The sequence below is a fragment of the Dermacentor silvarum genome, chromosome 3 (assembly GCF_013339745.2).
Source record: "Dermacentor silvarum isolate Dsil-2018 chromosome 3, BIME_Dsil_1.4, whole genome shotgun sequence".
In the NCBI taxonomy this organism is placed as follows: Eukaryota; Metazoa; Arthropoda; class Arachnida; order Ixodida; family Ixodidae; genus Dermacentor; species Dermacentor silvarum.
The window spans coordinates 147,937,696-148,009,784 of record NC_051156.1 but is presented as its reverse complement, the minus strand read 5'-3'; the positions used below and the strand labels follow the sequence as shown (position 1 = coordinate 148,009,784).

Below are 72,089 nucleotides of genomic sequence, written 5' to 3'. Positions count from 1 at the left end.
TGTTATGTGTTGATATTTGTTCTCGCTCTTGTTGCTCAGCCTCAAATGCAAGTGCTTTCATTTTGTCTCGAATTAGTTTAGACTGTCCGATTGAGTGTGATTGATTGTTTTTTTGCCGTCTGTATTTTTTCCCTCCATTAAACCCCCATTTATACCTTAACCTATCCTTTCACTGTTAACCACTCCTCCTTTGGCTGCCAAGGGGCAACTGGCTGTATTGCACATATATTAAGCGAACAAACAAACGAATACGTGAATAAAAAATTAAGTAAATAAATCTCTTCACTTCACTTGTCGATGGTTTCCTCAGTCTCCTCGAAGACGATGTTTTGGAAGCGCAGAGATTTTTGCCGTTTTCTTTTGCTATTGCTACTCAAGTCCAGCAAATGTTAAGACGAACTGTATTGAGTGCTAGACGAAGTGCCGTGTTTTCAGACGGAAAGCAGAAATAGCGCATCTGTCCTTCATGCAACCTGTCTATCTCTCTCTCTCTCTCTCTAAAAGCGAGTTATAGGGGCGCTCTTTCCATCACAATTGTGCCTGATCTGTAACACTCTTGACGAGACGCGTTGTAGTCGCAGATGTCTGCTTATCGAAAACCTCTCGCTTTTCATGATACCCGTGGATGTGTCCCGGCCGTCTTTGACGTACGTTGTTCATATGTACGATACCGGCATTTAAAGTTGTGATACTTACTCATTATAGACTATTGCTCGCTCTTTATACCCATCAACTAGAACATATATACAGTGTGTGTCAGGTAACGTGAGCGAAGCTATTGATCCTACATCTTCCTCTTATGTGACCGTGGATCCTACAACGGCTAACGGAACGGAGCGGTGCACTGCGCCCGGTAGTGGTCGCTGGAGCCGCACCTACAACACCCACGATAGAAACCACGGTAGTAAAATTTCACTCGGTGACCAGATATCCACAAGTATTGAGGCGCAACGTTATTGGTGCTCATCTCCATTCAAAAGAAGCGGGTGGCTGTGTAAGTGCCCCACGTCTCCCGCTGATGAGGCCAGCGTTGACAGAGTGAGCCTTGCTGCATGGTCACATGGCTTGGACGAGTACTTCAACTGAAAAAGACTGCACAAGAGGCTGGCTACGTTAGTCACCTGTAGGCCGAATGGAACGGCATGGGAATTATCACCAGATAACCAGCACGAAAGTTTAGAGTTATTGAAGCCATGCTCTTTACGGTCACTTGGAAGTTCAGGCCTCCCCTGTGCTGAACGCAGTAGACCTGACGGAGGCGAAGTATTGAGGCCGTAGTTTCAAGATGGTCTCGGCACCACTCCTCACAGAGACAGCAACATCGAAGACTTGGGCATTCGGGGAAATCGACTACACTACACTACAGGCGCCATGTATGGCATGAAGAGGTGGACGTCCCTGTCGTGTAACACGTAAAGACGTCAACCGGAGCGCACTGTGTTTTTCAGCTGCATATAAATTCTTGGTTTCGTTTATAATAAGTTTATTCCGACAAACGACGATACGAACATTGCGAGCCACGATGACGGAACACCACCACCAAAACGATAACATGCAAGGAACAGGGCACCATGTTCAGGACACATGTTCGCACAAATGGCTCAGTCCACGAACGTTTTCTATACATTCATACTTAGAGCAATGAATAACACGAACACAGTTGTAAATGAACAAACTGTCACATGTACAAACATAACAATAAATACACACTATAACATCAAGCTTTGTACAATGAATGATGTGGTGCAGGCAGTTTACATAATTATGTTGCGTTGGCATATGTGTATGTACAAAAAAAAATCCGAGGACACCTAAGCATTTCTTATGAGTTGTGAATGCGAAAGCAATAATGTCCAATTGAACGCCGCTGAGCGGTCCTTCGAGTTTTCCACTACGAGTCATGTACCACAACGGTACGTGCTGCCCGAGTCAGCAAGCAAAAGCAGCCTGCGGTGTCAACGCCACATGCAACCGACGTCCTTTGCGACGAGAGGCCGAGGACGCAGCAGCGGCCACCAATGCCGACAGGCGCGAGCAGCAGCTAAGCCGCCCTGCGGTGCGTAAATCGGCCTTAACCAGTGGGGGGGTGAAAGATAGAGATACGGACCCCGCGCCGGCTTCCGAGAGCGATACGGCGGCACCCGCCCGCGCGCGTGACGCGACTGCCTCGCCGACGACAACCATGTCTCGCCCCGCGGCGTGTTTCGATAGAAACGACAGTAGTCCGAGAAGTGGAAACACAACGTGGCGGTGGTGTACTGCGGCATCCAGCTCGCACCGATTGCACCACAAACAGGCTCCCGCAGTCGCGTGTGAGGCCACCACGCGAACAGTGAACAGATCTAATATACCGGTTAACTCCGAGGCCACGAAAACCAGCACACACTGCTCTCTAAAAGAGTCTAACAAGGACACATTGCAGCCGCACAGGCTGGTTGGGCTCCTGCAGGGGGCATTTTCTGACAAGCCGAAGTTGGGACAACGCTCCATCGTTCTAGTCGATAACGCGTGAGAAGCACTCACTCCACCGCAGAGGCCACATGAAGTCGCGGAGATGATGCTTTGGCACGACGCTACGAAACGCTGTATTTATTACATGGGAGCAAACTCTTTAGAAAAACAAAGCAGTACAGAAATGTGAGATGACTGAAACGCACAACAGAGAGACAGCAAGTATTTATCCGCTGGCAAGTATTTATGCGCTGTCGCACAGTGCAGCTCGGCTGGGGACGAATGGAGCAAAGCACGTCCTCCTCTGTACGGCTATAGCACCTAGGGAAAGGCAGATATCGAGAAGCGAAAGTCCTCATGCGTCTCTCCCAAAACTCACGCATGCGCATGACCTTTGGCAGAATACGAGAAAGTAGGTCTCGTCGGCAGCTCAGCCGAAGACCTGCGCATCAATTCGAATGTACCAGAAGCCAACCATTCCCTGCCAAAATGTTGAGTCTGAGAGGCCACGTGTCGGACCGATACTGCAAGGGCGAAAGTACAGGAAATGGCTGGCTGGCTAATTGCCAAGGCTGGCTGCACGAAGTAATACTTTCTCTTAGTTTATTTCCTTCTACCACGGAAAGTAACAAAATTAGGAGGCCCTGTTGTCACGTTCTTGAAGCCGGAATGCATGCCATCTCGGTGTGCAGTTTTCCTCTTGTGTCTTCGATCATGACGCAATTTCATAGCGCGTAAACAAAGGACTATAGGCAAAAGAGAACGTCGTTTCCATTCTGTATCGTCCTTTCTTTACTCGCTACGAAGTTACATCACGGAATGCCAACTAGCCTTATCTCTAGCGTTGCCTCCAAGAACCTCACTGAAGCTCAGCTCATTGAAGCAGATGAGCGCGTGCTCTCAACTTGCATTGCTACGACCCGCCGGCAATGTGCGCTGATGACGCGCGTTAGAACGATACCTACGAAACTCGTGTCGCAGTTTTGAAGAAGCAGACACGCCCCTGTGCTCCCAGGTATCACACAAAGTCTTCAAAATGTCGTATTAAAGTAAACGTCTGAAACATATTTCTGACCAAACTCGACGCATTAAAAACGTATAAAAACGATGCAAGCAGGACACCTTAAAACCGAGCGGTGAATACATTTTGAAAACGTTTTCGTGAGTTCAATTAGCGCACAGGGTGTTCGACGGCGCCGTTCTTGGCGGTAGAATTCTTCATTTATCAAGCGGTAGTCGTACTGTCAACTGATGCTGTATTCGCTTTGCATTAGTTCGGCATAAGTTCGGCTAGGAAAAAGTAGCCTTTTGCGGTGTTGACCTCACGTAAGGAAAGACGAAGGATAGCAAATGAAGTTGACACCCGAACGGGAAGTGTTTTACGCCACAAAGAAATGGAGGGCCAGTGCAGTAACATTGAAGCCGCTTTTCGGGACACGGACAACGACTCCACATCGACCTCGGAGGAGCGCTGCCAGTCAGTAGACAGTGCTGGTGGTAGTGCTGATTGTTACAGCGCATAGACTACATCAATAGCTTTCCCTTTTCAAGCGAAGATTGTATAGACCTACACCATGTTTGTAAACAGCGGTAGGCGCCGTCGATATAATTTAGGCCCTATAGCGACGTCGCGTAGGCTCCGCCCAACGGTTGGCTCCGCCCACGTTTGCCGCCACCGCTTGCACGCGCGGTTGGCGCATTTTCTTTAATGGGGTGGGGGAGCTAAAACCACGATTTCATTATGAAGCACACAGTAATGGGGGGCGCCGGATTAAGTTTGACTATGTGAGATTCTTTAATGTGCACCCAGTGCACGTTCTTGCATCTCGCCCCCGTCGGGATACGGCCGAACGAGACGCTAGGCCTAGCTCGTTGACCGCCGCAGTGACGGCCGACAGCGCTTGCGACCTGGCCTGCTGCTCATCATTGTGCGCTTATTTTTGGCAACACGATTAACGTGGGCTTAAATGAATCGGTTTTGTCAGTGCCGTTGGTGCGAATAACAAACGAAACGTAGTACTTGCAAGCCAGCCGAGCCGCCTCTCTGAGACGGCCGGTGCTTCGGTTTCCGTCTGCGAGACGAAATGCCGTCGGGTCGTTGCTGCGGATGGCGCCAGTGGCTTTAGTAATGGGCGCAGCTTTACGAAACACGCGCAAATTCGAGATAACTTTTCTATTAAGAACTATTTTATGTTAAAAACAAGCTGTAGCCGATTTCTACGTCCCCGTGAGCGGCGATAGAAGCGATCGCCTCGGTGATGGGACCGGCAAGGTACCGGCCCTACAGCGACGCCGCCTGTGTAGGCCCGCGCAATCTGAGCTAGCTGTTGTACGCGGCCGTCCGATCGCTCCGACTCTGTACTAACACTGTACATTTTGTTTCGCGCTCGAAATGTAACTGACACGTTTAGGCGCGTTTATGACTTCCACACTGCAATAAACGCAGTTGTGACCCTGCTGCCTGCGTATGTGAACGTGTGACAGGATATTTAGACTGCTAGTAGCTCAATTCTTTGAGATTAAAACGAATTCGAATGTGACGTGTTTTGTGGTGCATCTGCTCGCTCGACCTACATTTAAGGCTAATTCTAATCTAGCTTTCCCACAGTGCGGCAAGCAATTATAATGGCACGCTAATAACGATCCTAAGATCGTATATATGATCCTAAGATCGTAACGATCCTAAGATCGGCTAATGCACGTCAATCAAAATAAAGGGAAGCTTAACGGCTACGAAATGTTTTGCGCATAATGGATGATCTGTAACATAATCCAACTTTCACTTTTTACTGCGGCGGCCCATTGCTTGCAACGGTTTTCATCAACAGGAAACCTATGAAAACTTCAGTCTCTTGCGTATTTCGACGCAACTCAGCTCGTCCACATACTGCGTTTCTTTCATTGTAAAACCATAGAATAAAGACCTCACAGATGGAACCGAACAACCACGCGCGAAACCCAGCGGCTGCTGTGGTAGGCGTGACACGGGCGGCGGCTCGGCGGCGGAGTGCCTACCAAGCGAAACTAAATTCCGACGACAGCGCCACCGCATTTTCGTGACGTAGCGCCGTGGTGTAGGTCTATACGCTAGCCTGCGCCGGCGATGCAGCGCTAAAAAAATTGCGTAGTTTGCACTAGAGGCACCTAGTTAGTCCTGATAGGCACCTAGTTAGTCCTGGCACCTAGCTAGTCCTGGCTATCAAGTCGTCCCCAGCATTTCCCGGAATGTATTGATTATGGATAAATTATCGATTAGCTATTGAGTGGCTATTGATTGGCTATCGCAAGGTATTGCCTACGTATTTGGGGTAGGCTAAGCACTGCCAAGTCAACCGCAACATTATCCGGAAATTATTGATTATTGATCGATTATTGATTAGCTATTGATTGGCTGTCAATTTGCTATCAATGACTGCATAAGCTTATGTAGTCCCAACCATGCTCAGCTAGACTTATCCAGGCTCAGCTTCGCTAGTTCACAGGGGTATTTGCCATTGCGCATGGACCGTTCTGCACAACCGCCAGGATCGGCCCACATTTTTTGTGGACGACTAACGGACTAACGGCCAGCTTAAACAGCTCCGCTGTTAAAACAAGCTGCTCTCAGAGCTCCACAGGTGGTCGACACGCGCTCGTGCTACAGCTCCCGCGATTGTCGTCGTCGTCTGCTTCCGCAGCTGGCTGCATTGCCGCTAACCATTCCAGCGTAGAATTTCACTTCTCCGCTGTCCTCGTAATGGAGAGGCCACGTTTACGGGGGTACGAGTCATTGCTTAAGGGGGTATGAGCCATTCATTGAATTACGTAACGAACAGATTTAATTTTGAAGATATTTCATGGAAATCCATCAAGAATGAACGCGCTCGGGAAAAAGGCTCGTCGCTGACGTGCCGATTCTAGCATGAGAGCTTCCGAAGCCCAGGCGAAACGTCAGTGAAGAACCGCGGACGAACGCGGGAGAACGATGTTGAGGCCAAACGCAGGCGTCCTCTAGGCGTCCAGGACCCGACAACGGTGGTGCACGCCTCGGCAACGCTACCGCCAACTTCCCCGATGCGACTGCCAGATTTCAACGCGAATTTTTCAACCGGAACTTCGAGCCAGCTGCAGTTCGTGGGACCGGTTGTGATTCGAGCACAACGTGGTACTCTTCAGTGCAATTTGCTCCGAGGAACACCGAAGAAACACACGATAAGCTTCGCTTACCCCCATATCCTCGAGAGGGGAGGGGCTACTATTCTTTTTTTTTTCATAAACTTTATCATCATTCAATTCTTTCTGGCGATTTCCCTCATTCTCCTGCCGTAATATTTTCCTCGCCGCGATCATCATTGCAAAGTTAAACGACCGATATTTCACTCTCATCCCACTGCAAATTCAGTCATACCACGCACTATCGTCGAATGGAACCACTTGTCATCGCACGTCGCTACTGAAGAAAACGCAGCAAAATTCAAATAGCTGCTGCACACTGACCGCACTGCCTGACCGCACTGCCTTACCTACTTGATCTATGTTCACTTTTTACGCGTATTGTTTTCAGAGTTCCTTACACACAGAGATGCATTCAACCGATGACATGTTAACTTTTTCTCCTGTTTTATTTTGTAAGTATTCTTTATGCGCCGTATTTATTAGGCTTTGATTATCAATGATCGATTAGCTATTGATTGTCTATCAATTGGCTATCGCAAGCTGGGCGCTATAACGTAAAATGATTCCAAACTGCTTTGATTCCAATTTCTGCAATCAGTCTCCACGATTGGTCAAAACATTTTCGGGTCACTCCCAACTTCGCCTGTCTGTCACGCGACGTCACGAAAACCGCGATAGCTCCCCATCTCATATAGCGCGTACGCACTGATTATGCATGATTAAACCGCACAAAATAAAAATAATCATTCATGATTCGACGCCTTTTCCCTATTAGCCCTCTGCTATTGGTCCAATGTATTCTGGCTACGCCCACTTCACCTGTCTGTCACGGGACCTCACAAAACCACGAAAAGTCCCCACGTCAAAGTGACATGTACGTGAAAAAAATGCATTAATATGCCGAACAAAACTGAAAAATTTTCTGAATAGCCACAGACTGCCCCGTTCCGAAAGGAATAGAAGATGGCTGCCCGCCGATCGCTCAGCCCCTCGCTACTCGCAGTTCCCGGTGAGCATGTGTTTATTTGCCCATGATAAACCTTTTTGCGTGACAGTAAAACGTTATCGAGCCCTTTCGGCATGCATACGCCATGGCTCTCAGTCTTCCTTGCTGAGGATCCATTTTAGCGGGGTTTTTATCTTTCCGTTGCACGCCGCCGCGATTTTCGACCAGCCACCGCAAGCTAAGTAAGGCGAAGCGGACCAACCGGAGAAGCCGGCACCACCCTCTTCGTGCGGTTATCTATTTTCACTGTGCTGGCTCGGCTCCATCGAAACACTCTCCACTAGAGCGTGCTCCTCGCCTCTTGTCAGCCAATTAGATAAGGAAAACCGCTGAGTGTAGACAATGTCATTGGTTTTGAAAGCGAACAAAGGTGACCTCCTATAAACCAGGAGAGTGTTTGACTGGGATGTTGAGACAACGCTGCGCGTCAGCGCCCGATGCTTGCGTCGGTGGTTACGTAAATTTGACGTCAGGAGTTTGGAATCAAAGCAGTTTGGAATCATTTTACGTTATAGCGCCCCTATTGACCACGTATTTGGGTTAGGCTATGCACTATATACCAAGTCCTCCGCAGCATTTCCCGGAACTTTTTTTATTGATCGATTATCGAATAGCTATTGACTGGCTTTCAATTGCCTATCGATGACTGACTAAGCTTAAGTAGTCCCAACCCTGCTTAGCTAGACTTATCCAGGCGCAGCTTGGCTAGTCCACAGGGGTATGTGCAATTGCGCTTGGACCCTTTCTGCACGGCCGCCAGGATCGGCCCAGATTTTTGGATTGAAAAGACACATTACGCCCGGCTAAAATAGCTGCGCTGATAAAATCAAACGCCATTCCACTGCTCTCAAGGTGGATTACCATCGAAGTCGTTTAGAACACGACATAGAGGTAACGCAGAATTTAGATAGAAGGTATATATGGGCAAATTTTATTTATCTAGAGCGGCGACGGTAGTCATCCCGAAGAAAGACACACGTACACACACTTTTATCTTGATCGGCGGTCTTGATCAGCGGCATACATTCGCGTGGAAGACTACCGCCCCCTCCGGGAGTCGGAGGAAACTAGATACGCGTGACGGGACCGTCACCCTGACGAGACGCACCCGGCGGAAACTATAGACAAGAGCGACGGGCCCGCCACGCCGGAGAGCGGAATGAAACTAGGCACGAAAGCGCTTGGAACGACGACAATAAGGGGCGGTGTGAGCGTACACATGCCCGACGCGGGTCGCACAGCGGAAAATGTGTGAGAAACCCTTATCATCTACCTGAGAGTCTACTGATTTTGAAAATGGTGCCTATTGAAAACTAATCTGTGGAAAATGCACATCCAAGTGACGAGACGTATAAGCTTTTGTATAGACTGAAGCGATTTTGCATCAAACTTGGGAGCTCAGTTTTTGCACACGTAGATTTGTTGATGGACACGAAAAATGAATAGAACCCGAGCCATAGGAAGATTCGCTGTAAAATATGTGCAGAAAACATCGTCGATGATTGTCAGTGCAAGCGAATAGCCCGAACGAGCGAGCGAATTATAGTTAGCCAGATAGCGAAGGAGCGAACGTTTTCCTTGCAAGTCAACAGTTAGACGACCGACCATCGACCTCTGATCCATCACAAAAACAGCCGGACACAAACAGCGGTTCGCTTTATTATTTCTGGAACTCAACGGTATGGGCTCGCCACCCTTGGGCGCATAGTGTGGTGTGATCGCGCCTGCTCGGAAGCGGCGATCGTTTCTTAACACGCTGTTACTACAGTGATGCGGCACTCACAGCGTCGGAAATGAGAGGGGGTCTGCGAAACACACAGTGGCAACTTCCAGTTCACCGCTAGTACTTGAGACGGAGTGGTATCGAGCAAGCGAGCGAGCGAGCGAAAGAACAACGGAAGACAGGACGGCCTCTGGCTCTGCGCGACATGATTCATAGTCGATAAATAGAAACGCGGAACGCGCACGACACGAACGACACGCACACCAAGCCCTCACACGTCGGCGCTTCAACAACCCATCAACACGAACCAATCTTTCGCAAGGCGGCGATGACGTCGTCACATCCGTCACACGACCAAGCATGTGATCAAGTTCAGTAATTGCGCTTGTTTCGGCTGTCGTATGTTACTGCCCGTTTTCGCTTGTGCTGTCCTTTGTCATGCAAGGATTTCAGTATTTTGTTGTCTGACTTGGCCCTGCGTTCGCAGCGATTTGTTTGTATGGTTTTAATTTGGGGAGAAGCTCAACTTTTTCATTGGAGAGCGTCGAGTGGAGGGCACTAATTTGCTGTTCAAGCTCATTCTCATGTCACTATGCGAGGCACCTTTTCAGTGACGTTGTAATTAGGGCGTTAAAACGCTTTAATAATAATGCCGGATGACAGTTAGAAAGTTGAAATGTTGCTTTTGTGCGCCTGGCATCCGGATCGGCCGTCATGAGTGAAACTAGCAAGTTTTGCAGGATGCGAAGACAGGCGGGAATTGCTGTCTCTGCGTACTTTGCCTATATCATATAGACATCCGTTATCATTGTATTTCAGTCTCCTGTTCAGCAAGAATGTTGCGGGCAAAACAATTGACAAGCTGGCTCTTTGAGAATGATTCATTACGAGCATGGTAGCGTAAGCAATGAGGTCAAGCGCCAGTCCTATTTCCTTGCCTTCTGCTACAGCGCACCCATATAGAGTATAGCGTGCACCACACCATGCTGTTATCGCTTGCGACTCACGTTCTCAATTGTGTTTTGGTCTCTTTTATCCCACGTGATTGGTATTTCATGGTGTTTAGATGAACTTTGTGTCCAATATGAGACGGCGGAATTCCATTTTCTTTGGCGCCTTGAAATGTTAACGATCTATAGCGCTACTTGTAGCTTTGTTCATGTTACAAATTTTTTTAGTTCGCGAATGGATACCGCATATATATACGCAGCGTAACTCGCTAGTGGTTACTGCCTACGTGAGTCGTGAATCCCGTTGGCGTAAAATATCCTGTTACTCCAGGTGAGAGAGAGAGAGAGAAGAAGAAACGTTCATTGGTGTAGAGTGTACCGAGCGAGGCCCGGTATATCACACTGAGGTGGGAAGGTTCCTTAATCCAGGAAGCCTCATGGCTTCGACTGCTGGTACTCACGATTATTTGCAGTTTGTGACTCGTTTCGGACTCTATACGCTGCACGGCCTTCAGCTGTATTTAGTCGGCCACCTTCCGAATTCGTGCGTGTGCCGTGTGTACGCACGGAGTCTGAGAAGTGCTTGCGCGTTTTTTTTGTTTCCCGATTTGTGCGCTGTTTGTGCACTTCGCGCCGCAGGCCATGCCACGGTTCTTAGTCTTCGTGCAACAAATTTTCCTAGCCTACATCAGGCAGAGGAACCTGTATTTAAGCATGTCAGTGCACTAAGTAAGTTGAAGGGTAAAAGTACATGGCGTTTGCTGCTTATAGACCATCTGATATGGGTTGTTTACACAGCTTTTTAGCCATGGCACTTCAGAATTGATTCTTGCATGATTAATCGCGTAGATTGGTCCCTGCGTGGAGGTCTAAGTAGAAAATTGATTACACGGCGACATTGTGCCAGTAGCTGCAGCAGTACATACATACATGGTACATAATACATGGTAACTGAGCATGGTGTCTCGAATGGCAGTCAGCAATTGACAGGTGACCCAAAACGTGATAATGCTTTAGGCACATAATGGCTTTATTTATTTTTGCTCCCTTGCAATGTGCCAACTCATCGTTCTCATTCGGTGAAACACGTGAACATACACCGGGACATCATCCCTCATGTGGTTTAAATGACGTTCTCTAAATTGTTTAACAAATGGAAGAAATCAGATTGCTTGCACAGGAAGGGCGAGTGAACGCAATTTATATTGTTCCTACATAAGATGTGGCTCATTTCAGTTGAACCGCTTGGTATAATAATGTAAAATCGACATATTTGCTCATTTCATTGAGCAGCCTGTTCAAAACAATTTATGGAATAATTTTCTTAAGTTAGACTCACTCATGCGTTTTTTGTGATCTGGATACGGTGATAAAGTTGCATAGTTCGTGTGCATACCACTTTCATATGTCATAATAAGATTTAGTGTGTCTTTCACATTGTAGATTAATTGTGCTGACCCGCCGTGGTTGCTTAGTGGCTATGGTGTGGGGCTGCTAAGCACGAGGTCATGGGATCAAATCCCGGCCACGGCGGTCGCATTTCTATGCGGGTGAAATGCGAACACACCCGTGTACTTAAATATGGGTGCACGGTAAACAACCACAGGGGGCCCAAATCATTCCAGAGTCCCCCGATACGACGTGCCTAACAATCAGATTGTGGTTTTGGCACGTAAAACGCCGTAGTTTATATGTGCTGTTATATGCTTCATTACAAGCCGTAAATTCGAAAGAATGTGGAGGCCTGCCCATTTATCTAGCAGGCCCACCTAGAGGGAACACTTAAAGTTCAGTGCTACCAAGTGAAGAACAAATGCATATTGTATATTACAGCGGTAGTATGTGGGCAAGTCTTTCTGGTGAAGCAACTGCATCTGCATTCAAAACATTTCAACCACCAACGTAGTGCAGGATACGTGTACAGTTCGACAAAATAGAGCACCAGTGCAAATATCTCGGCATACCTGTCCAGGGCAGCAAGTGTGTCTACATTGAAAGCATTTCAAGTAACAGCATGTACGGCGGCTCCATTGTCTGTGGGTCTGCAGAATGTTAAGTGGTGTGCTCCCAAGCTGTTCATCTATATAACTCTACCCGGAATGTGTGCCAGATATTTTTGGATGTGAAAGTGGTGCTCAACTGGTAAGGCACATTTGCTCGGGGCTACCTACATGTGCGAAAGCTTTTGTCATTCTGAGTGCATTTTTTTTCTTTAGGAAACTGGAGATGTGTGCAAAGTGTAGCATCGCAGTGTACTAACGTATTCACTGGCTTGCAAATGATATTCATTGCGATCTTATACCTCTTTTTGCCAGAGTTGTGCATATTTTCATCTTGTACAGTGATTTTCAGATAACCCGAGCATTGATTCCCTTCCTTGGTTACCCAAATGCAGATTCCACTGCGTTCCAGCTCAATTCCAGGTTTATATAAGTTTCTAATATGAGGCTTACACATTAATTTCTCGTCTACTAGAGCGCTAAGGCTATTTTATTTATGTAATATTACTCAGTCTCTTTGTACACTGCGTTACAGTGGTGCTAACTTTTTACACTGATTTCTCCGTTTGATTATTCTACACTATTTGCAGTTGCTTTTTGGCTTTATGATTGTTTTATATTCTCACACCATTACATTATTTAATGTTCTTGAAAGTCAATATTACCAATTTTGACATGTTTTCATTGTTTGGTTATATATATATATATATATATATTGTCACGAGCAATGGCAAAGACAAAGACATTGTGGTGGGGCTGGGTCAGAGGCTCTCTTGTCGGACTGAAAACCTTCTGGAACCCGTGCGCTCTGTGCAGTCTTGACTAGGCAAGCGCTAGCCGTTCACGGTTAATTAAATACTCCCCGTAACATCTTTTTGGTGGAGGTGGCGGGCTCTATTCCACCCGGCCCTGGATCTTCGGAGCGGACGCCACGTTTCTCCCGCCTCCATGGCCGAAGACAGTACGCAGTCATCGCAGCCCGCGCCCGCGGCGCCGGCAACCGTGGTCCTTTCGCAGCCCCTCGACCCCGGCACGTTTTGCGGCACGGACAACAAAGACGTCGACGATTGGCTTCTATTGTACGAGCGCGTCAGCAAGCACCACAGGTGGCATGAGACTCTAATGCTTGCCAACGTCATTTTCTACCTACGGGGCACGGCTCGGGTGTGGTTTAACACGCACGAAGAAGAACTTACAAGTTGGGACCTATGCAAGGAGAAGATGCGTGCATTGTTTGGCCGATCGGCCGCGCGCCAAATGACAGCCCGGCACGAGCTGGCGGCCAGAGCTCAGACGTCCACGGAGTCGTACGTCGCATACGTTCAAGACGTACTAGCCTTGTGCCGTACCATTGACAAAGACATGCCAGAGACGGACAAGGTTGGCCACGTGTTGAAAGGCATAGCTGACGATGCCTTCAACATCCTCATGTGTAAGAACTGCACCACGGTTGACTCCATTATCACAGAATGCCGGCGGTTTGAACAAGCAAAAAGCAGGCGGATTACTCAGCGCTTTAACAGACTCCCGAATAAAGCTGCGACCTCTTCGTGCGATGATCCCGTGACGCCCCCTCCGTTCTCGCCGCCTAACATCTTGGCCAGAATTGTTCGCCAGGAGCTCGAAGCCATGGCTCCAGCCGCTTATCAGGCACCTGCTCACGACCATTTGGCGACAATATCTCTCATTCAGGCCGTCGTACGTCAGGAGGTTGCAAATATGGGCGTCGTATTTCCACAAGTCCCCAGTTACGCCCCTTCGCCCATGTGCGCTTCCGGTCCTCCCACTGAACACCACACCGCCCCAATTGTTGCTGCTGCCGCTTCCGCTCCCCGGTTCACACCCCGCTACCGCAACCCTTCTGAGTGGAGGACGCCTGACGATCGACCAATCTGTTTTTCTTGCTCTCGCGTCGGCCACATTTCACGCCACTGCCGCAATCGTCGGAATTACCGACCAAGTTTCCCCGGTGACCGCCGCCAAGATCGTGGCCCGTACTACAGCACATCTTTTCTTGACGACCAACTCCCGGGCCGTGATCCTCACCGTCTTTCTTCGCGCTCAGAATCGACCTACGCCGATATTGCCGCACAAGGACACTGGTCCAGCCGATCGCCGTCACCTCAGAGTCGCCAGTCGCGCTCCCCTCAACGCCGTCGCTCTCCTTCTCCGGCTTCCTCTGGACACCACCCGGGAAACTAGCCAGTGCAGCTCCGGGAGGTGAAGCTGCATTGACGACAAGGACCGCAAAACCTCTGTCGACCCCTACTTCAAGACGCAATTTGCTCGGTGTTCTCGTCGACGGCGTGCCCGTTACTGCTCTCATCGATACTGGCGCCCACATATCTGTTATGAGTTCTACGCTCCGACGCCGCCTACGCAAAGTGTTGACACCTGCCGTCTCTCGTACTGTGCGAGTAGCTGACGGCACCCGAACACCTGTTCTTTTTATGTGCACTGCCCGCGTTACTGTTGCCGGCCACCACACTTCAGTTCTCTTCGCCGTTCTCGACGCTTGCCCACATGATGTCATTCTTGGCATTGACTTCTTGAGCGCCCACTCTGCCCTCATCGATTGTTCTTCTGGCATTTTGCGGCTCGAACTGCCATTGTGTCCTGATGACACCGCATCAAGTAACGCTCGCCTACGTTCCCTGGAGTTTCTACGACTACCCGCGCAGGCTGCTACCTACGTCCTTATGTCACCGTTTCCCCCAGTCCCTGATGGTGAATATGTGGTCGCTCCCCTCACAGATCTGATCCTCTCGCGCAACATCGCACTTCCCCATACCGTAGTGCTTATTGCCAACAACAAAACGTTGCTTCCAGTCCTAAACTTTTCTATTTCGACCCATGTTCTTCCTCAAGGAATTTCACTAGCCGAACTGTCACCTTTGGAAGAGTGTATTGTTTCTGCATTTGCTGCTGACGCTGAGACCGCGACGCAACCTGCCATACCGGCGCCAACCCAGGCACTTCTGGACAAAATGATATCCCCCGACCTCCTACACTCCCAAAGTGAAGCACTCCGTGGTGTCCTATTTTCGTAGCTTGACGTATTTGATGTTGCGAACAGTCCACTAGGACGTACACATGTAGTGGCCCACCGCATCGACACTGGAGACGCCAGCCCCCTTCACAAGCACCCTTACCGAGTATCTCACTCTGAGCGCGAAGTCATCCAAAAGGAGGTAGAGAAAATGCTTGATAAAGATGTTATAGAGCCTTCCTCTAGCCCTTGGGCATCCCTGTAGTGCTTGTGAAAAAGAAGGACAACAGCTGGCGCTTTTGCGGCGATTATCGCCATCTCAATCGGGTAACGAAGAAGGATGTGTATCCTCTGCCACGAATTGATGATGCGCTCGACTGCCTCCATGGTGCCAAATATTTCTCGTCGCTAGATCTCCGCTCGGGATACTGGCAAATTGCTGTCGATGACCCCGACCGCGAGAAGACCGCATTCATCACACCCGACGGCCTCTACCAATTTAAGGTTATGCCTTTTGGGTTGTGTAATGCTCCTGCAACTTTTGAACGCATTATGGACACTCTTCTACGCGGTCTGAAATGGTCGACCTGTCTTTGTTATCTGGACGACGTCATCGTTTTCTCGCCCAGCTTTGACAGCCACCTCCCTCGTCTGTCGGCCATTCTCGACATCTTTCGCTGGGCTGGCCTCCAGCTCAATTCGTCTAAGTGTACCTTTGGGCGCCGCCAGATCAAATTACTTGGACACTTAGTCGACGCTACTGGTGTCCAACCGGACCCTGACAAGGTCCGTGCCGTCCGCGAGTTCCCAGTTCCACGGTCCACGCAAGAAGTACGCAGCTTTCTTGGGCTCTGCTCCTACTTTCGCCGCTTTGTTCTCAACTTCGCGGACATTGCTCGACCCCTTATGGACCTACTCAAAAAGGATGCGGCCTTTTCTTGGGGCGCGAACCAAGCGTCTTCCTTTGCGTCGTTGATTTCTGCCCTCACTACACCACCTGTGCTGGCTCATTTTGACCCAGCTGCTAGAACAGAACTTCGCACTGACGCAAGCGGCCATGGCATTGGTGCTATCCTCGCCCAAACACAGAACGGAGCCAACCGTGTGATAGCGTATGCTAGTAGTCTTCTGTCACAGTCGGAGAAGAATTACACCATTACTGAGCGGGAGTGCTTAGCTCTCGTCTGGGCTGTCGCGAAATTCCGTCCGTACCTATATGGACGGCCGTTCGTGGTCATAACAGACTATCATGCGCTCTGCTGGCTTTCAACACTCAAAGACCCCACAGGGAGGCTCGGCCGTTGGGCATTACGATTACAGGAGTACACGTTCTCGGTAGTGTACAAATCTGGCAAGTTACACAATGACGCCGATTGCCTCTCCCGCCATCCCGTTGAACCATCCGACTCCACTGAAACGGACCCCGACACCTATGTCTTGGCGATAACAGACTTCACCCATGTGGCCGACGAACAACGTCGAGATTCGTCTTTGATCTCTCTTATTGACCGTCTGTAATCCGGCACCCTCGACACTTCCCTCAACATGTTCTTGCTTCAGGATAACGTTCTTTACCGCCGCAACATGCACCCCGACGGCGCAGAACTCCTGCTCGTTGTCCCGCATCATCTGCGCAGGGATGTCCTCATCCAGTTTCATGACGCCCCCACTTCCGGGCACTTAGGCGTCTCGAGAACTTATGATCGCATACGACGACGCTTTTTCTGGAAGGGCCTTTATCGGTCCGTTCGCCGCTACGTAACATCTTGTGACCTGTGTCAGCGTCGGAAGAAACCTGCGACTCTACCCGCTGGTCTCCTTCAGCCAATTGATGTTCCAGCCGAGCCATTTTATCGAGTGGGCCTGGACTTGCTGGGTCCCTTTCCAATTTCCACGAAAGGCAACAAATGGATTGCAGTCGCTACGGATTATACCACTCGATTTGCAATTACTCGAGCGTTGCCAACCAGCTGCGCCACAGACGTAGCCGACTTCCTACTGTACGACGTGATCCTCCAACATGGTGCTCCACGTCACCTACTCACAGATCGCGGTCGCTGCTTCCTGTCTCGTGTGGTTGACGATCTACTTCGATCATGTGCTACTCATCACAACTTCACGACCTCATATCACCCTCAAACTAATGGACTCACCGAACGCTTAAATCGTACACTGACCGACATGCTTTCCATGTACGTGTCGATGACCACCATGATTGGGACGTTGCGCTCCCGTTCGTCACATTTGCATACAACTCATCGCGTCATGAAACGGCCGGCTACTCACCCTTCTATCTTCTCTTTGGACGCCATCCCTTACTACCCTTTGACACCTTGCTCCCTTCTGATCCGGCCTCCACGTCCACGACTTCCTATGCGCAAGATGTCATCACGCGTGCGCTCGTCGCGCGCACAGTAGCCCGCGCTCGGCTCACGTCATCGCAGACCGCACAAAAGGTCATCTACGATCGTCGACACCGGGATACTGATTTTCCACCGGGCTCTCTCGTCCTTCTCTGGCTCCCATCTCGTCGTGTCGGCCTGTGTGAAAAGTTAATGTCGCGGTACGTCGGACCCTACCGCGTGCTGCGCCAGGTGACTCCTGTCACCTATGAGATATCTCCCATGGCATCCACCTCATCGACTGCCGCACCGCGACGTGACATCGTACATGTTTCCCGCCTCAAACTTTACAACTGTGATAATCCATTTTGATCACAACAAGCACCGGGACGGTGCTTCATCGGCCGGGGATAATGTCACGAGCAATGGCAAAGACAAAGACATTGTAGTGGGGCTGGGTCAGAGGCTCTCTTGTCGGATGGAAAACCTGCTGGAACCCGTGCGCTCTGTGCAGTCTTGACTAGGCAAGCGCTAGCCGTTCACGGTTAATTAAATACTCCCCGTAACAATATGTATATATATAACCATATATTTTTGTGTATAATAACCATAACCATATAATATAACCATAACTATATACATATATATTTCCGTGCGTACAGTAAAAATCAGTTGTGAGTTGAGCGCTGGTGTTGTGCGTCCCCTTCTTCGTCTCTCGTCTTTCCTACTCGCTATAGTTTTTTTCAAGAGATGTGCAACTGGGGCCAGTAGGTATGCGGTGATAATGGTGGTGCTGAGAATAATGGGGACGGGGGAGGGTGATGATAATGATAACTGATTCCAAATTTGCAAGGCAATTTAACACCTACTTGACGTCAACCAAACATTGTCCCTCCAGCGACGCGATCCCAATACATTGTGTGATTCATACATCGCTTTCTCACTCCCAGCTAGATGAAGAATACTGTCTTTCATCGACATCGACTAGAGGTTGAATCGCCTTTCAAATTTCCCCCCCTTTATTATGAATGCTTCTCTACCTTGCAGGCTTCCGCAATGTGAACTTCCACATTCATTACTGGCAACGGAGAGTTGCTTTCGTACAAAAAGAAAAAGAACAATTAAAGTGATTACGGTAAGTAGTATTGTGATTAATCAGGTAATTACAGCTGAACGTGGATATATTGAACCCACATATAATGAATTATTGTGTATAACGAACAGCAGTAAAATCCCCTTGAAATTTTTTGTAGGAAACTTTTATTTTTGATATTGAATTACCTATATATTGAAGTTTTTGAGATCACCTTCACATTTGATATATCCAGGTTCGACTGTAATTGGTTTGCTAAACTATCAACAACCTGGGGTGGCATACTCTATGGTGTCGAAAGCACTGCTACGGGCTTTGCGTAGTAGCGCTTACATGAGTTACAAGAGCATGAAAATAAGAGTTTTGAGGTATCAGATTCATTGTATCAAAACTGGTACTGTTGGACTTTATATGAATAAATGATAAAGATGCTCGAAAGGATGTAGAATCCGTGCCTTCTGAATGCTTGTTCACAACACTTTGTTCTTCCAGAATGCTCCATCGCAACCCGCCGGAAAGTCTCACGCCTCTTCCTCGTATTTCCTAATGACACTTGTTTGTCGCATCTCTAGCCACGTGCTTCATTTACATAATGCAAGAGACTCTCAGACAGGGATATTGACGGCCATCATCGTTAAGGTAAACCCATCCGTAGCTAGTACTACAACCATCACCAACAGCAATGCAGGAAAATCTTGCGCTAATGTCTGCGCATGTCGTCAGCATCACGCAGCAATAGAATGATAGTTAGAGCATGCATTTGTCTAGACTTCACCATTGTGGCTTCGAAGAATTTCTAATAATAGGAAGCTTTAGCTCAGGAGTTCCTATCTAAATACACGGGAAAGGAGCTTGTTTTGCTTGGAGCCTGCTGCGCAGAACTTTAGAATGTTTGTTGGACTTAAAAGAAATGGTAAACTCACCCTACTGTAGGGAAGTAGATTTTGGGTTTTGGGTAGTTACCGCAATTAGCACACGAGACGAAGAAAGAGACAACACAAAGCGGTATAGTCTTTCTTTGTCTCGTGTGTTTTTTGCGGTAACTTCCCAAATGATGAATCCCCAACTGACCTACACCCACAAGTTAGATTTTGAGTACAGGTCATCAACTTCTCAAAAAATTGTAACAAAAGCAACAGCAAGCAAACTCATGCATCAGATTTAGCACTTCCAAACTGGGCAATAGAAAATGACATTGCACCTTCGTAAACTGCATCTGCTAAGAACCTAAAGTGGTTAAAACTGATGTATTATATGCTGCCCACCTGAAAATTCAATTAGTTTATTTAGACTCTGTTTTTATGAGCCAGGACCACGGTATGATTATGGGGCATGACGTAAAGGGGGACTTCGGAATAACTTTGACCACGTGGGGTTCTTTGATGTGCACCGAATTAACGTACGCAAGCGTTTCTTGCATTTCGCGCCCATCGGAATGCGACCGCTGCGGCCATGATAGAACGCGCCACCTCACCTCGAGCTAATCAGCGCAACGCGATAACCGATGAGCTACTGTGGCGGCCAGTCTCTTAAATGTGCAACGGATTTGTGAGTATGACTTTTGAAAAGCCCTCGTAAACTGTGCAGCGCTTGCACATAAGATGTAACCTCATATACCAAATTGGTGCGCTTCACACGCTCCAACGCACGCTATTTAAACAATTCCGATATTTGTTTCTGCTGCTGAGAGTGAGAGATTGTTTGAGCTGTTTTTAAAGTTGTCAGTTTATATTTGTGAACAATTGACGCTCAAATCGAAATTCTGTTTCTCGCCACTAATAGAATCCAGCTTTTTTTCTCCTAAGCTGAAGAAATTTAATTGGTGCTTTACTTTTATTCGAATTTTATTATAATAACGCAAGAAGTACCGCGCGGCTAGCCGCACGGCACTTTCCTTGTGTTTTGCTGGCTTTGATTCAGGCTTGGAAAAAAACATTTATATAGCAACGTATTCAGACAGAAAGAACTGGATCAGGTATACTGCATCATCGCGCATCGCTGTGAAAGAATTCAAACATAGGGGAGATAGCCTAAATAATAAATTCCTTTGTATAAACAGAGACAGCAGAGTCGCAGGCTGGCTAAGGCGAGACATGCTGGTAACCATTGGGAACCAAATAATCTCCTGCAGTTGTTTGGTCATGAACTTGGTTGTATGCGCCAAAGCCTTTGGTTTTCCTGCCCCAATATAATTCACCCAAGTCACCATTCGCATCTAGCTTTCCGGGCACTGCAAGGACTCTTGTTGTCACTTACAGTATTTCAACGAAACGAATATGCCACATCTTGGAATAGTGAATTCTCGAATGAAATGCGAATAAAATAGCAAAGTTTATATTGTTTGTAATCGAAACTTCGAACATTCGCACCATACTACAATGCAATAAGGACTGAATAGGCGTTCGCAAAATATGTGCCGTCATAGGCGACACGGTGATGCTTCTTCCCGTCGAGTAAAACTGTAGGGCGAAAATTTTAATTTCATAGTATGCTTCGATGGCGCATAGGCGCCACAGGGAAAGCATCCCTTTACTATAACACATTGGACAGGGTGAATACATAAAGACTTCCCTTAGGTTCGAACCTGGCTGCTGTGCGCTGTCTTTTGATGTGAAAGGTTTTTCATTTCGGTCAGCCTAGGGGTTCGCTTCTTGAAACTATATGTAACGAAGACGCGTTATACAAGTATCACTGATACATTTGCAACCTAACTATCCGTGCGCTTGACACTGCTATTGTTTTGTAGATGAAAAAAAGTCAGTACTCGATCATGCATCGGTCGTCTGCACAGATGGCGCCGTCGTAGCGCCACGCCTGACACAAGCGGAGCTAAATTTTAGCTTCTAACTAGGCGTTCAGGTAGCCATAGCTTGAGAGTACGTTTGTCGATCCGCGCAGGAGTGGTCGATTCCGATAAAGCTCCCTCAGCCATTGTAGGCGCAATCCATCAAACTGAAACCTGCGCTCATCAGGAGTTAGAAGGCCTACAAGTGGTTCACTTCTTTGAGCACAAATTTCAAGTGTACTCAGCCATAGCCGCCCCGCGTTCAACACGCAGGGTCCAGAAATGGCGTGGAAAGACTCCGGCAGGGATGCCGACACAGGGATGCCGATTAGCGCCCACCACATTTGACCATGGTGAGTACACCTTGAATACTGAGGGAGCATGATTGCATGATTAGGCTGTAGAATCCCCCCCCCCCCCCCCCCCGATTGTATCAAAAGTTAAGCATGGAAGCTCTGCAACGCATAAAATTGTGTATTTGGTTACATGATTCCTGTACCCCAGTGCCCATACACCGTCCGAGCACTCAGAAGACGTTGCGCATAACCCACTGTGGCTCCGCTCTGAAACAGCCTACCTGATTTTCTTTCTTTTTTTTTTCTGAAGAGCGCTGGAACATCCCAGCAACACCAGACCATGGTATATAGCTTTCTCGCCTGGTATTTGAAACTGAGTTCTCCTGGTCGGGAAAAAGCGCGGAAGGTAGCCAAACAAGTGCCCAAAGTTTATTTTAAGTTAGTTAATGGTAACCCTTGCTTGTTATATAGCTGCATGAGAATGAAGGTCACCACCTGACGACGCTAGTCATACCACACCAAGCTGAGTGTAGACAAGAACAGTGGACTACCTATTCATCGTTTTTACCTAGAGTTCCTATATACAGCAAGGAGACGGTCGAAAATGTCGGCATGCAGACATTGCTAAGGCGGCAGACAATGCAAGCCCTAGCAATCCGGTTAATATAGCAAAAAGGTTTGGTACGCAAAATGGTGCTAGTCCTTTGTTCTGTGTCGCTTATTATGTTTATCGAAGCGCACACAAACCGACCAATTTAAGACCGCTTGATATTCAACTCTTGTCGCAACATGTGCGGCGCCAATCGTGTTACGAACCGGTAAAACGCATGGATGTTAGGCCAACAAGCGCTGACATGCTTAAAATGTGGCGGGCCGTTGCACGACTCCACGTTGATACTTTCTTTCCTTGCTCGATCGCTTTATGGTTAAGTACGGGCGACTTTGCTGCTTCAATGTCATCTGCGTGACTCAGTACCCACACGTACGCTCGCAAATGGCACTGTTCAAGAGTCAACACTCCGCAGCGTCGCTAGCTTTTTTTTTTTTTTTTCAGAACACTCATGTGGCGGAGTTAGGTTGCCGTCATTGACAAACCAACCTCTTCAGTGATTAGGTGCGTCACACAGTGCGTGCAAACAACAGGCGAAAGACGAAAGCCACACAGGACAGGCACTTTGTTGCTCGCACGTGCTGTATGTAAAACATACGTGATCATTACAAACCAACTAGTCAGCCTTTCCTGCACCCGCCTACTGACCTTCACGATGAACGTCTCAAAGCCGTTGGCATATGGGCGCCTACTCGAACATGGCACTTGATAATGAGGGCGTTTTCTCTCTCTTGTGGCTTCGGATGCGTCTCGTTCGGTTCGCAGTGACCTCATATGCGCGCTGTTGAGACAACAGAATTGTGCGTTGCACCATTGGCAGCTAGCCACAGATGTAGACGTATGCGGAAGCGCGATCGTACCAAGAATAGTGTCTTGACTCATTTCCCTTTCCATTTCATCTTTTCTTTCGCTAAATGGATTTCTGGGACAAGCGTTGTTATTACGTATTTCGAGAGCTTGGTGAAGCAGACGCCGTAGTCTGCGTGCAAACGATGGTTTAGCTCGACACGGTGAGGTTGCTTCAAGCGCTATCGCATCCCTCGATCCCTACATCACGCTGTGTTCTGAGGAATAATTTACAGTATGTAAGTGTCATCGGTGGCCACAGCTGTTTAGGATGATGCATTTAAGCCGACTGTGCATATCTTCCCTGGTTTCGTAGTTCGCAAAGCAGCTCACATAATTTTATTCGGAATATCCAAATAGCTAAACACACGTTCGGCGTGCTGTAACAAGCATCTGAAGCGCACAATGAAGCAACTTCAGTGAACCATACTGAAAGAGAGCGACGATTCAGGTATGTGCCAGCAGGGACTTGTATGTTTCATAACCCTTATGTTTGACAGGATGTTGGTGAGATTGTATTCCAAAAAAATGCTTCTTCGTTAGGACGTGGCTTGCGCTTGATTGCAGAAGACGGATACGTAAAATTGCCTGCACCGCTTCTACGGGGCTGCTCAGTATGTCATTGTGCTTGAAAATAGTTGTTTCCCTGGAAGCGTGTCGGGGGGGGGGGGGGGGGGGGGGGGCGAAGGGAAGAGGCGCTCCAGCGAGCCGAAGGACCGGGGTCTAGACTTACAACTTACAAAAGGTTCTGACGCTAAATATTTTTCTAAAAACAGGTGTCAACTAATCGTGATGCCGGGCATACTATCACCGACGCAAGCTGGCCCATGGCAAATAGTTCTTAGGAATGAAAGCCTTTGTGAATGCGGCTCCAGCAGCCCGCATCTACAGTCGAGGACCAGACGTGGGCATTCGTATAAGTGACGTTTGCAAAAGGTACAAATAAAGTCCGTGGAAAGAACGTATTTTTTCTCGTAGAATGTGTTTCGCATTCCGAAGGCAATGTGGCGTTCTTGCATACAGCGTAATGAAAAAATGAACTCCGCGAAAATGGGCAAAGCAAAACCGAGTGCAGATTCTGCAGCTATTTTTATTAGAGTGAACCATCACAAACAATGTAGGCTACTGGCTAACCCTATAATCATCGCGTTGAACAATGTTGGAGCAAGGAAAGCAAAAAAGGAAAACAACCCAGGGAAAATCGTGATGGTTAATCATTTTTATGGAAGCTTCTTCGAAGGCCCTTATATTCTTATCAGGCAGCAGTACGGATGACTGACTGACACACATACGTCAAAGTCCGGAAAATGCCGTCTTTTCATTGGTACGGACACAGCGACAGATAAGAGAAGTATGCAATGTACGCTTGAAGCAGCTTATGTGGCTATTAGGAGGACAGATCTAACCCTCGTTCAAATACTGAAGCGAGATGGGATTTGTTTTTCTTTCCAGGCTGGTGAGTGATTTTCATACGGAGGTAAAACACCATCGTGAAGATTTACGAGCCCGTTGGAGACGCCTATAGCGCAGGCGAAGAGTGGCGAGGAAGACCACTATAGTCTCTTATTCCACCAAACTCTTTGTATAAACACGAAGCCATTGTTTTGAACAGACTAGCAGATCTCGGTCCCATCGCAGCCAGCAAGGGCTAACAGCTATGGTACCATCACCTGCGAAGGGGCGCAGGCGAGGAAGGCAGCCATCAGTTGCGAGTTTCATGTTCGCGACTATGGTAGTGCTGCTCCCCCTTTTCACTCGAGGGACCAGAGCAGAGAATGCGCTCCCGACGGAAGTCCATAATGGCCAGGATTCGGCAGGGATGCCATCGATAGATACAACCACCGACAAGCCAAAGGGAGAAATTGAATACGCGGGACTGATGCGAGACATGTTGGACTGTGGCCTCTCCAAGTTACCGAGGTCATTGCTGAGAAAGTTCCTGCAAGCCGACGTCCAACCTGAGTGCAGCATGGCGCTGCTTCGGACCTACAGAGCCATCCTTAAGTTCGAGCCGTGGGCGCTGAGACGTAAGTACTTTGGAAAATAGCAACGCTTGTTTCTGGCTGGCTTGTTTAAGTATCATTTAAGTATTCTCTTCTTTCAATTGCTTAAAAAACAGCTTGCTTACGAATTTGTAGACTTCAACTTGCCTACTAATACCAATTCCACTAGGTTTGCGCGTACTAACAACGTTCTCCTACCTAAATGTAGCACCAACTATGGAAAAATGACGTCCTCGTTTTCAGCGATAAAAATATGGAATGACCTACCACATTCTCTTCAACAAACATCATCATTGAATACATTCCAACATGAATTGAAGTATTTTATTCTTTGTAAATAGTTTCATGCCCGATAATATGTTGTTCTGTATAATTACGCCTGTTGATATAGGCATTTCCTTGTTTTTTGTATCTTACCATTGTATTGTATTTTGCGCGTTCTTTCGTCTTCCTTCAACGTTGTTATTTTGCCGCTTTAACCCATGCCTTGTATATATTTGTTTTAATTTGAACCGAGGGTCCTGTTGCAGTTTTTGACTTTCGAACCCTCGTCTGTATAGTATCGTTAACATAATCATTGTATTGAATGGATAATAAACTGAAACTGAACGCTCCTTAGTGAGCTGTATTTCGAGCGGGGGGCGGTGAGGAGTCTCACGGGTGTGTACGCTGCTACCGATGCCAGTTAGGTTTTGTCAGCATAAATTATTACGCGAACAAGTCGAAAACGACTTGAATGAGTCCTTGCGTTACCAGAGTCACCTGAAATTGTACAAGTGGCCTAATTGAAACTTGAAGACGTACATTCGGGACTACACCTGCCGTGGTCGCTTAGTGGCCGCTAAGCGCGAGGTTGCACGATCAAATATCAATAGCGCTGGCCGCATTTCGATGGGGGCGAAATGCATGAACACCCGTGTACCATGTATTGGGTGCACGTTAGAGAACGCCAGGTGGTCGAAATTATTCTGCTTGACAGCGCTGACAGCGGGCGCCCGGAGTTCAATATACCAAATGTGAACGAAAGAGAGAAGAAAATGAACGGGTGGATGATCATTTCTCTCCTTCATGAACCTTCCTTCATCTTGCCGGTTCTCGCAGAACTAATTTTACACATTCAGTGTCTCTGAGTTTCGAATAGAGGATCAATTCGCTCTCGCGCTGCGATCTGCTAGCCTCCTGGTTAGCTCAGATGGTAGAGCGAACACCTCGGAAATGCGTTGGTCCCAGGTTGGAAGCTCGGACCAGGACGGATTTTTCTTCAACTGTGAAGCTCTGCGAGAAACCAATATGGGTTTCTTTTCTAGCTTCATGGCTGCAATAGGATGGGTGGCAATTTTTCTATTTCACACGCTTATCTCCACCTAGCGCGCACCTCCGCAGAAATTATTTGCCGTGTCCAATACGCAGCTGTATATGAGGCAATTAATTTACATGAGTACCGGTTAGTAAGCTTAGCGAGTTCGTTATAGAGAATAATTGTCTCTACACGGTATTGTCATATTCGCGTTCGACTATTGTCAAGATAACCTGGCTATAATTACTTATTGTGGTCAACAGCTGCCTGATTTACGCAGCTTGGATGCCGAGTTGGTCACGTTAAGACATTTTTGATTGGCTGCGGAGAGAAGACATTTCCCGCTCTCCAGAATGCGAGCGTCAGCGCTTTTTTTATTATTATTATGCTTCCTTCTCTGCTAACTGATGAACGTACACTGTCCGCACGGTGCAATTGGAAGCACAGCGGAAAGCTAGACAATGCCGACCCTATTAGCAGGAGGGGCGTTCATAAAGTAAGTACTAACGCAACCACGCATTTAGAACAGGCATACACGATGCGTACCAAAATGAGCGACGTCTCTGTGGTTTTAGTGGATTAAAAAAAAAGTGTTCTAGCACTACCACGAAACACCGCTAAGCCAGCAAACCAAAATGGCAGTTTCCATCGGGAAAGTTGGTTGAAGCACGAGCAGTGATTCCACTTTCTGTATTTCGAGGGACACAATGCCCCAAGAGATTTTTCGCGGGCACCATCACCGTACACCGACACCAGCTCGGCATGTACCAGAGGCAAGTTATTTGCCCTAGGCAGAATAGTCGAACAATACCGCGCAAACGCCTGCCAGCTTGATGTGACTCATGGGCACTTGCGAAACATCGAGGAAAATCCCGTTTACCTGCAGTACCCAAATGACAAGTTATCTAATTGTAGTTGCCGATGCTCAAATTTCTGAGAATAGTTTTGGTGTTTTGTTTTTCCTTATGTCGGATATTTGCTGTAAAGCGCTGTGATTGCTATATGAATCAGTGTACCACAAAGTGTTTCTAATAAGCTTTGCTCTGGGTGCAGTGTTCGACGCTTCTGGGAAGTTCCCCACGGGCCTGCTCCAGGGCTCGCACATGGACGCCGGCGCCTTCGACGAGTGTCTGGAGACCGTGATCCACCACGAGAACCGTGACGTGGTCTCGCGGGGACAGTACTGCAATCTACTAGCTTACTCCAACAACGGCACTGCCACGAAAGACGCCATCGAGTCGTTCTCGGACAACTTGCACCCGAAGGTAAAGTGCGCTCTCAGGCATTTGTCAACGCGACTGCTGCACTATGCTTCCTATCGAGTGTGCCAGTTTTCCGACTCGATTCAATGTGGCGTGAAAATGAGCACGGAATGCGGAGATCCAGTTTAGAACAAGCCTGGCGGTACATTTATCCTTAAGCATGCACCACGCTGTTTCGCTCACGGAGTGCCCAATTACATGGGCAAAGCGCCGAGCGATTTGCGCCCGTGCACCGTCTCATACATATACAGCAGGCATGGCTACGAAGGCTAGAGACACTTTTTTCACTGCTCGCATTCACGACAGAAAAAAAAAATGCTGCGACAAATATGAAAGAACAACCTAGGCATGCGTCGTGTAACTTCATTTAGCATTACGTTCCATGCCTTATATGGCAAAATATGACATGCACTGTTACGTGGAAAGCGTCGCAGATCTCAACCTATGGCGCACCGTTTGCGTTCGCAACGAGAACATTGTACGTCGAGTATACTGTCACTACAAAGGTGCACAAGTGGTACGTGATCTGACGTAACCTCACATCTAGAACTTGAGGTTGTAATATCTTAAATAGTTATTTTGTAGAAAGTATAGTTGCTAAGAACCATTTGCATTACGGAACGTCTAGAGTGATTCTCAATGACGACGCTAATTGCTTGCTTTCAGCTACGGTGCCTGCTAAGTATATGAAACGGCGTAGAGTAACTATTTTCTGTGAGTTATAGGACGATATCTTTTTCGTGACTAAGCACAGTCAGCTGCGTAAGGCTGTAGTGCAGTTGCTTCGTTGAAGCTTGCCAAAGTTTGTTGCACCGCCTACTGCATGTTGTGAATAATGCCGAGGATGATCCTTCTAGCCAGCTTGTCTCTAAATTTGCGGCTCTCTTCTATTACGAATTTCACTTTATAAGTAAGGTATACACAGTGCTATTGTGATTATGATTATCGTTCTCACTGTTATTATTAAACTTTAATCTCTTTCTCTCTCTCTTGTCACTGATACTGCTTGTTACAGATTCTCTTATTCAAGGATTACTATTCGGTTGAAGACGTGCCTATTACTCGCCTGGGAATTTGCTTCACCGACGAATGCAGCCGCGACGATTTGCAGGCGCTGGTAAACGTAGGTATGGCAAGTGTCTGCAGAAGCTGAGACACCTGATTTTAATACGTCGTACGCGTCTCCCATTGATGTGCTCCGTCCGAAGCGTGCAGGAGGTTAAAATTTATATTTTATGGGATTTTATTACCGCAAAGCACCGCATAGTAGATCACACCAATGCAAGACATGGCACTTTACATAGAAAATTCAGAAAGAAAAGTTTGTCAGCATGTTACACTCCTGTGACACGTGAAGGCGAAAGCCTGCTCCACACTTGGTAATGCGCCGTCTCGCATCGTCGCGTTGCTGCCTTTGCAGTTCGGTTTCTTCGGCTCGTTTTCGACCCTTAGCTACGGCTTAGCGCACTCGTGATGCGGGGTCCGGCTGGCGCCAACGACGCTTCTCTTCGACTTTACGTCGCATCCTCTCAGCAGGGGTACAGCAGCAGTCGCGGTTGAACGCCTTGCTCCCGCCGCTTCGCACGTCGCGCCTCGCTTCTCGCTTGGCGAGCTTCCGAGGTCGCAGCGTATTTCCGAGGCCTACCGCGCAATCCGCTAGGTCCCGGGCGAGCGTCCTCTATTGCTTCGCAGTCGACTGTCGCCACAACTTCGGCCGCCGCCGCCGCCGCGTGACGTCAGTGACGCAGCACCTGTTTCTTTTTTTTTTTCCTCTCTGTCTGCGCGAGCTGCTCGTTCTCTCCACCAGCCGCTCGCTCGGAGAAGGTCACGTGTTTTTTTTTTTTTTCAGAAGCAAAGAACACTTCGTTTAAAATGAAATTTTGAAAATTCTTATCCTGAATGCATATCCATCCCACTTAAGCAACAAGCCAACGTCAGTTGGCGTGTTGCTTTTTGACACAAAAGCAAGAATCGCACATTAGTGTTTCTATGCTTGCCGGAGCAATCTATGTAAGATGATGACGCCTATAGAGATAGTTTCGCTCTGCAAGAACAGACGTAGGGCCTCCTTATGATGACATGTTTAGCTCATGAAACAGCTACAAAAAGTGTGCATTTTCTCTACTTTCAGTGAAGCCACCACTAGTGCGCATTGAGGTGTCGAACTGTGTAACGGCAGAGCCGCAACCTTGGGACACAGCACAGATAGCAATCGTGTAAGTTGTCCCCTATCCTGTATTGCAGCCCCCCCCCCCCCCCCCCCCCCGACATAGTTGAAGAGATGGTGGAAGTGAAACGAAAGATTCGTCATTCACTATTTATTTATTTGTTATTTTGTCATAGATACGTACACATTCTTCGTCTTCTTTCTGTGGTTTTACTTTGCAAAACCAGTTCTGATTATGAGGCACGCCGTAGTGGAGGGCTCCGGATTAATTTTGACCACCTGGGGTTCTTTAGGGTGCACTAAGGCATTCATGGGTTAGAGTATTGGGTCATACGGGCGTGGCGCTGTTGGTATGGTAGAAATGCTGGAAAAGAGGTTTGTGTTTGTGTTTCCTCGTAACAGAATTTTGTTTTATCGTCCATTCAAATTACAATCTCACGCTATCATGTCTGTCGGTTGTGGTGCAGTCGTACTTTACGATTTTTCTGACGGATTTTACTTTGAGAAATTCAATTAGTTCACTTATGCCTCTGCGCCACGTGCAAGGCCTGCGTGGTCGGGGTGGGTCGGGATGGTTTTCGCAGCCGCGAACGCCGCACGGCAACACCGGATTTTCTGCCACCCGGGGTCCTTAACGCTCTCGCGTTAAATGTATGAGAACGTGAAAAGAGTAAACACATAATGCCGACAGTACAGCTAGAACAGATTTACTACTATCCTAACTGCGACGTACAGAAGAAAAACAGAACAAACAAAAACAATGTTTAAGAATAGGCGTTATTACCGTACTAAGCGTCAGCGACCGATTGTATGAACTGGGCCAAAGGACTATGAGTGAATATTATGTTATCTGACATTAAGTTCCAATGTTGAACTGCTCTCGGCAAAGATATATAATTAAGCGTGTCAATAGGTGTGAAGAAAGTGGAAATAATAAGAACAGCGTGACCTTAGGTAATGGACCGCTTAGCAAACGGAATGAGGCTGCTGTCGGAAAGTTGACACAGTGAATGCACAAAAGAAAGCTGTAGTTTCAACGACTAAGTAATTATAACTTTAGCGAGCAAGAAAGCGCAGTCCTAGCGTAGACAAATCAATTTGAGGGCATCTTTTTTTAAAGGTGGGTGAGGCAGAGGGGGGCTGCTTCTGTGGTATTTATTTCGTATTGTTTATTGTGGTTCCAAGCTGGCGAAGCATGTTGCAACATGGGACGAATCATTGTTTTATGATTTAGTTACCTCGTTTTTGTACATTAGTACAATACCACAATACAATAGCGCCTAGCTATCTTTAATTAAAGGGGTAACAGCGCACACAGCTTTATCAACTAGCGCACCAAGCCAGCGCCTCTGTTTTTTCAATGATAGCCAGATGCGGCCGATCCAACCATTCACCACCCTCTCCTACCATTCTTTCCTACTCTCCCCCGTCGGCCAGGGTTCGCGCCTGCTTTGCGGGAGAGTACGATCTGGGTGGCGCCTCACGACGGATGTCGCAGGAAGTAATACTACAGACACGTGAAATAGGAGGACAGAACGTCTACCGCATTTCATCCAGAACGGCAGCGGCGCGCGCTCAGACGCTCGCGTTACGCAAGCAGTCATACCTAAATTAATCGTACCATCTGGGTAGCGTCACATCGCGGCAACTCACTGAGCTAAGGCGCACCAACGGACCCCATTGGGGAGTGAGCGATTGCGCTGGTATTGAAAAAAATACAGGAGGCACTGACCAAGTCATTCTTATATTGCCTTGTAGTTTCGATGCTGTTAGGCTGAGGAGCTATTTCCGGTGGGCTGATTGCCAGTAATATTTGTCGTGTTCACTACTCCTGAGCATGTGCTTCCTGGACTTGCTCCTATTTTTGTATGATTAAGAACGTACATTTTTATTTAGGAGCAACAGCGTGACACAGCAAATGCAATACGTAAAGCGAGAAAGCCAAAGCAAAAGTGAAGCCAGGGATAAAATAAGCAGAAAAGCGCACAGTTGGCTACCCTACGCTGGAGGAAAGGGAATTAAAAGATAAGACAGAGAGAAAGGAAAGAAGCTGTTAGTGCGTACATGTGCGTGTACAGCACCAATAAGCCAAAATGCATTCGTACAGGGCGATTGAAAAGGAAGAGAAATACACAATATATACGTAGATGTTGGTTCGTCGAGCAGCCTTGACGATAGCACTTGACGTCGCCAGAGCGAAGAAATAGAATGGAAGAGATGCAATAAAACAACATACTTGACGGTACCAAAACAAAACGCGCCAATATGCAGATTACACCTGGGACCTGATTCCCAAAGTTCCTTGTTTTCAAGTGCTGCTTGCCATTAGCCGGCCGCCTTTTCTGATTATATGTCCAAACTGATGATTGCATGGAATTTTTCTTTCTTTCGAAAAGTTTCAGGGTAAGGACTTTTTCTTGTAAATATGGCACCCGATGTAAGGCGGAGCACAATTTCCGGCAATCATGTTCCAAATGTGTTTATGTTCATTCCATGTCGTACACATTATGTTCAATGGGGTATATATTGCACACTCTTAGGGAGCATACCTTATTTAGGGAATCATAGCAGACTAAATTTACAACTCAGACATGGAAAGGAATCTTTTGTCGCTATAGGCACATCCGTTAGCCGTCCAGTTTACCACACTTGTTTCATAAAGCAGAAGACACGCTCACATTACGTCAACTGTAGGGCAACGAAATGTTTCAGCTAAGAGAGGGTGATCGCGTACGCCATGAACTTGACGTACGCCAGAATTTGAATATTATGCTAGAGGCAGTCCTGAAGCAGACCTAGAGGCAGACCTAGATTGCAGTAAGAACCTATACTAAAGAATAGTCGGCTCAAGCAAAACTCTCTTCGTTTCGCTCTGCTATAGGCTATACACGCGTTGCATGAACGTACGAAGCTATCACTCTGGAACACATGAGGCCCATGGTAGTTCTATCCATGTTGGATGGATAGCGGTCTTTCGTGATTGCAAATAGGCATCTAAGGTATAAGTGTCATTCACTTCATGCCATGACCTGCCGTGGTAGCTTAGTGGCTATAGCATTACGTCGCCGAACTCGATGTCCCGCTTTTAATCGTAGTCGCGGCATTTACATGAGGGCCGAAATGCGAAAGCGCTCGTGTACTTGGACTGAGGTGCACGTTAAAGAACCACAGTTGGTCAGAATTAATCCGTAGTCCCCCATTAAGGCGTACCTTATAAGGAGATCACGGTTCTGGCACGTAAAACTCTATAATTTAGTGTAAATATTTACACCTATATTACCTTTATTGAACTATCCACTTAAGTGCCAGCCGTGCTCGCTTGCACTTAAGTGGATCGTTCGCAAGCGTCCAGGACATAATGAGAATACATTGCGAGGTCACATTTGTCTGAAAGAAAGGCGTGCAAACACGTGCAAACAAATATAGCACCAACGCCGATCTATCAACTGATAGGTCGCAAAGTTGCGTCTGACAGCCCGCTAGGAACAATATGGGCCACAGTGCGGAGACGAAAACACCAATTGAACTGCAAGAAACAGATGCTATGTAAGACATGCCACCAAGTTCGACGAATGCCTCATCGGCTTTCATGTAGGGCTCTCAGGTCAATCAGAGATTCATTGAGCCTAAAGGCTGGTTCAGCGGTGGAACACTGTCTAATATTTTCCTACATTATCCCGATTTCAACTGCACTCTGAAGTTTGCAGAGAGAACAGTCATAAAAGTGAAGCGCGCCTTGTGGCCGGGATCCGCCATGGTTGCTTTGTGGCTATTGCGTTGTGCTACTAAACGCGGGGTTGCGCTTTCAGTGCCGGCCGTGACGGTCGCTTTTTTATGGCGAAGAATTGCGAAAACCCTCGTCTACTTGGATTGGGGTGCCCGTTAAAGAGCCACAGGTGATCGAAATTAATCCGGAGTCTTCCACTTCGGCGCGCCTCAAAGTCAAATCGTGGTTTTAGTACGGGAAACACCAGAATTTAATTAATTTAATTTATGGCCAGGATATGACACTTCAATAATGGTAGTAGCATGTGCGTATGTAAGCCCACATTTCTCTTCCGCAAGGAGGAAATGTCGTACCTAAGAGTTATATTTATTGAGTACCCACGCGCGTAATTTATTGGTGGGCTGGCGCTGCTCTTGCTTGAGTATGCGCAGATACGTTTCGTTTGTTCCTTCTTTTCCGCCCCTGTGTCACTTATCAGTTGACAGTCGGCGTTCGTGCTGTCCGTTTCCTTCTTATACATTCGTCTAGGTTTGCCGTCGGCCTTTCATTTACATGAATCTTGCCACTCTAAGTCAAATTACAGTCATTGATTATCTGGTTAGTGAACCGAATTGCGGATGAAATGATAGTGGTCTCTCTCCTTGTATCAGTAGACCGTCGTCGTTAAGGAAAATTACATGCAATGCAAACAATCACTCACCGGCGATTTTCCCTCCTCCATGGTTGTTAGGTTCAGTAGTTGAAAATTTCACTAAAAATATAGGAACGGCATGTACTAAGAACTACTGTTTCTGAAGTTACGTAGCCTAATAAATCACTTTCTTTTTCATAGACCAATCCACTAATCAACTGGTGCTTTCGCTTGCAGGGTATTTTTTGGAATGCTACTAGTGATTATCATAGGAGCTACATGCCTGGACGAGTTATTGAACAGCAAACCAAAGGACAAGAAGGAAATGAGTACGTGATTTATTTTATATTTCGTTTTGTACCTTTCAGCACGAGTACTGACTTCCTCATGTACGTACTCTACTTAACGACTACGTTATAAGATTTGTGTTTCACTGCATTTTTTGAACGCCTCTCTGTTCGGAAATTCTAAAGCGCGTCATATTTTCTGGCCTTCATTAGGCCAACTTTCGCTCATAAAGTGATGCGATATTGGTTGTAATGAATAAATTTGGGTTGAAATTTGCTATATTTTTGCAGAAGACCAGAAAAGCCGTAGGCCAGTCATTTGATTTGCAAACAATTTTTTCCCTAACACCGCCAAAATTTTTCTGTTACCATTATGAAACATAAAAGCTTAACAACTAGCTTGAGGGCCCTTGGATGCCCCACAAAACAGCTACATTTATTGCACGTGGTAGGTTAAAATTATATGCATGCGCACACTAAAGTTAAGATGTACGCCCAGCAATACTTGCGTATTGCAGTGTTCAGCAAATTACAGTATTCAACACTGTGAAGAGATTAGGTGCAAATCAAAGCATATTCCTGGCATTATCATCGACGGCACCATGTCAGTACATAGTTCCTTTAATAAAGCTACTGCTACGTGAAAGGTCTGTTTTCAAGACGTTTAAAGACGGTCGCTATTGTCAGCGGTAGAAGTTGAAGCTTTTGTATTTCGTTGTTAATGGAGCACTTAAATATACACCACTGTTCTGACTGACAGATAATATAGTTAGGAATGGTGTCTTTTCGTCTACATAATATGGCGAGCGCCAGGTCATATTTTATAAACCAAATTTCTTTTCATTACAAAGGCTTTGATTATACATTCAAGAAACTTAAATATTATTTATATCTCAAAGAAATTAGCATTGTAAGAAGACTTGCTGACAATACCCAGACTAAATTTATAATTTGCTCTAGCGAAACCGTTCCTTTATTTCTGTAAATATGTTCCTCTTTCCTGGCAATAAATTCGCATTTGATTGCTTGATTGAGACAGATCCTACAACGATGACTACATAATTAAATAAAGAAAATGGAATTGAATAGTATAGTGGTGAATAGTCCTAATCGTGATGGAGAGTTTGCAAGCAATGCACTGGGTAATTAAGAAACTGTTACCTCTGACCTCTCTTTCTGCGCGAAAATGTTTTAAACCTTTATTTGCATCAAGTAGCCCTGACGTCACTCCTTTTCTAATGAATGACGTGTTGGCTCATTTTTCATAGGCACCCTGCTAGAATTCGTCACGGCTTTCTCCGTCACTTCGAACACGCGCCAATTGCTCAAGGTGGCTGACAAGACTCACAGCGATGATTACAATCTTCAGTTCTTGCATGGAATGCGATTCTTCTGCTGCATACACATCGTGTTGGGACACTACTACACGGGTGTCTCGGACACATGGTGTGAGTCCTCAACATAAGTCATTGCACCTTTGTGCGTTCTTGTTTGAGCATAAGTTGGATCACGTCAGTTATAGTGGATGACATATCACGGAGGGAATGCATGATGCTTCTTCCATTAATATGTCAATATATTGCAGTTTAACATGTTCGAAAGTGTTGGTCGAATTTTGGTGTAAAAACCATGTGAATAAAACTAAAACCCTGAGAAATCAAGGCAATGATATGAATCGACCAAATTAACTGCCTTCAGAAATGACAGGTACACACGTACAACGATGCGCCCTGCACTGCGTAGTTTTACTTTCCTGCAAAACAACGACTTTAGCAGTATATTGTGATTAGCTTTATATGTGGTCGAGTGTGGGTTGTAGCTGTGAGAGCGCGGCGTGTTCTGTGTCTGTCTGATGCGTCATCACATGCACCTCCAGCGGGCTGCTTGGCGAGCCGCCGGGCAAACCGCTCCAGATATCATTAACAGCTCTCTTTAAGTTTGTTGTCGGACGAAATCTCGTCTTGTAGGAAACAATCATGAATAAAATAGACTTGACGCTGACAAGGGCATTTAGAGTCCGACGAAATCCAGTATGGTCTGGAAACGATCATGAGGAAAATAGAACTAACGCTGACAAGGGAAAACAAATAAATAAAGAAATTAGGAACTTGTAAATAAAAGCTTCAAATAGTAATAAAAAGCACTGAATATTTGTTCAATTTGATAGGCGTCTGTTCTGTTTTCTTCGTGATTTTTCTGTACTTCCCATCCTCTCGCTCTCTTTCGGTCAAGGAAAATGAAAAACAGGTCAAATTGGTACTGATTCATGTTTGAAGAAGAGCGAGAAACACAGAACAAAATAAAGAAGCTAAACGCAATTTGAATTCTCAGGTTTATAGGCGCCCGTGCCATGATGTGATTATGAGGTACGCAGCTGTGGGACAGCTACGGGATAATTTTGATCACTTGCGGTTCTAAACGTGCACCTAAATTTAGGCGCACAAGCCTTTTTGTATATCGCCCCCTTTGAAATGCGACCGCCGCTGCCGGGATCGAACCCTGGGCGTCGAGCTCAGCAGCGCAACGAATTAGCCACTATAAGATACTGTGGCGAGTGCCATTAAAAGTCAACGCTTTCTTTCGTACTGCCTTGGTTATCGCGCTACTCTTCAAACATATCGCTCAGCGAGGAACGATAAATGTGTTCGTATTTCTATTTCTATATAAAAAAACATTTCCTACGCGAAGCAAAGCGGCTTGACAAATTGTAGTCAACGCAGGCGTTCGAACCTAGGGATTTATTATTTCTTTTGGCGCGGTAACCTACTCATTACAACAGGGATTCGGACAACACTGCAATGATGCACTATTAGAGGCATCACGCTGACTATGGTTCATTCATTAGTGGCCATCACTATTAGTTATAAGAATTCATTTGAGGGTACCATGAAGACGCTTTGTTTTTTAACAAACAGTCAATTGGTAGTCAGTAAGCACCCTACGTTCTCGTGCTCAATGTAGTCATCTGTTTGGTGAACAGATCGTAAACAACCTCTATCGAACATCGCTAGAAATCAGTCAGAGACCTTTTCTTCTGTCAGGCGTGCAATCGTACTCACATGAATCACAATTTTCATATCTACGCTGTCAGAAAAATGGAACCATTCATCCCTGTGATATGTGGAAAGCCAAGAGAAGAGAGAAAATATGAGATGAAAGGCAGAAAGGTGAGCCAGAGTGACAATCCCGTTGGCTACTTCACACGGGGGGAAGGACAGGTGACAAGGAATATCAGGGGGAAAATAAATGGGGTTCATGGGATTGATGACCTTAGAAGGACCCTCAATTGAACTTGTAGTTTTTTAATTGCTATTAGCATAACATGGGTTTTCGTTATGCGCCAGCCGCCATGGCAGAAGTGACGACAGTAGAGTAATTTGTATTTTGATTTGCTCTCGGAATCTCATTTCTCGTCGACCCAAGCGGCACGTGGAGAATATTTTTGGCAGCGGATATGAGAAAATATTCTGTTCACCATGACATGTTGGGCACGCTGTTCGTGCATCTTTTCTTTGTATTCAATTATCGAATGCAAAACCAAAGCTTAACCTTATGTGCTGAATTTTTATAGCCTTCTGACTAGAAATAAAGCACAGAAAACATCCAAATATACAAAGTGTGAAACTGTGAAACGGGCTCCAGATAGAGAGAGAGAATACACTTTAATCAAAAGAGCACGCGAGCGTAGGTAGCTCCTCCGCTTGGCAGTGGGTGGTCCCCTCAGTCCAGGAGTCCAGCAGGCCTTAGCTGCCCTTCTCGCTCGATTGACCAGGTGGAGCTGGTCCTTCGAGTCGGAGCTGGACAGCGCTGCCTCCCATTGCCGTGTGGCGGGGTGTGTTATGGGTGTGAGCTGTGGTGTGCTTGCGCAAGCCCATATCATGTGGTAAAGCATTGCACATTGATCGCGACTGTGGACATTTATAGGAATACAGTGCAGGGGGTATGGCGTCGTAAAGACTCAAATGTGGATATGTCTTTGTTTGGAGTTTTCGCCCTACGATGAGGGGCTTTGATAACCACTTGAAATGTTAGGAAGTTTTGCTTTCTCATGTACGGGGTGTTCGGACCTACCCCACCACATACCCAACATTGCCCCCACCTAGCCGAACATTGTAAAAAAATAATACTATAACTTTGACTGGATTCGCGTAATGATGTACTGAAATTGTTTCTCCTTTCTTCAGCACGTGTACTGAACTTATTGATCACTTCTGACCAATGGCCGCAACTGATTGCAACTGCAATGTTCAACAGCGTGGACACGTTCTTCTTTCTCAGGTAAGTTACGATAGTTGTGACCGAAGCAGCATCAACTACAGTGAAATTTATTCACCTGTGTTCCCACACGAACACACACACAAGCCAGAAAACATTACTTCAATTGAATAGAACCCCTCTCTCTAGGGGCGGAGTGTGCTACAGTCTCTATACGTCGATTCTTTTAATGATAAGAATGTTCCCGTGACATCCTTCCGCCTATGAATCACCTCCCCCAGAGGAGGTTATTTCTTTAGGCCTCACTGTCCGTACTGATATGTCCTAGAAAATTTTAGCAACCTCATGAATTCGCTACGAGAACAGCTGGTTCGGTGAACTATGTCTATGAGCTTGTTTAAAACGAGCGTAAAGGCCGTCGCTCGGAACGGTGTCTGTACCGCGCTCTTTACGTGCTGTGGTATGTAAATTATGTTCTCTCTGTCTTTACTTTTCAGAACGTACCGTGTATACTCGTGTAAGGGCCGCAGTTTTTTTCCACGAGATTTGATGTGAAAATCGGGGGAGTGGGCATTAGACGGATAATAAGAAACAACATTTTTTTTCTGTAAATCTGTTCGGTGGTACTTGCCTTTATTCGACTACAGTACTCGCTTGTAGTGGCTTTGGCTATTCTTGACTAATCCCGTAGTCCGTCACTTGCCGGCTGGAAAAAAATGGTGACGCCCCACAGACCAGCGACGGGAGCGTCTCGGAGGCAGCCGCTAAATCTTGGAGGCTGTGCTTTTGTTACCTGGAGGCGCCGAAAACTCGGCACAGCTGCACTGTTTAGCCACCTATTAAGAAAAAAAAAAGCTTCGGAATTCTTGCACTACACAACAGATAACACTGCCAACCTTCTCAAAAATAAAGAGTGCGGCTTACACACGAGTAATTTTTAAAGATATTATTCGGTGATTTTTTTATACATCGATCCGCGTGCCGGCTTTACACGGGTGGCGGCCATTAACACGAGTATGCATTCCGGGGTTTTACGTGCCAAAACTACGACTTGATTATGGGGCACGCCGTAGGGCGGGGGGAGGGGGGGATGGCGGTTTAATTCTGACCACCAGGGGATCTATAACGTTCCCCCAATGCACGGCACACGTCCGTTTTTACATTTCGCTCCCGTCGAAATGCGGCCGCAGCGGCCGGGATTTGATCCCGCGACCTCGTGCTTAGCAGCAGAACTCCATCGCCGCTAAGCCACCGCGGCGGGTCATTATACGCGTATATACGGTATTTTGATTATGGTGTCATCATAAGATCTTGCATTTCATTGAAGCGCTCGAGCCTAATTTGCTGATTTGTCGAATAATTCACGCGTCAGTTTTCTCGTGACTTGAGGTACAGTGGCACCTCTATAGTCATGAACCAGGAACAAAATGAACTTTTCACCCCATTGGAAAAAAAAAAATGTTTCTCGTTGAGACTTGAGAGCTGTCTAATCATGTCTAGGTTAGTGTGCCTTTCGTGTCGTATTTCATGTTAGTGTGCCTTTCATGTCGTATTTATTATGCACTCACACTTTTGCAGCGGTTTCTTTCTCTGCCTAACCACGAATAAACAGAACAAAAGCGGGTTCCTTGTATTCCTCACCAACGTCGTTAGGCGGCTGATCAGGTAAGAAACCTTGTAATTATTGCCTTCTACTAATTCTTCTAGGGCAAATACCCATACGCCTAAAGACAAATCGATACGAACCAGCACATACCGTTAACTAAAATTATTCGATCAAGAAACGTGTCTTTATAATCAAACCAAACAAACGTATTATATGCGATCCATCTTAAACAACATCGCTTAAGGCATCGACAAGCGAAAGAACAGAAGCACGAAATGGTCTTGTCAATTTTCTCTGTTTTAAGTGCTGTTGTTGAAGGGATCGTTACCAACTTGTCCAGTTTGCAATCCTAAAACAGAAACACAGCCAACGTTGCAGTCAATAAAGCATGCACTGCACGAGGCAGATAGATCAGAAAAATATTCAGCTGTCAGTGGAATGTAAAAGTCACAGAAGATGTCGCTTAAAAATAACTAACAATCAGAATCGTGTTTGCCGTTTCGAGCTTCTACAGTAGGTCACCACATAACAAGTGAATTGTTGTTGTTTGAGTATGAACTCAATTCAACATGAGAATTCCACCACACTACTGTACTGTCCTCTGTGCTCCCTCGCTAAAAAACCAAATCCCTGAGAGACGGCGACATTGAAATTGGTTCACCTCTGCCGCAAGATCACCGTTATAAGAAAGCGTAATTGGCTGGCACAGCTGCACAGATTCTGTTTGACTTGCACAGTCGTGTGTTTCCCATTGCATTGTTAGGTTGTCAACGACTGTCTCGGACCTTATTTCGGTGTATCGTCTTTTTGTGTTGGAATTATATCTTCCAGGAGCCGTGCGTACAATTGTGCACGCCAAGACAGTGAATAATATATTTAAGATATGTCGCATACATATTAAAGGGGGCATACACACAATTTTCGTTCGTAATCTGTATTGTGTGAGGTAATTCTTTAGCGTTCAAGAACACGTTGGAAGCATTTTAGCGCATTTGAGCCAGCACGCAATTTGTAATTGAATTTTTTTTATATTACACTCGAACGGCATAACAGTCGAGCAACACTGGCACGCTCGTGAGCCGTGACGTAACAAGCTGCATGCTTGTCGAGCGAGCATGTATATTCGGGCGAAGAATCCGTGTTTCAGCTGTGCGCGCATGCGGGAAACTTCTGCTTTGTTCAGCTTGCCATTAGAATTGTTCAGCTTGCAGCGACCAAAACAATGCCGCCGCGGCGCCTATGTAGCGCTGTGGGGTACCAGAGCGAACGGAACAAGGAGTGCTCCGTATCGTTCTTCAGATTCCCCACGGAGTCCGTCAAGCGTAAGGCTTGTGAGAAGAATGTGAGCCGGAAGGACTGGCGCTCATGTGACGCTTTTGTTTTGTTCTCGGAACACTTCAAGCCAGATAGCTACAACGACTTTCAGCCTGCTCGCCAATTTCGGGATACCCATAAGAAGACGGGGCTGCGGCCAGACGCGATACCGACCGTGTTCGCGCACCGACCCAACCGAGAGACAGAGCCCCGGCGAAATGTCAGCCTAGCTATATTTTGTTTATCGATACCGAGTGCAGAAAGCAAGCTTAAGTAAAGGTTCAGCCAAAGCGCACACCGCGCAATATTGTTGGGCCGAGGACACATGTGCGCGGGCATTTGTTTAGATATGTCGCACGCAGAAGCGATTTTGATGAGCACGGATCCGAGAGATGCATGCCAGCAAACAATCTACGCGCATAACACTTAGCATTGTGCGAAGTAGCGCCAGACTTCGTCTCCCGTAGAACGGCTGGCTAAGCAGCGCTGCATGCATGAAATATGATGAAATAAAGCTGTAGCACAGAACACCTATGGCTGTGGTACTCAACAGGCATCAGAAGCATTTCGCGCAGCATCAATGTCGCCATCAATGTTGGCCACGTTAACTGCTCTGTCTTTGACCATGGCCGCCAAGATTGGCGCTCGCCATCCGGCACCCGCGAATCTGGGAGGCTATGCTTCGTTACTTGAGCTGGTGGCGGTGACGTTGAAGTCAAAATGCGTAGCGTACACGACGCCGTCGCTGCTTTCTGCTGCTCAAAGATTCATCGCTTGCTTCTTCACGCGAAGTTGGCGGTGTCGAAGGCATGGCACGCGATATATCGAGCAAATACGGCAGCAAACGACAGCTATGCTCCGACCTCACTTGGTGCGGTGGCTGATTTTGTAGCAGCCGATGGCGCGGTTCCATGCAGCACATTGCGTCACACATAGCATGGCAATATGGCGGTCGGCACCGGAGGGCGGGGCTTAAAGCCGCGAGCTCTAGCTCATATTTTGGACAGAAATTTGCTTTTACTGCCCAGTTATTACACGTGTATAGCCTTAATAGACCCTCTACTACAATTTCTCGTGGAAAACCGCAAATTTTTGGGTAACCTTGTCATGCCCCCTTTAATTAAATTACTTAAGTTTGGACCTTTGCTGAAACTGCTAATGACATGTGTAGGCAGGCTGTGTAGGCTGGAAGCTGTGTTTGCTCTGGGTGTCAGCATGTCTTGATGTAGCAGGTTCAAAAATGTTTTTTTTTTTTTCAGTGTTTGACACTGGGCACATTTTTCAAGTTCCTCGACAGGGGCTTTCCAACAATTCCAGCCACGAAAACAGCTGTTCTCATATCTGATAATCGTTTAGAGAGTTCTCTCACGGAGTCCACATTCTGTAAAGTAAAAAAAAAAAAAAAAACTCAATGAAGAAGTGAATGCTACTAATCTGTTTGACAGCTGTACGCTTTTCGGAATTCTGAAGATGCAAAAATATGGGTGAAGTAAAATTTATATGTGGGTGAACCGCCGAAATGGGGTTGAACGACAATCTCGAGCTGCTGGGGAGACAGGCGGGGGGGGGGTTCCTGCCCCCCAGCAGCTCAGAATTTGCGAGTGCTTAAACTTTAGGTATTTTTTGCGCCACGCTATTGAACACATTTGTGAAAAGCTGTCAGCGGCTTCAGTAACGGAGAAGGAGTACCATAGTGGCCCAATGAAGTAGGTGTCATGTGTTCCGCAATCGCTGAGTAGGAGTTATATTTTTCACTTTCTTTTTAATATCTGTAATAACCACGCTATTTATTCTGCAGGTTTATCTCCCCTCTGCTCTTCGTCGTCATGTGCTTGTACCTGCTTCCGCGCTTCGTCACTGGTCCCGACGTCAAGGCATTCTTTTTAAAGTTATATGACGACATCGACAGACGCTGGTGGCAATTTCTCCTCCAAATAAGAAACTTTTATGGAACCGATGTTGGGGTAAGCCTCGCGGAAGCGTAGATTTCTTGCACGCATGAACATTTACGCAGAAAAATTCACAAGGGGAACCCCTTGACCTTTCTTCCGGGCTCTGCAATGCCATGGGCCACTATAGCAAAAGCCATCACTAGACCGCAGCTCTGAAATCTTCTGTGCATGCTTACAGCGAACAGAGAACGGAGGATGACGGCAACACAGAAGACGCAATTCTCCTTTGCGTTTTTTGTTCTGAGATTGTTGTCGGCATATCATGCGTAAACACGTCAAACCAGCTAACCTCACCATCATGCCCTTCAGACCATCAGTCTCACACAAGGGCCGATAACATAACAAATGTTTCCACTGTCACGAAAACCGCGGAGAGACAGACGTGAATGTTTCCTTACTTGACATAGCTTGTTTTTTGAAGGCGACTCAAACATCCGCTTCGTTCATTGTGTTTTGTTCTTGCTGTGTCGTGTCTTGCGTGCGTAACGGGCTGAAACCTCGATTTGCTTGTGCTTCCGCCTGCATTTTTATTTTGTTGTGGTATATAATATTTTAGCATATTGTTGCGGGCACAAGCGCGAAAAAGAGACGTGTAGATCTTAAACAAAAGAATAGGAGAACGATGACTGTGGAGCAGGCCATTCCTGATGTTGGTAGCCAACTTCAAGGCTTAAGTAAACAGTTTCGCTGCGCTAGTAACAGTTCGGTGGAGGGGCTGAGTACACCTCGTAACGACGGAGCCTACGCTGCTAGAACTTCGCCCAAGCCATCGACTTGCCGGGCTTACGTCACCCTCACCTGACATGCCGGAAGATGCCTGCCCGATTTCTGAAGACTCTGACGCCGCCCCGAGGCCGGCGCCTGGTGTTTCGTGTCAGTAATACCGGATGCAGGAAAAGCTCGACTTTCGGAGGAAAAGCTCGAGGAGATATCGATGAGTGGCTCACGAACTACCTAAGGGTGAGCCGGTCTAACGGTTAGGATTCCAGCGCACAATTGTCCAATGTTGTGTTCTCCCTTACCGACACAGCGCTCGACTGGTGTGAGAACCATGAAGACACGCTCACTTCATTGTAGCTTTTCGTCGAGGAGCTCGAAGCGTGTTTTCGAGACTCCAGCGCAGAAAGGAACGCGCTTTCGCAAAGGGCTCAGGTTCCAGGACCTGTACTAGTACCTGTACCTGTACTACTTATATTGAATAAGGGCTAAAACTGTGCAAAATAGTCAACTGTCGAATGTCCAAAGATGATAAAGTTGTACAATTGCTGAAATGAGTAGCTGAAGTCGTTTAAAATTTTTGATCAGCAAAGGACGATTGGATTCCGTGTCCGACGTCATTCATCAATGTAGAACCTTTGAGACGTTGACGACGCGACGGATAACACCGAAGTTTCGTCGCTTGCCTAACGTCACAACGGTGGCAAATGTGGATACGAGCTCGTGTATTGACCTTCCGTCAACCATACGATAGATTGTTCGCTAAAAGTTGCTCCAAGGAGAAGGGATCTGGCGTCGCACATCGGTATCACTGGTGCGTACTCACCGCACAAGATGAGAAACACGGCCGTTTCGACCGCGTGGCCACCGGCGGTTCACACAGTGGCTGTTGAGTTGTAGGTCTACCCCATGGACGAGAGGGACCAGGAGCTATCAAGATCCTGACTACGACCAACGCCCTCGCCGCGCGCACTCCTTCCGGCGGCCGATGTTTAGCCGTAATGAATGTGACCCACTTGCTCGTTATGCGGTCGACACGAACGCGCCTGACTATATATATATATATATATATATATATGTTTGTATACATTGAGGAGCATCGAAATTTTCGGCCTCTGCCGATTCGTTTTTAATGCGGTGCGTTTTAATAGCGAGATTTTGCAATCGTCTCCCAACAACGTAAAATGTTCGTTCCATCTTTTCAACGAGAACCAAATTTCCTATGAGGACAACTCAACTGCCAATGTTCGTTCCATCTTTTCAACGAGAACCAAATTTCCTATGAGGACAACTCAACTGCCGTGCACAACCTCCTGTTGAGCTGACGCTCCTCCCGGCAACGATTACTGGCAGGAGCCGCTCGGCGGCATCTGACAGGAGTTTGACGCAACCACAATCTTCTCGTGCACCGAGTTTACCTCGCGGTCTCCATCGACACTGTGCCGTTCCGCCTCACCTTCGTAACGGAAAAATAGTTTTAAATACGTAAGCCTTTCTATATGCTTACCCAAAGACGAACACCGTCCGTCCGTCCGTTAAGTCAGACGATCGCTTTTAGATAGCGCCCGCAGCAGCTAGCGAATTCGCATTCGTGCTGCCTCTCGCTTCACGGGAACTACACGGCGGGAACTCAGAGCACACGAAGCAGTCAGCCCTTGCCACACTGTGTCCTCATCGCAGATCACTTTCAACGTAGGGACCCGCGCGTCTCTCTCCAACGTGAACGTTGAGGCGAGAACACAAAAAAATGAAAATTAAATTATGGGGTTTTACGTGCCAAAACCAGTTCTGATTATGAGGCACGCCGTAGTGGGGGACTCCGGAAATTTGGACCACCTGGGGTTCTTTAACGTGCACCTAAATCTAAGTACACGGGTGTTTTCGCATTTCACCCCCATCGAAATGCGGCCGCCGTGGCCGGGATTCGATCCCGCGACCTCGTGCTCAGCAGCCCAACACCATAGCCACTGAGCAACTACGGTGGGTACGGCGAGAACACAGAACACACGAAACTGTCAGCAGTCGGTGCTCTCTGTCGCCATCGCAGATCGCTCTCAAGATACGGTGCGCGCGACCGCGCCAGGTGCAGCAACCGCCAGAGTACGGTTGATCGCGGTTCATAATGCTTTGACGTGGATGGATAAGGCGCTAAAGATCGATAACGGGTTATAATGATTGGAACGTCATCAGCGCACCTGGCGCCGCCACCTGTAGTAGTTTGCTTGAGTCATCAATTCGCCTTGCTCCGCGGTCCGCAGCAGTTCGTGTCGCCGCAGCGCTGTCTATTGTACTGGTCGGATCAAGTTTCATAACATTGATAATGACACCGGGCTGCGTGGAACTGAGCAAGTGGCACAATGTTTACGCATAGTTAGACAAGAGGAATACATTGTTGCGCTATCAGGAAACAAAGACTTAGAAAGAAAAGTAGGAAACGATAGGTCCGGCGCTGAACGTCAAGTATTTTATTGTTACAGCAGAGCGGGGAGAATCAACAAATGCGCATGCGTGCGTCACTGTCGTGTAGAGCGATTACAGCCACGTTTTTAACATCTGCAGCTCGTTGTTAACAGAAGAAAAGACGTATCAGTAATGCAACTCGTGCCTCTCTCTTTTATGTGATAAGCCTCCACACGGAAACAAGAATGGGAACTGAAGGGCTCGATTTTTTTATTAGTCATAACCTCATAAAGCCAACAGACAACGAAGCCAACGGAAAGCATCGGGGAAATTAAGTGTAGTTGAAATTGGAATGTAGAAAATAATGAAGAAAAGGGAAATGAAAGTGGACGAAAAGATAACTTGGTTCCGGCGGGAGACAAGTTATCTTTTGGTCCACTTCCCTTTTCTTCCTTATTTTCTACATTCCAATTTCAACTACACCTAATTTCCCCGATGCTTTCCTTGGCTTCGTTGTCTGTTGGCTTTATGTGGTGAAGCCTCCAGAAGGTATCTTGCTAACGCATCACCACTCCTGCCAATTATCTTCGAAAGGTTAAGTTTCCGAACTAACTTCTTCTTCTTTCTGGGGTTTTACGTGCCAAAACCAGTTCTAATTATGAGGCACGCCGCAGTGGAGGGCTCCGGATTAATTTTGACCACCTGGGGTTCTTTAACTTGCACTACAATGCAAGCACACGGGCGTTTTCGCATTTCACCTCCATCGAAATGCGGCCGTCGCGGCCGGGATTCGATCCCGCTACCTCGTGCTCAGCAGCGCAACGCCTTAGCTGACTGAGCCACCCCGGCGGGTTGCGAACTAACTGCGAAAGGTCCTTTGCAAAGTGCTATTGCTTGTTTCTTGACTCTCGTTGCCTTTTATTTGACTGGGACAAAGTTCTTTGCTACCGCTTGTTGTGCCATGTCATTAAACACACCTCCTGAGAAAACCATAAAGCGACCTTTCTTGTCAAACTGCAGAAGTTGAAGGTAATTTTCTTCGAAAAAAGGTACGACGGTCCTTGTAGGGTGTTTGGACTTGCCGGACCCCACCTTGTTAGCCGCCCTACCAAGGGGATCAACAACTACTTCCAAAAGGCACCAAGAGACATCTATCCTGGTCTTCACTTGTGGCTTTCTTCGATACGCGTCTATTTAAGGAGAAAAGTTCATTGGCTGGTGTACTTGGTCCATGGCTATCCTTTGGCCCTTTGTCTAGGACACGGGTGACGCTTTCCGGGATTGCGATATGGTCTAGTAAAAAGAGCAATAGCCAATCTTCGCCTTGAATCTGCTCTCATGAACCAGTGCCCTCACGCGATGCAGACTAGCCTTGGTAACCAATTGGCGAGGCTACAGACAGCTGGCTACCCAAGCTCGGTCATAGGGGCGTTCTCAAAAATATTGCTCCAGAAGGTGTAGGGCAAACAGCCTATGACTAGCCCTGGCCAAAAAGAGTGCAAGCCCGTAGTGATGCCATACGTCCACAAACTTTCCCACAAATTGAAGAAAGTTGCAAATAGGTTTGGTATGCTTGTTGCTTTGTCATCACCTCACAAGTTGGCTGTACTGTGTCTGCGCATTAGCCACTTTGACAAAAAGTCAGGATTCCAGAAAAACCACACCAGACCATACGTGAAATGTGCGACGGACATTATCTACGAGATACCGCTGAAATGTGGGACGTCCTACGTGGGACAAACAGGGAGATCTGCCAATGACCAGGCACGGGAGCGTGAATTGTTCATAATAAACAAAGGTAGTGCGGCCTTACCTGCGCGTTGCATGGCTTGCTTGGCCGACAGATGTGAGCCACTACTGCGTGAGAATAGGATTGTTGGCAGGAGTGGTGATACGTTAACAAGAGAACTTTTGGAGGCTTATCAAAGAAAAAAGAGAGCCACGAGTTGCATTAGTGATACGCCTGTTTTTCTGTTTGACAACAAGATGCAACTGTTAAAAACGTCACTTTAATCGCTCTAGACGACACTGACGAACGCGTGTGCATTTGTTGGTTCTCCCTGCTCTGCTGTAAGAATAGAACAGTTGACGTTCAGCGCCGGACCTATCGTTTCCTACTTTTCTTTCTAAGTCTTTATTTCCTGTTAGCGCCACAATTTATTCCTCAGTTCTCAACCAACTCGCCCAGCAACAAGTTCTACTCATACTTAGACAACTGTCAGAGGTGTTTCTGCGTGATGCTTTATGATTCAGAACGATGTGCATGCACTTGTTTATGGTGCTTCTGCAATGAATCTAGTGGATACCGGAGCAACTATATCTCTAATCATTCTCGCTTTGAAAGGTGTCTGAGGGCGCAAAGTTGGATTTCGGTGGGACCAGGCTGCAACTTCTTATGAAGTGAGCGGCGAGTCGTTGCGTCCTGTTTGTGTCTGCACTGCTAAAGTATCCTCGAGTGGCGCACTTTTCGTGACGGAATTTGTAGTTATTTCCCCATCGACACACGAAGCGATTTTGGACATTGACCTTTTGCGATAGTGTGGTGCGGCCATCCACTGCAGCACAGGGAAAGTTTTTGTCGATGGTCATGTTTCGTGCGGGCTCTCAGAGGAGACGTGCAGTCAAGGTGAACTTCGTGTCTCTACAGATAATGTTGTGCCTGCGTCTACTGCTGTGTGCGTTCCGGCTGTATGTCGCGGTGAAGTTCCAGACAGTTTCAATGCCTCCGTAGAGCCAATGCATCTACACTGTGGGGAAGAAGAACGCGTTTGTCCCTCATTGTGTGGTCGGAATCGGCACTGGGCGTGCTAGCTTGTGGACGGCTAACTGCTCGGCAGAACTCGCCTTGCTTCCAGATGGCTTGAAACTCGCCACTTTTACTAAATACACGTCTTCGTCCGTAGCCTTACTAACAGATTCGCCGTGAGAACCTGCTGACCTTCGCCACGCACACACCAAATTTCTATGATAAACAAGTCACTCAGCGCAAGTGAGCCTCATTTGTTGGTCGATACACTTTCTAAGCATCTGCCAGTGTTTGGATTTGCCAGTGTTTGGCAATGTTTCCCAAGTTACCGTAAAGAAATTGTGCAGGTACCACGGACTGTAGGAATCGGTGTAAGCGAAGTACAGCTTGGTCCCTCACTCGAGCTAAAACAGTAGTTTTATAGCGCTTTACTATATCGCAAATGAGTGTTTCTATCATCTCAAACGGCTAGCTGTCACGAACGAAGAAGCAAAGGCTAAAATCCACTGTGACTTACTCTTAGACGCGTTCGCGCATTTATCACAGTCAGCTAATGTTTTTCTTGCTTCTATGCAGCTAGCTACCAAAAACGAAGAAAAGCGGTAAGACTGAGAAGTATGCGCCTTTGAAGTGTCTCATGCGCTTGCGGTTGTTCTTTTTCTTTCTACCCGGTACTGACACACATAACTATCACCCCGTGATTTCTTTTTCATATTTAGAACATACTGCTATCCGAAGAACAACAATGAGGACAAGCTTTACTTGATAAGAAGAAAACAACATGTAACAGGCGCAATCGGTATGCTAAAATATGCTCATACAGGGCTGACTAACGCCCAGGTGCTTTCCTACAGAGGTCTTCCCGATTAGAGGGAATACAGGGTAGGATTTCTAATTCCTAAGGACATAGCAGACAACATCGATGAATTCTACAGCATTAATGAGAGGGTGGCGGTCGTCGTAATAAATCTGAATAGGAGGTATAGAATAAAGGAAGTACAAGCCTATGATCCAACCTACAGTCATTATGCTGAAGAAATGGAACAGCTTTATGAATATGTTGAATTAGCAATGAGAACGGTGCAAACTCAGTATGTCGTAGTCAAGGGCGACTTCAATGCAAAAATGAAAAAAAAAAACATGCTGGGGAGCAAGCAATTGACCACTATAGCATTGATTCAAGGAGCAATAGTGGAAAGACGTTGGTAGAATTCGCGGAAAGGCATGGACTCCAAACAATGAATACCTTCTTCAGGAAGCGTAGTAACAAGAAATGGCCATGGAAAACCTCTAATGTAGCAACAAGAAATGAAATAGATTTCATAATCTCTGCTAATCCCAGCATAGTGCAGCATGTCGAAGTGTTAGGTAGGGTAAAGGCAGTTACCATAGGTTAGTGGGGTCTAGGATTTCTCTCATTTTGAAGAGTGAAAGAGTAAAATTAGTCAAGAAGAAACTGGCCAACCTAGACACATTAATGGTAAAAGCGTACGAATTCATGCTGGTGCTCGCAAAGAAATATGAAGCTTTAGAACAGCAACATGAAGATAACGTAAAGGTAATTAATGAAACAGTAACTAGGCTGATTTCAGAAGCAGTGGAAGGTAAGGCACCAGGGCAACCAGTAGTTAAGCTGTCCAAAGTAACAAAAGACCTGATAAAGAAGCGACAAAGCATAAAAATGCCCAACTCAAGTGATCAGATAGAATTCGCTGAACTGTCAAAACTGATCAACAACAATTATGTAAGGGATATTCGAAATTATGACGTAGGAGAGATTGAAGAAGCAGTAAAAAATGGCCGCAGCCTGAAATCAGTGAGAAGAAAAGTTGGCATATCTACAAAATGACATCAGCTTGGAAATATGCGCCTCCAAACTCGCCATAAAAATGCACTGTTAGTCCACTAACTTTTTCAACAAAACGCTCTGTTATGAATTGGTGCACAATAGTAACTGGAACGCCCATGTATTTCGTCCCACACTTGGGGAAATATCTAGAAACTACTGTCAACCTGGAGATTCATTTCAAGGGAGCACGTCTTTCAAGCTAACTGGCTAGAGTTCGTAAATTGCAATATGTGCCATAAAGTAGGTAATTAGGAGGTTAATTAGTGAATTTTTGTTAATTAGTTGAATATGTGTTTTGATTTCTCCTAGAAGTCATTTACGCCTCTTCGAATAATCCATCTCAAGGACATGGATTATGCCAACTGCCGGAGGCTATTTTAGCAATTCCGGAAAGCTTAACAAATGATCACCTCGCATAGTACGCTCAATTTCGGGAACATTTAGTTACACATGGACTTTCAGAGCTCTTTAACTGTGCCGGGAATGTTCCCTACAATGTGAACCACATAAAATTGGCCCGTTCGAACAATCCGTGGGCCAGAATGGTAGAAACTGGACTAAATACACGTCATGTGGCCCAATAATGTAAAACTATTCCAATTTGTTTTTATTCCTATCTCCTGGCGCCCAATTTACGTAACCACCGACACAACCATCGGGCGGTGAGCCACGGCGTTGTTTGAAAAACTCAATCACTCGCTCTGCTCGTTTATAGGAGGCCACTTTAGTTTTCTTGAGTGAGCAGAATTTGCTGCCTTTGAAATGAAACACATTTTCTACAATCCTACAATCAAGGCTTCAATAGCCCAGTCAGCGAGCTGCGTTGGTTGCGGCAAAGACGCGAAGGTGCGAACATGAGCCACATGGTGCCACTTTAAACGTCACAGCGATAGCAGCACCGCTCCCTCCAGTGGTGGACCTCAAAACCAATAGGGCACCTGTTGGTTTTCTTTCTTTTTGAATTTTGCATACTGGTGCGCGGAGCACGACTACGGTCTTATAGAGAGCTTCAGATTAGGGGGACGCAAGGGTTGGGGTCCCCTAGCGCTTGGGGTCACCGTACTGCGCATACTGCTCACTAGTGTATGCGCATGCGCAGTACCATGGCCTAAATGCTAGAGGGGCCCAACGCTTGCGTCCCCCTAATTTAAAGCTCTCTATTATGGAGCGCTATGAACCTACCCCCCTCCCCTGTCTTTTCGTTGCTTTCATAGCTCCCTATTTTATTACTTTTAGCATCTAGGCGGAAAGGAGCGCTCAGGTGGAGCAATTTCCGGCCTAGACAACCAAGATAATCCTTCCCTCGGCTACATTGCGACACCACCGCCACCGCCCTCACCGCTGTTGCACATGTGGTACCTATCGGCCGATTTCCAGCTCTTCCTGGTCTCTCTATTGGTGGTGTCGATATTCAAGAGGTAAGCCGGTCATATAGCCTCATGCCAAATTTACTAAATGGGCACTGACGCATGTCTGGGAGAGAGAGACAGAGAGAGAAGTCATAATGGAAAGGCACAAAGGTTCACCAGGCTGAGCCCACCAGGCTATCTTGCACTATGGAACGGAGAAAGGAAGAGTTGGTGTAATTGGGTCGCCATCGTCTGCAACAGTTAGAACAGATGATTGCGTCTTTTTCTAAGATTCTGATTTGCTCACCATACGTAAATAAATTTGCGGATCACACGAGCTGTGAGAATTGGCTCCGAAATGCTTGTTACCTTGGATTTCAATGAGTGCATGGCTGCAATGCGGGTAAATTACTTCTGCCGCCAAAGGCTGTGCTTGAAAAATGTACCGCGTTTGATGTATTGTTACGGTGCTCTACGTGTTTAGCTAAGGTGTATGATGAACTTCAACTGAGCTCTCTCTATCTCCTCTCTTTTCATCCCTATACCCCCTTCCCCCGTGCAGGGTAGCAAACCGGACGCGCATCTGGTCAACCTCCCTGCCTTTCCTCTCTTCTATTTCTCTCTCTCTATAACGAATTTCCCACTTGATAACTGCGATATGTAATACAAAATTGATTTACTTCTTGCTCGAATGATAATAATATGTACTCATTGGGGCCATGATGATGATGATGATTTATTGCCGTGCCCTTCGTAACGGGGCGGTTGCAAATAGTCATCTAACCTGCTTGAGTTAATCAGGTATGCTAGACATGCTTTTTATCCTAGCATCTTGGTGGACATCTCCTTAATACTTTTTCTTTATCTTCCTCAAGATCTCTCTATCTACCTTGTACCGCTACCTATATGTCTCATTAAGCTAACAGACAACGTAGCCAAGGAAAGCATCGGGGAAATTAAGTGTAGTTGAAATTGGAATGTAGAAAATAATGAAGAAAAGGGAAATGAAACTGGACGAAAAGATAACTTGTCGCCGGCGGGAGCCGAACCCGCAACCTCCGCATTACGCTTGCGTTGCACTACCAATTGTGCTACAGCGACGGCCATCAATTCGTCCACTAACTTGGGTATTTATGTTTACTAGATCTAGCCCTAGGAGTGTTAGCCGGCGCCACTCAGAACCATGGTGGGCGGATGTGGAACATCCTTTTTAGCCCGATGGTGTCACGATACACGTGATCTTGGGAGAGCAGTCACGTGGCTAATAAACCCTCTCATGCTACCTAATGACATCAAGGCTGTCAGAGGTTGCGGGTTCGGCTCCCGCCGGCGACAAGTTATCTTTTCGTCCACTTTCATTTCCCCTTTCTTCATTATTTTCTACATTCCATTTCAACTACACTTAATTTCCCCGATGCTTTCCTTGGCTTCGTTGTCTGTTAGCTTAATGTGGTTATGACTAATAAAAATCGAGCCCCTCGGTTCCCATTCTTCTTTCGTACCTATATGTCTGTAACGTAACCGGTCGTATCAATCTCTTCCGTGCTTTTATTCCAACGATATTCTATATGTCTATTTTTTTCAGCAGGAGGTGTAAGGCAGAGAGGTTAAAAAGATTAACCCCCGTATTCAGAAATGCATCTCAAGGTGAAGCCCACGCTTGACTTCATCTAAGTGCACGCCTGGCGTGAACGTTCGCCGGACGCTCATTGCGTTTCCTCCGGCGCGTTCACGGGAGGCGTCATTTTTAAACCGAGTCAAGCATGGGTTTCGACTTAAGGTACATTTCTGAATACGCGGTTAATGTCGGGCTGGCTACTCTGCCTAGGAGGACGCGGTAAGGGCAGAAAACATGCTAAAAGAAGTGAAGATTAAAAAAAAATTATTCGCCATACCGGCGTTGCGAAAGTGGATTCCCAGCAAAGATGTTGAAAACCACCACTACAACGGCTGACAGGGGTATGCAATGCTTTGCTGCACGATTCCTCTTCCGGCTCATTACTCAACCACATGCGACTGTGGACACGCGGACTTCCCCTGTGCTCCAGAATTCCACGGCAATACGACAAGCGGCAGCACGCGGTCGCTGGTCGTATTTCCGTTCCTTTCCCTGTTGCCGCTCCTTGTATTCGCGCTGCTCCTCGGGAGTCCTAACTATGCGTTGCCTACCCATAGCGGTGCTGCAACAACAATGAAATCAGTTGCTAGGCCGGTACTTTTAGATATATGAAAGGCTAGTGACGTCACGAGCCACGTCGCAAGCTGCCGTCGCCGCGGCAGCTTGCGCAACAGCAATTTTTAGCGGGAAACGTTTGCGGGGAGCGCTACGTGCGTCGCAATGTTAGCAGGACCGCCTTATCATCAATTATCTGGTTTGGATGCTTGTGTTGTGCTTGTTTTTTTATTGAAACGAATGCTGTGCTGTATGTCGTATGCGTGATACCAAAGAATGTGTGCACTTTTCCCTTCAATCATTGAAGTTTTTTTTTTTTTTTTTGTGAGCATGACGGCCGCGGGAAATGACATGACCGGTACGCTATGACACGTTACCTGTACCTGTGGTATTGCTGCTGTCAGCAGCGTCACTGCATCCTGCAAACACGCGAATGGCCAGGGGTGTCTTATTCCAAATAAAAAGCGCAGTAAGGTCCACCCCTATAGAGCACCTCCTTTCTGCCGCAAGGTTTTACATTAAATGCGGAAGTAAAGACATTAAAAAAAGAGTATCGTTATTGATCAGCAAGCGCGATTCGCATTCATAAGCAAGTGCACTGGAAGCGGGCCTGTTGAGCGACAGTATACGTAAAGAAAGGTCACTGCAACAGAAATATGAATGTAGAAGTTTCTGTTGCGAAGCGACCTATGTGGTGGGAAAATAACATAGCTTCTAATTTGAGGGCTGCGTTTGGGTTCCACGCAAGAAATATTTGTACTGAAACCATAACGTTTAATTGAGAGTACGCGTATTGCTCTCCGAGCACACTTTTTACAATGCATAAAACGTTGCTGCCAAAGTGACTAGTGGCTAAACTACAGACGTACAAAGATATTATGCCGCTGCTGTCATGTTTTATCCTGATGAGCGAGGATGTCAAAACCGTTCGAATGAGATCATGCTCATGCATTCGCATCGTCAATGAGTAATTAAAAAAAAGAGAGAAATACACTGAGGAACCCGGACTGGCCGTCGCTTGATTCGGCAGCGCTTGCATGCAGCTTTCTGAGCGGTCAGTCGACTATAGCCAGCACAACGCGCCATAAGTCATATAAATCTAGCTACCAGTTTCGAGCATGAAAAAGAAACTTGTTCTGATTCCGCACGTAAAAGCCACTGGCATAACCGTGGTGTTTGATGTTGTGCGTACTCTTTTTCTACAGTCGCAGGGTACCGGCTGTGAGCGCGTTCGTCGTGCTGTCGGTAATTTGCTGCGCCTTCGGAACGTGGGTCGTGGCGAGTTCTGATGTGCTTCCGTTCATCGTATTCCCTGGTCCCCGCCTAAAGTAAGTGCCAGCGAGAATGACTCGCAAGTATCGACAAAGTAATGATGAGAAGGAAAGCCTAGTGCCTGCTTAATAACTATTATTAGAAATACTTAATGAAGGTGACAACGGTACACATTAAAAAAAATCGCACTCATTCCCTGACTCCTCACATTTAAGTGCTTATTGTGTTTTGCCCAGGCAGACCACACTGGGTGGGAAGGGTTGGTGCTTAAATCTGAGCGCTTAAAACGTTATCTCGAACCAGGATAGACAAGTGCAATGTTTTCAAGGCGTATACAATTGGAACGTTCAAAGCCATCTCGAAAGTAACACAGTTATTATCGGCTAAGTCACTCGCGACCTACTATGAGAACACTCATTTGCTTTCAGGTCGCGGCATCTGTTGTTTGACATAGGTTCCTTTGTACTTTAGTTCAAAATACTTTTCGCGTTTGTAACAAGCCTCCCTCCAGTTTCATCGAAGCCGGCTTTCGGTGGCACCATTAACACGCTTAATAGCCTATATTGGCGCAAGCCCCTCACTGGTTTCTCTACCTTTGTACTTTTTAGACATTCAGTCTAAAACGGAAAACTTTTCCAAATACTTCCATCGTACCTAAACAAAACGACGTTCCATAAAATTATTTTTTTTACTTTTTAAATACCCAACTATAAATATCTGGGACATTGTTCAAGTCAAACAGCCACTGTAATCCTGAACAACATTTCACATACCTGAGTAACACGAGAACAAGTGAGAGCAGGAGCCAACGTTTCGACAAGTGGACTTGTCTTCTTCAAACTTTCAGCATACCTGCAACTTTTACGTGCAACATTTATTCCCTTGCCTCTACCACTGAAATCACGTGTACATAAGTGCGAATACATCCCGCAAACATAAACATTGATTCAGTAACAGATGCACGAAACAATGTTCCGGTTAATGGATGCAAGTGTTCAGAACACTGTTTCGCATAACAGTGGCTATTCCCTGGAAAATAGTGCTTTCCTGCCACATATGTATTTTCACTGGTGTTTAAAACGTAACCAAATTGAATATTTTGTGAACTTATGTGAAACGCCATTCCGCTAGCTAAGTGAAAAGCATTCGCGAACATTTTCGTCTTATAGGGAAACGAAATGACGATAGTACACAATTTTTCATTCATTGAACGCCATTGCACAACATGAACGAACAAACCCAACAATGAACAGTAGTCCATAATAAGGATGCAAGGGATCAAGCAAGGAGTGCTTCAACATCTATCAATGGCCTTATTTCCGAAAGCTGTTTTGGGGTTCACAAATTAGAGCATGTTAAGGGTCACATTTATTCAACGTCATTTTATATGCAAAGCCGCATACTAGTCTGGCTTTCAGGCACGGTTCAAAAATTCGAAGCGTTTGCTGAGGCTATGCTTCGTATGCATGAAAATACAGGGGACGGCCTTCTTTAGTGACATCTGTGCCTTACGTTTTGCTTTGTTGCAGGGCAATGATCAATACGTTCGACGAATACTATCTCCGCCCTTATTATCACGCCGTGTGCTACTTCAGTGGCTGCATAGCATTCCTTCTCGTGGAAGGTTTCAGGAAGCGCAAAATTGCCAAGGTACGTGCAGAGTTGTTTTAACAGCGGGGCTGTTTACGCCGACCGTTATTCCGTGCAGAGCGAACAGAAAATGTGGGCCGATCCTGGCGGTTGTTCAGAAAGGGTCCTAGCGCAATGGCAGATACCCCTGCGAACGAGCGAAGGTGTTTAAGCTCGAGGATGGTATGATTTGGTATTGCTTAGCCTAGCCCAAATACGTGGCAAATACCTTCCGATAGACAATCGATAGCTCATCGATAATCGATCAATAATAAATAATCAATAAATTTATGAAAATGCTGGGAATGACTTGGTAGTGCTTAGTCTAGCCCAAATACGTGGCCAATACCTTGCCATAGCCAATCGGTAGCCAATGAATAGGTAATCGATAATCGATCAATATTAAATAAATTCTGGAAAATGCTGCGGATGACTTGGTAGGGCTAGGTTCCCATCAGCTCCGCTGTTTCTTTAGCCTTGTGCCACTATATTGCAAGCTACGCAAATTTTTTTGATTTCGCCCGATTAGGCTTACCAACAAGCATGCTATAGAATGGAAAGGTGGTATCCACCTGAAAGCAGCACCAGGCTAGAATGAAAGTCCTTGGTAATTCCACAGAAGGGAAGCTTCGGAATGGAGATACATACAACGGGGCCCGAGGATTGCGCTGTACAACACTCCCTTTTCTTGCGGGTAAACGTTCTTGAAAGTTAGCGAGTCAGGGCTCGTATTCACAAAAAACTTCTTACGTTCAAATTGTTCTTAAGAGAAAATTTCAGGATATCATGATGCAGGACATATTAGCAGCAATACGGCCCGCCAATGGAAGACATAACTTATTAACCAAATGCTTTGACAAATCAGCCTAAGGACTCCGGAGAAGGCAGAACGTGTGCTATTCAATGCCCAACTCCGAGCACTGCAACATGGAATAATGAACCCAATAATATGCCTCGTCGGATATAGGTGTCTGTCCGAGTCAACGGAAAAGAGGAGATTTGGAATGCGTATAGACGATGAAAAGTTTGTAGTATTGACAAGGTAATGGATCTTTTACTTACGTTCACCATCAATAGTCACGTAAGCAGCTATCCGTTGCTATGTTTTTGACGTAAGAAGAACACATGAGGATATTGCTCACGGCTGGCCATTCTTGTGGGGTGTGTCACAGTTCCCTCAATTACTTAAAGTGTGTCTTTGTACACACCGAATACGTCTCGATCTCTCATAGCTGCTCATGCCATGGTTTCAAGGTGGTGCCTTGAGCCACACAATCCACCCTGTACTCAACGGTTTTGTAGGAAGCCTACCAAGGACTGTCATGTTATCGCTGTAATAGGCCGATTACCTCAGCGTCCGCGCATTATGCGTAACACGTGCTAACTTGCTTACAAGGCTTCAAAGAGATGCGACTTGAATACTGCGCGATACACCTTAGCGAAGAAAGCCTTGGATTGCCATGTTTCATGCCATGTGTCGTCATTTTTTCTGCAATAGCCCTTAGGAACTCGTTTAAAATAGAAAGGTAATTATGAAAAAAAAGAAAAAAAAAGATTACGCTAAATGTATTGCGCCTGTGCCCTTTTATAGTGTGCGTTCTTTATATTACTTTTCATCATGTTGTATGACTTGCTATTTTTGTGGTTTCTCACGTGAACTTGACTAACCGGCATCCTCTCTTGGTTCCAACATCTTACGCATTCCTGAAAAATAAACGCGATATTATTGAATTTTATAAGAAGACGCCTGTCTATTTATGCCACCACTTGGGGAAGCACAATGTTTTGCGCATCGTTTTTTTTTTTAAGATTGTGCAGTTTGCGGGCTGGTGCGTGTCTGTCAGCTGCGGTCTCGCCTCCGTGTTCGCTAAGCTTCCCTGGTACCGCAGCGCGAACCCGGCTTCGGAAGGCGTAACCCTCGCTGCTTCATTTTTTGACCGCATCTTCTGGTCAGTCTTCCTCGTATGGATCACGCTGGCGTTTTCATCAGGCAGAGGTGGTAAGGCTCGCACAATATTCTTTTTTTTTCTTTCTTTCTCTCTCTCTCTTTCTTTCTTCTTTTCTTCATATTGTACAGGAAGAGAAACGGGCGAAAGGCTGAGTAGCCTGACAAAAGCTTGTGATTCGAATACAGCGCGGTGCGTAGGCGAGCGCATGCCACACTTTTGTAACATAGTCGCATGGAGTAACGCATTTCAATGTAACAAGAAGAAATGGTGTAATTCAATTGTACAGTTGGTAGAGTAGGTTTATCATACATAATTCTAAAAAAATGAAAAATATTCAACCGGCATGTAAAAAGAATAAAAATTATACTGCATTTGCGACACGCAGCACTTTATTGCTGAACATTGTAAAAAATGTATACTGCATTTGCGACGCGTAGCACTTTATTGCTGAACATTGTAAAAAAAAAATACTGCATTTGCGACGCGTAGCACTTTATTGCCGAACATTCTAAAGACAAGGGGCACCCTATAAGCAGTTTAAAAAATTATAAGAAATCAAGTTCACTGGAGAGTGTTTTTACAACTTGTTAGAAGGAGACTGCACTTGACATAGCAAAGTGGATACGTAGATCGTGTGTAGTGGGTTTCCATCCTTATGTAGTTGGAATCGTTAGAGTCTTGCTAACATGTGTGCAGAAACGGTACAAATGACCCTGAAAAGTTTGCAGGACAAAAAGCTATATTTTTTATGCCCTGGTTTAGTTTGGAATAGTACTCTTCATTAGACATCAACATTATAGGGTCTTAGAAAAAGCGGATGCGTTTGTTTTATATAATGCCCACAGTTTCTGTATCTCGCCAAAAAGTAACCGGCTGCCATCGAGGTCGCCTATAGTGAGCGGACTTCTGTTCCTCTGAATGCGGTGCAATGTCTGGCCACCGAACAAAGCGTTAGCGAGCGAAAACCAACTAGCAGACGCCATTTGCGTTTTCACGTCAGCGAGGTCTTGCGCAACCGATGTTACTTGTTCTCGTCGTGTGTTCGAAATGCAGAGTATTGACTTGTCGGCTAGCTACGTGGCGAAGCCGGAGCGCCTGGTGCGTATAGCCGTGACAGGGCGGGACGCTCCGAAGATGTGGGAGCGATGCCGGCGTCGGTTAACACGACGGGGCTCGCGATGTTTGGGAAAAAACAGAGCCTCCTTAAACGCCGCTCCCTGTGTTTTTTTTTTCCCTGAAATGTACGTAAAGGAGATTCTGGCGCATTTTTTAGGTGGTACCGGCTACTCTTGGTAGCGGAGAAAATGGAAAGAGAAAGCACCTCAAGTCACGGAAAAGATCAGGCAGGCACCGAAGTCATCGTACATAAAAATTTCCGATTCAGTGATTGCACTAAGCATGATGTCAATGATACGCACCTTTTCACTTGACCTACAAGACCAATGAACGGTGACATTAAGCTGATCCGAAGGGCTATATTTTTTGCACGTCACAACAATACGACGAAAACTGAAGCCATTGAAAGCATAAATCGCAATATTACTTGTTATACCTGTTTAAAAAGTACACACAATAAGCTAAAGGAAACTGAAAGTAGACGGAAAGGTAGTTTTCCGCATTGGAGAGGCAAACAAACATATTTTGTATTAGGCGTGCTGTCATCCTCCCTTTAACTTTCTTTTGTACGTGTATATACATGCAATATTAGCTCATGGAGTGTTAGCCAGCGCCGAGCACAGCCGTGGCGGCTGCCACAGCCATGACTATATTTGCGCTGCTCACGTTTCTAACATCTACGGTAGTAGTACATACTAGATTCTGTTACCACTGTGTAGTGTACGCGGTATACATTGTTTTGTGATTCTCTCTGTTTACCTGTCCATTGACCACTTTCCCGTGCAGGGTGTCAGCCAGAACAACTTCACGTTAACGTGCCTGCCTTTTTACTTATCATTTATATCTCTCTGGTGTATGTGATAGCTTTCAGGAAAGCTCAGTATATTGCTTGACGGTCTACGGTGTTTATTGTCAACCGACTTTCCGAGTCATAATTGGAAGGAGGGCTTCAGGCACTTAGACATGACCCTGTCGCCATGTCATCATTGCAGTCCTCACGCACGCTAGAAAACTCTCCAAGCGTGTTTCAACCCTAACATGAATAGGCGCTTTCACAGCATGATCACCAAATTACGCATGACTAAAGGAAACCTGAGATACGGTCCCGGATTTCGTAATTATACGTCGCTGCAGCAAGGTCGCAACATTGAGGGACGGGCGAGTGCCACACATGTCGCTTTCAATAGCCTTCATTTGAAGGATACCGATTTTTACATCATCGCTAAAAATAAATAAACTAAGGACACCACGTTGTATTGAAGACTTACAGCGTGAATTGGAATTCTTTACTTTGCAGGGGTTTTGAGCAAGTTCTTGTCCTGGAATGCCTTTGTGCCCCTGAGCAAGCTGTCGTTTTGCGTCTACCTCATTCACTTTCCATTTATTCAACTCATGCTGAACGCGTCCAGGGAACGCATATTCTGGTCTCATTTCAATGCGGTAAGTTCGCTCGCACATAGAACCAACTTTTCACAGCATCAGGTTGGTGGTCAAAGAATGAAGGTGCAATTTTAGAAGCGTCGAAATTCTGGAACTGCAAAGAACGCTTACATTAACGACTGAGGTAAACGATTAGGTCGATACGTTTTAAGAGATGTCATGTTATGTAGGTTGTGCCATTGGCGGTGATGTAAACATGTTGATTTTTGCCTTTGCTATGTTATTGTGCTATTTTATGCTAGAGCTTTTGCGGATGGCATAAGCTCTAAGCGTCGCCATCGCTATGCTCTGTCGAGGTTGCGCGCCTATTTTTGGGGGGCTAACTATATACCAGAGCCACGTTGCAACATCTCTATGACAAGATCTGCAATTGATTGTTACACTTCGGACTGAAAATAATGAAGATGACATAGACCTGCATCCAGAAAGGAGTCACTTTTTTTCAACACTTGTATTTGATCGACGTTCGGTAAAGTTCGAACCAATGTGGCGAGTTGTAACAGGACTGGTAATTAACACAAGTGGTCCAGGAAAGTATGCGAAACATTCTATAGGCGAATCTGACTGACTCTTGCTTAGGTCAACAGAATGAATGGCACGGACGGTGGCTGGTACAGCCACCGTCCATGCCATCAAACTCGCCATGAAATGCGCCATCAAGCTCGCTGTAAAAATGCGCTGTTGTTCCACTTATTTTTTACCCAAATGCAGTTGTATACATTGAAGCACAAAAGTAAGAGGAACGCCCATGTATTTATTCCCACACTTTGGGAAACATTACCTCGAAACTGGTTTCATCCTGGACATTCATTTCAAGTGAATGCGCCTTGCAAACTCACCGGCTACATTTTGTAAATTGCAATATGTGTCGTAAAGTAACTAAGAAGTTCATTAGTCAAGTTTTCTTAATTAGTTCAATATGTGTTTCAATTTCTCGTGCTAATAATGTCTGCCTAATCAAATAACCCAGCTAAACGATAAGAATTATGCTACCTGCCACAGGAAATCTTTAAAAATTCCGTAAAGCTTAATTTTGAACGCCCGGTATACACCGGCGCTCGGAATCAGCTTATTCGCAAGCAATGCGACTTATCTGCTTGTTCTGTCGTAAATATGTTTGGTATTGCAAGCGTGCGTTGGCAAGCACGCGTTGCGAGACCCCCGTCTGTCCTAGACGCATCTGTGTTAAGCGTATTTCACTTCTTTCGCAGATCACGCTGTGGTTCGCTACGCTCGTTTGGAGTTTCCTGCTCGCCTATGTTGCGTTCCTGGCGTGCGAGGCACCCTCAACGACGCTGTGTAGGCTCATCTTCGGCAAGCTTATAGGGAGGCAAAGTGCACCTAATCGGTGGCCTCCAAAAGAACCTGTACAGAGCGACGCTAAGCAAGAGAAGACAACAGAAGGCGTCATTTCTTCGTGTTGCTAACCATGCAAAAGGAATCTCAAGCACTGTTATACACACAGTGACTGTTTCTGTGAAGCAGTGCGCTCATTTCTGCTAGAAGAGACGGAAGTTGGGTGTCTGATAGTGCACTGTTGCAAAGAAAGAGCATGAGTATGTTTACGACACTCGTATGCTTACTGCATCTCCAATAGAAAAAGCCGCAATCATTCTCAGCGGCATGTCAGTGCCTACGACATTGTGCGGCTGAACACTGTGCGCATGCCAAATGTCTCAAGCACTTTGGTTAAGACGATGTTAAGGGACCCCAGGTGGTGACTTTTAACTTAGCGTTTCAATAAAGCGTCTTCAAAGCACAGATTCACAGCTAAAACCTTTTGCACTCCTGAGAGTGCTGTTCTTTCCCCCTAGCTGAATTTTTTTTAATGCGTAAGCATTGTTATGTCGACTCGGGCACTCACTGCATAAAGACAGTTTTGTACTAATAAAAACACATCAACGAAACAGAAATAAATCAGACATCTATTAACGTAAATTAGCGATAATGAGATTTAAACCTGCGACTTCTTGATTGAAAGTCTGGCATCATAGTGACTGCGCTACCCATCTTATTTTTTTCCTTTATCGCATGGTATTACGAGTACCGTCATGCAAAATTAGTTACACAACATTTAGACACACATGAAAAACAAGTGCACGCATGTTAACCAGTCCAATTAAAGTTCGAAAATCACGCAAATAAACACAAGCGTCCGCAGACGCTAAGTCCACTCAGGAACGGCATGACAGGTTCGAACAACAATGCGCACTTGACCAGCCTCTTCTCGAACGACAGGCCTTGTCAAGCGAGGCGGCTGAGCGTGTCTGTCCATCACTCCCGCAAAACGGCGCAAAACCACACGCCTATCGCGTTTCGCAACCGTAGCAATGCAGCGGTGCAGGTCAAGAAGGTTTAACAACCTCCTTGTTGGCACCGCACCAGAAACGATGTCGTCTAGAAAAGAATGGCGAGTTTGCGGCGAGCGGGAAAGGGACGCGGTGGCTAACGCCCTGCGCCAGGCCGGGCTCACCGCCGACACGAAGGCATATACGCAACAAGGTAAGAGTGAGGCGTACCTGGGCAACGCCTCCTAGATAGAACAAGGCCGGTGCACTTCGATCCGTGACGTCATGATACCTTGCCCGACTGCCATATATAGAATCTAACGAGGACGCTCCCGAGTAAGAGGCACTAATTTTGACGTCACCGCTGTCGTGACACCGAGCTTGGCAATGACCAGGGTCGCTAATTGCAGGCGCCATCGGTAGGGCCGGACGTTTGTGATGCGCAAGGTCTCTATGACGCAACCTGGTGCTGTTGCAATGAACCGAGCTTTGCGTCCCGTGACGGAACTCTCCACTCTCATCGGTGCAAGCGCATGCGGCCTCGCGACGCAAGCCGTTCTTGGAGCTGGAGCAGTGACAGCTTCTACTCGCCGCGTTGACCAACGACGATGATATGTGAAACCGCGATTTGATTCGCAAAGACCGCTTTGCTCTATTTATTTGCCTGCAAGCGCACAAAGCTTTATAGTGTGGGGGGGGGGGGGGGGGGTTGAGGCACACACAACTAACAATACAGAATACGAAATGACATCAGATGCATAAACATCTGCAGGCACATGTGAGGAGTACTTTTCAAGGCTCACACTACCGAAAATTCAAATACAATGCGAAGTACAGTGTATACAGACAAGGTATAAAAAATTTCGAAGATTCACTTCCGGCGTCAATCATTCAATAACTGTGTATCGATGAACAAAGCACCACATGGTTTCAAGTAGAAACAATATCGGAAGGAAGATAGTTCCAGTTAGAGAGCCTACATGCTTGCATGTAGGCCCCCTAGTTCCAGTGTTTGAATGTGCGCGGGTCGAAAGAATAAAGGAAAGTACTACGAACGATTAGTTACAAAAAATGCAATCCCAGTGAGAATTCTGCGGTTAGTTTTCAAAGTCCTAAGCTTGTAGAGTAAGAGGTGACGATTACTCTTGTCAAAAGCCTGTAAAAAGAAAAAAAAATGAAATCTACACAGAACCCTTAAACCAGAATGGCTGCAAGGAATGGGTAAAACAGAGCACCTGCATTTCCCATCAGAACGATTTTCTAAATCTATGCAGTTTGATTCGAAGAAGGGGACGAGATTAGAGAAGATTATATGCTCCTGAATATTACATGGTACGCAAGTGAGAGTAATAGGTCGGCAACTAATAAGGGGTTTATTGCTTCTGGATTTAAAACGGCCACTTGGTGGTTCAAAATACGAAAGCAGACTCACGGCAGAATTTTTTTATCAACAACTTAGCAAAAGTGCGCTCACACAGTCACATGCCATGAAGATTCGGGGCCGCATGAATGCGAAATGATATTCTATATCTTCATAGATTAGTGCAGTGAACGGCTGACTTCACCGTCGCCTTAAGGCAATATATGTGAAACGCTTTATTAGTTCCACGGCTAAGTTGATTAAGATTGATTAGATTAGAAGTTCATTACGACACACACGTGCACGCAGACACACACTGCGTACGCGCACGCAGAACAGCGAGAACAAGATATTCGAGGAAGAAAGCTGTTTGCCGCTGGTCGGGCAAGACCCTCGTGGCAATTATTCGCGCAAAACAAACGAACTGACGAAACAAACGAAACGACGAACGAATGAAGGAAGGAACTGTAGACCCTTAACGAATTGCTCACAGAATAGCGAACAATAAATGGCGCTCTTGGCTAACTTCGACGATGCCAGACCGACAATTTTCAAATAGCGGCCCAATAACGCTCGTTGACCTCCATATTAATTATTTGAATCGTTGAAAGCGGCCGCTTCAAAATGTTTAAAATTGGTGTCAAATAAATACGCAATTATGGTACTTACTTACTCGGTGCCACAGCTGTGTATCTTGTCCGCACACTTGTGTGTTTGGCTTGGCGTGTAAAGGGTCATTCACACTAGGCCGACAGGACACAGATTTCGGTCTGCCGACTGTTAGCGACAGCGTCTTCCTTCCTGTAAACCGTTGGCCACAGCGTTTTCCATCCTGTAAACTGCTGTTGCCAACAGTCGGCAGACCAAAATAGGTGTCGTGTCTGCCTAGTGTGAATAAGCCTTAAAAAATAAATTTCCTTGACTGAACGCATGTGAACCAAGTTAGTCGAGCGATAGCACGGCTTTGCTTGCTTTGGGAATGGACACAGACGCTCCTCAGCGCCGTCAGCAACTACCGCATCCACAATCGCACCATAGGACTACACACAGATGCTGCTCGTCGCGGCTGCAGCAGCGAGCTAATTGACGTACATGCTGCGTCTCGCTTCAACGCGAACTAAGCGTCGAAAGCACAGCGCATACGAAGCTACCACCACTCGACGCACTCCCATCAAAGGTGGTGCGTTCGAGTGCTCGTGTCATAGACCAAACTGCTGCTGATTTCGTGGACCAAACAAGACTTAGGAAATTCTCAGCTCCTAGCGTTTTGCCAGACACCTCAGAAAGCCTTACAGCGAACTGGACCACCGACCTGCGGTTTATAGTAAATATTGGATAAGTAACATTACGTGTAGTCAAACCTCCTTGCGCACTATTCCAGCAGGGAAGTCTTTTTTTTTACGAGGCAAACCTTCATTTAGTACAGTGTTAGAAAGAAATGACTGATCCATCCCAAGAGAGAGAGAGAGATAAATGAGATGCGAAAGGTAGGGAGGTTAACCGAAAGGTAGATATCAGCGTTTGCTATCCCCAAGCTGCCAAAAAATGCACATGCACCACAGACACCACAAACAAAAGCATCTTCGCACCACATACATGCGCGCACGGACCAACAAATAAGAATTTTCATATTCTTTAAAGATCCCTTTTGCACATTTTATCTTTAGGCGAAGTAAATCCAGCACTTCCAAGGTCGAGCATCGTACTTATTTGATTCTTACAAGACATCGTTATGAGCAAGTAATAAGATAATTTCTTGTATATTAACGACTCTCCTTTACTCTTTTCTACATTATTAGATTTTGTAATCCCTCGGCATTCCCTTAGCCTTGTATGAAGGTGGAGAAGAAGTGATCGTAGAGAGCACCTTCAGCTTCGAGCTCTTTGTGTTTTCTATTCTACCTTCGATGATTTCTGCAATCAGTGACAAGAACACTTGGGGATGTGGTCCTCTGCAATGGGGGACCTGAACCCTGCCTAGCAATTGGGTCATCAACGACCACTTCGTTATGCGTCCGACGTGAGTGACCGCTTCGACCCCAGCGTGGTCCCGATTGAGTCATCTGATGGCTCCTCAACTGAAGATATGGGCTCGGACAGCGATATTACCTTAATGTCAAGCAGACGACTGAAGAGAAAGATAAGAAGGACATCACCGAGCAGTCGTCAGGCGACGAAAAAGGCATGTGGCAAGCGGTCATATACTATCGCGTACATACCAACCATGACAGCGTACAACCTCAACTGACTGAATAGGCAGAGCCTGTCGGAATACTTCGATCGAACTGCCCCTGGTCAAGTGGAAGAAATACGTATAAACGATCGAAAGAACATACTTACGGTGGAAGTCAATACACAGACCATTCTGGAAACACTGAAAGCAACCACTCAGTTGGGAAGCATCCCCGTTAACGCATTCCCCACATACGGCAAGGAAGCGACAGCAGGCGTCATCTACGACGTGAACATTGAGATTACAGACGCTGACCTCGCAAAGCTGCTGTCATAGTCGGCCCCTGTGCTCAGCTTTCCCCGTTTTGGACGGTCCCGATGAGTGAAACTAGTATTTCAATCGGAAACTTGGCCAACACACGTAGAGGTTGGATATGTGAGACATTCGGTACGCCCTTACGTGCCGAGGGTTTTATAGTGTCATAAGTTGTCAACCTGGACATGTCAGAGCAGTTTTCAAGGGTGCAGTAACATGCAAACGTTATGGTGGACCTCATGGAGACAGCAATTGCAACGTTGTTGCAAAGTGTCCAAATTGTTCTGGTGCCCACGACGCAACGTCAAAAGAATGCCCAAAGATCAGGAATGAAATCGGTATTCTGAAGAACATGGTTCGAGACCATTTATCACACATGGAAGCGGCAAAGGCTATCCACCGCCGCAGACGCCGTTCACGACACCGACGTCAACGGGACCGCAGCGTTCCTGGCGTAGAAGGATAGACGGCTCAAGTGCAGCATCCACCACTTCCTCCTGTGAGAAATGAAGACACACGTGCCCCAAAGCCTATATAGTCTAAGAAAGTGCAAGGCGATTCGTCATCGACCCCAAACACATCGGAGGCTCAGTGGCCCTCGTTACTTTCAAGGCCTGCGGAAACGCCTTCATGTACCGCTCCTACACGAAAGAAGTGATTGAAAAGACGGACGATATTCACGTCCAGAGTATGCTGAAAAATTTGATGGGCTCAATGTGCAGGATTCTTTCCAGCCTAAATACCCCGGCTGCTAAGGTAGCCGTGCAGCTACTTGAAGTGTTGGAACCACTTCTAGTTGTTCTTCACCAAACAAGTACGGCGATGATGTTTGAAGAACGGATGCGACAATCGCTTGTTATGCAATGGAATGGTCGAGGTTTACGTGGTCGTTTGTCTGATTTCCGACAGCGGGTATTTAAATACCTGTTTCTAGTTATTTTTATCTGTGAACCTAATATGAATTCTTCTTTCCGTATTCCTGGATATGTCCAGAGATGGTCTCGTAATGACCAAACCTCAAGCAAAATATTAGTTTGTGTACTTCACGATCTGGTGTACTTCAGACATGACGTCCCATCGCATACTACTAACGATTACGTAGGCCTTACCATAAAACGCAGATGGCTCAGGTTCTCAGTGATTGGAGGATACATCCACCCAAAAATCAATGATTGATTGCTCGCACCTGATGTCTGTGCTGCAAGCATCGCAAGGTCCGCCATATTATGATTGGTGATTTTAACGCACACCATCCCATGTGGGGTAGCACTATGACGAATACTCGTGGCAAAAATTTGGCCGACTTTATGTGTAGTCAGGGACTAAATGCGCTCAATCACAGATCTCCTACATTCATTCGTGGCAAATCCTACAGCAGTTGTCTCGACCTAACGTTTGTGTCAAGGGGCCTTCTGTCCACAGCAAGCTGGTCGACGAATGTAGAAACTTACGGGGGTGACCACCTCCCAACTTAAATTTAGCTGGTTTCGCCACTCAGCCTATTGTTGCATCCGTCAAACAGACTGGACTTTATTTAAGACGTCTGTCGATGCCGGCTGTCAGAGTTTCACATCTCCATCCGCAACAGAGCACATTATTGCGTCTACCCTGCGGGACAAAACCAGAGAAGTTAGCGTACCGAGGCACAGATCATCGGTCGACACGCAATATGAGGCTCTTTGTGCAATCCTTCGCCACGCGGAACGCCGATACAGAAGAACGGGTCACCATTAGATCTTTCGAACTGTCTCCGAACTCAACGACGTATTCTTCGTCATATCGACGAGCTTGACAGACAGCGTTGGAGGGCATTCTGTGGATACCTAGACCCAAGGCAACCTCTATGCAAGATCTGGCGGGTCATACGAAGTCTTCCGGCAACTCCACAGCAAATACACCCATTCCGTGCCGTGGCTCTACACCAACGCCGGACCGAATTGGAGGTAACAGAGGACTACTGTAAACTTATTGTGGACAGGTCTAATGCAGTGAGTTCATCGCTTGTCACCATCGCGCCCCCATCACCTGATGAGTGACTCGAAGTACCTTTTACGATGCAAGAGCTTGACGCTGCGATTTCTGTTTCCCGATGCTAATCATCACCAGGACCTGACAGAATCACGTACGCTGCACTCTGCAATCTTGTCACAGCAGCACGACGTATCCTTTTATCTTTTTATAATGCCACGCGGGAGTCCGGAAATGTTTCAGATACTTGGAAATGCAGTCGCATTGTAGCATTACTTAGACCAGGGAAGTTCCCTAATGAGCTTTCCTCCTATTGACCGATCGCCTTAGCCAATTGCGTCGGCAAAATAATGGAAAGAATGGTTTTGTCAAGGATGGAGTGATTCCTAGAGAGCAATAATTGTTTTCCTAATTTTACGAATGGATTCAGAAGAGGCCGTTCTTCGATCGACGGTGTTTTCGACTTGGTCTCCACTGTTGAACAGGAAAGAAGTCGGCGCTGGTTAGTTGGAGCTGTTTTCCTGGATATTAAGGGTGCATACGACAACGTTCTCCATTATGCAATCTTTGATGCGCGGGAAGATTTAGACGTTGGTGGCCGGCTATATGCATGGATAGTTAGCTATCTCAGTGGCCGCACCGTGTATATGTCGACATGTGATGGCGACACCGGCCAGTACAATATCCACCTAGATGTTCCACAAGAGGGGTTCTCAGTACAACTCTCTTCAATATTACACTGATTGGCCTTGCATCTGAACTTCCTAACACGGTAAAGATTAGCGAATATGCGGATGAGATGCATTTCGGCATCTGGAGCCACCCATCCCCAAATGCGTGCTAGACTTCAACGTCCAGTGACAATCACATCTAAACATTTGGGCCGTCAAGGCCTTCAGCTCTATGCAGCAAAATGTTCCATGATTACATTCACGCGAAAACGAATCACCATGTATCCCATAATTGTTAATGGAACAGCGATACCTGCAGTAACACACCACAGATTCTATGGCGTAATCATAGACCGGGGATTATCTTGGTCAAGACACGTCGCTGCAATGAAGTCAAAGCTGAGGAGTTTGGTTCACGTCCTTCGCGTCGTTGCAGGAACAAGATGGGGCCCTTCGGAGTCATCATTACTCAAACTGTACCAAGCGCTATTCGTAAGACATATACGGTACAGCATGCCGGCGCTCTCAAGCATGGAACTTAGTTGTGTGTGCACGCTGGAGAGCATTCAAGCTCAAGCATTGCGCACATGTTTTGGCCTTCCACGATGCACGTCAACCAATGGAACTATAGCAGAAACTCGTGCTTGTCCGAATGCTGTATACTTGCTCTGCGAGCCTTTTCGACTGTACCTCCGCGTGTTGACCCAACACAAACTCCATCCTTTGTCATCGCTCCCTGTTGCACAGCCAGGTTGCAGCTCTTCAAAGACTCTATCGCGTCATCATAATATTCTACCATCAAGATTTTCTCCCAACGGTATTCCGATATTACCACCATGGATTCTTTGCCTAAACCGTTTTTTGCTCTGCAGATTCCCGGAATTAGAAAAAAAAAACATCCATTGCATAAGTCGGCCTCAAGTAGCTTACTCTGTGTCACCTTTATGCAGAGTAGGGAGATACTGTA

The 72,089-nt window shown here is 46.4% G+C and overlaps 1 protein-coding gene across 2 annotated transcripts; it reads left to right on the top strand.

Moving 5' to 3' along the window:
- The first annotated feature begins 23,364 nt into the window (after positions 1 to 23,364).
- Positions 23,365 to 64,110, top strand: LOC119445892 (nose resistant to fluoxetine protein 6-like). Of its 2 annotated transcripts, XM_049663714.1 has the most exons (17): positions 23,365 to 23,697; positions 24,023 to 24,182; positions 24,699 to 25,273; positions 27,600 to 27,811; positions 28,824 to 28,935; positions 29,940 to 30,024; positions 34,571 to 34,662; positions 35,889 to 36,068; positions 38,805 to 38,898; positions 40,414 to 40,500; positions 43,554 to 43,719; positions 52,656 to 52,837; positions 56,147 to 56,269; positions 57,743 to 57,863; positions 59,652 to 59,841; positions 62,205 to 62,347; positions 63,559 to 64,110. In XM_049663714.1, exons 3-17 carry the CDS (start codon positions 24,904 to 24,906, stop codon positions 63,772 to 63,774), a joined length of 2,373 nt encoding a protein of 790 aa, XP_049519671.1. In that variant the 5' UTR covers positions 23,365 to 23,697; positions 24,023 to 24,182; positions 24,699 to 24,903; the 3' UTR covers positions 63,775 to 64,110. The 2 variants fall into 2 exon arrangements, with proteins under 2 accessions (XP_049519671.1, XP_037566120.1); XM_037710192.2 differs by lacking the exon at positions 24,023 to 24,182.
- Positions 64,111 to 72,089: the final 7,979 nt, after the last annotated feature.

Coding starts and splice junctions, on each gene's coding strand:
- LOC119445892 (XM_037710192.2), top strand. CDS start 24,904: ATGGTACCATCACCTGCGAAGGGGCGCAGGCGAGGAAGGCAGCCATCA. Junction 25,274..27,599: donor CGAGCCGTGGGCGCTGAGAC/GTAAGTACTTTG, acceptor CTCTGGGTGCAG/TGTTCGACGCTTCTGGGAAG. Junction 59,842..62,204: donor GTTTTCATCAGGCAGAGGTG/GTAAGGCTCGCA, acceptor TTTACTTTGCAG/GGGTTTTGAGCAAGTTCTTG.